General features: G+C 38.0%; 1 protein-coding gene across 1 annotated transcript; it reads left to right on the top strand.

Moving 5' to 3' along the window:
- Positions 1-38,696: 38,696 nt before the first annotated feature.
- On the top strand, positions 38,697-70,753 carry flrt1a (fibronectin leucine rich transmembrane protein 1a). The gene is made up of 2 exons (XM_056247351.1): positions 38,697-38,905; positions 68,118-70,753. Exon 2 carries the CDS (start codon positions 68,246-68,248, stop codon positions 70,331-70,333), a length of 2,088 nt encoding a protein of 695 aa, XP_056103326.1. The 5' UTR covers positions 38,697-38,905; positions 68,118-68,245; the 3' UTR covers positions 70,334-70,753.
- Positions 70,754-72,089: the final 1,336 nt, after the last annotated feature.

The following is a 72,089-nucleotide window of genomic DNA, read 5'->3' as shown; positions in this document are numbered from 1 at the left end:
ACATAATTTAATTACACGTACCAGTCAATCCTCAACCCTGGATACATTTTGTTCTAAAATATATACTATAAAAACAAATGTCCACCTCAATTTTTTTTTCTTTTTCTTTTTTTCTAAAAATTTACTAAAGTAATTCTGGTAAATGGAGTCATGTTCCATCATGTTCCACAAAATTACACTTACAATAAATCAAACTTAATTATTTGTTCTGTGACTAGAGCTTTTAACATTCATTGCTGGGGGAAAACATTAGCTGTTAATGTAATCTGTACAAGTAGTTCAAACTAATATAATTTATAGAATATGGAATGCAATATCTGACATATACTGTAAAGCTTCATTGTTAAACACGTCACTTAAAATGTGTGAATTTCTTTGAATTTTTATTGAATTGCAATTCTGCTTCCTTGAATTCAAATTCGAATTGTAATTCTAGATCCTGTTTTTGACATCAATTCAAATTCAATTGAAGAATTGAATTGGAATCCAGGAGTCATTCTCAATTCAATTCTGAATTGTGCACAAGCCTGGTAAACAATACAAATAATCAGCAATCAACCAAAATTCTGGTCTGTCAAGTTAATTAAAGAAGGAAACGCCTTTAACACAGACAGACAGGAAGTCCATATTTAGGACAAAGGACAAACAAGGACACAGATGCAATCATTTGTGAATAGGCACCTCTTGTTATATTTGGCTGTATAAATGCTTATTTTATAAGATTCACTTCTCATGGTGAATACAATTTCCCTCCTTTCATGGTTCTCTCCATCTGTGATTGTTTTCCTCTTGTTGTGATGTTTCTTTGATCTCTCCGTTGTTCTCACGCAGATGCTCCCCCCCCTCTCTGTCTGTCTTCGCCAGGCTGTTGTAAATAGCCATGTTGCTTGTGTCATCAGAGAAAAGGATTGAAAAGGGAAAAGGACAGAGGAGAGACCAAGAAACCATAACATAGTGAGGTTGGGTTACAGATGAAAGATATGGGTGTGTGTCTTCGTCCCCTACCAACCCTTTCTCATTCACAGGGTGACAGCTGGCTAGCAGTAGGGTACAGTGGCATTGCCAAAGGAAGTCAGTCTTACAGTCTCAGTCTCACAGCAGAGATTTACATCCAGAATTCTGCATGTGTACAATACATACGCATGATCATAATACTTTCACAACTAGCAATATGAATGCTGGATTGTTTTAACCCATATTTGGGTCAACATGGACAAACCTAACCTTAAAAATGTAATTTCAAAATTTAAACCAACGGTTGGGGTTGTCCACATTTGAGCCAAACATTGGTTGAAACAAACCCAGCATTTTTAGAGTGCATGTTTTGGTCAAATATGGACAAACCCAACATTTTTTTATTTTTTTTAATTAAATTTTTAAACCCAACTGTTGGGTTGTCCATATTTGACCCAAACACTCCAAACATTTTTAGAGTGTACTTTTCTTATTACCCCCCAAAAAAACATTTGGGTGTCAGATGTGCACTGTAAAAAGGATTTTTGAAATGGTAAAAAAAAATTATATTGGAGTATGTTTTACAAGAAAAAAACGATTTCAGTCTTTCTACTTCAACATTTCACATTTAATGTGTTACTTGCCGTTTCTTTCATGTGGCACGTGTAATACATAAAACTATACAATCGTAACATTAATATGCTTATGGTTTACCTCAATGCAAAACTAGGTATACATATTTAATAACACTAGCTTGTATAATTAATAAAACAACAGAATTCATAATTAATGTTTTTAACCATGTACAGTATGTCATATGAATTTATCCTGCATACATAATGCATACATAAAAAAGCTAAATTCTAACATTATAAATATGCTTTTTGTTGCCTACACATTTAATGCATGTATAATGCATAAAACGGCAATGTTATAAATATGCTTTGTATCATGCATAGCGCATTATACACATTTAATGCATGCAACACACACAATGCATAAAATAACATTTTAGTAACATTATGCTTGTGCTTTCCATCATGCCCAGCACATTATAGGCTACACATTACAAATTCTATGCATGTTATATGTACTGCACCCATAGTATTTTGTCGCACTGTTGAGCACTGTAGGACACACAGGTGAATTCACACACATACTTTACCCCTGTACCTTAACAAATGGAGCATATTGCTTCACATCAGCAGTGGGTAAAACGTTAGCATATTGTGTGACCAGATTATAAAAGTGGATTTAGTAGAAAACTGTGAAACGGTACAGCTGCTAGCTCAAGGCGCACGCTCTCTTACATACAAATTGAGAGCGCGGCCGCCGGTAACCATGGAAACAGGATTAGGCCCACCCTGCTGAAACAAAAACCTACCTAAAAAACATTTTAAATATGGGAGGGAATGACTTTCCTTCTCTTTCCCTGCTAAGGCTTCCCGTTTGATTAATGCGACACCTCACGCCACCATAGTTCATGTGTTTGGATCAATGGATTCCGCCCCAGATTCACACTGCACTACACAAGCCACATCCTCCGAGTCTTTCCACTCTCTTCACCTTCAATGTGTTGGAGTCTGTCCAGACTATTTATCTGTGAGTGTCTGCGGGAGGTGAAACAGTTGTACAGGAAATCTATTTGCCTTGTGTATCCCAAACAAACAAGCCAAAGTTGGCCTTTCTTTTTCTGATTTAATGAATATTTAGATTTAATGAATTTCATGTTACCTCAGAATTAATTTATGTGTATGGTAGTATTTTAAACTGGATGTAGAATGGAATATGAAATTAAATGTCCTCCTTTTTTTAGTTTTATACAAAACAAGTCATTTTGCAGACTGTCCAGGCTGCTCTTTACCATACGATGAAAATGAAGTGTTACTATAGTGACTTTTTCAGTAAAAAAAGCACTTAAAACGATCTTATACTACCAGGCTTTTGAATGATTGAATCTGATTGGTTGACGAACATTCTAAAGGCTCCGATATATTCACGGCGAACTTTTCGTTTTTCGTTTTTGGGTAAAACGAAGTTCGAAATACGTGACCAGCGATATACCGTTATCGAACATCTAACGGTTAGATGAGCATGTAAATATATGCTGCACGCTTTCCTCTTACTAAAAAAATAAACACTACAAAATTAAAAAAACAGCAAGCATTTTTTAATAAAGCATAAGAAAAGCATCTGATCATAGCAATGTGGATATGCAAGCTCTGCAATCCAGCACTCTAGCAAATAGTCATTTTAGAGTGGCCTTTTATTGTGGCCAGCCTAAGGCACACCTGTGCAATAATCATGCCGTCTAATCAGCATCTTGATGCCACACCTGTGAGGTGGATGGATTATCTCGGCAAAGGAGAAGTGCTCACTAACACAGATTTAGACAGATTTGTGAACAATTTTTTGAGAGAAATAGGCCTTTTGTGTACATAGAAAAAGTCTTAGATCTTTTAGTTCAGCTCACGAAAAATGGGGGCAAAAACAAAAGTGTTGCGTTTATAATTTTGTTATATGTGTATATATGTGCAATTATTTTCATTGAAACGCACGGCTAAAGTAGTTCCAGCAGGTCTTGAACACATGTCCATATCCCTTCACCAAATGATTTCAGTTATTTCAAAGGTCTTTACAGCCTACAGCAGCAAAAGAACCAAAACCCACAACGACACTGACCAAGCAAATAAATATAAACAATAGGATAAAAAACGACAAATTGTTTCCATGTTTTTTGCCTCAAATTACGTTTTATAATGTTCGGAAAGCAAATACTCTCTTTCTCCCGCTCTCTCCCACTCAAACTCATACAGTACGGACACTCACTCGAAGAGAAACGTGTTTTCAGCGCTGCTCTGATCATTTTATCAGTACAATAGTTTAGCAACTTAAAAGCTACAAGACATTTCTCACTAGTGAGGTAATAATGGCACAGTTCTTGAAGCAGTTAAACTTATTAAAGCTGTATTTCATTTTAGAGTCAAGTCTAGGCCTCATGAAAGCAATTTTTGAAATGAGATCGGAGCCATCTGGTGGACACACTGAGCATTTTTATCACGCAATAGCACAGGTTTTTTCAGGTTGTTGATTTGAATATATAATAACAGATTCTCAAAGACTATTTTTGTCATTTAAAAAATAAAATAAAAAATAAACATATTTTTTGGTTGGTTTAAATGGTAATTTGAAGTGGCAGTTTTACTTTATAATACAGTCAAACCTGAACATTGCATTATAAAGAGAACAAATGGAAAACATTTTGTCACCCATTGTTTTAAGAGATTCACCCCTTCACTGTTGTGTGCTTTTTTTCTGCATCCTGGCTGTTTTGTAGATTGTATGCACAAAAAAACTCTGTATTTTCAAATTTTTGCCAATTTCCCATTCATTTTCTATGGGGGTCATTTTTGACCCGAAGGTCCTGAGTGTGACTATTTTTTTTACGACCACTTAGACTTTTCAAATCCTGTCCCCAAGTTTCGGACCATTCCGATGAAGCTACAATTTGTAAAAAAAAAATTAAAAACGCTTCGGGACATTTTTGTCGAAGTACCCCAGATGGTTAAACAGACCCCACGCCCCCCCCCCCCACCCCCCACCCCCCCACCCCCCCCCCCCCCCCCTCGAGACTACGTCTCGCTATTAATAGAGATGCTGCTGCTGAACACTATTGAGAGAGGTTATTCACACACCCTTAATATCTCTCTCTCTCTCTCTCTCTCTTTCCAATAACTGCATGAATAACTGCATTAGTCTACTATCAATGGCTCAAGCCTCTGTTACTAGCTATAAAATTACTTTTTTGGAATTAGCAACGGAGGCTTGGGATAAAATGCATAAGAAAATGCGTACACACAAAAGCGTTTTAAGGACAAAAACCTGACAAATGTCTTGAAATACAACATATGAACAATGTTTTAACGTGTGGCAACCGTAGTATAAGCAAAATAATTGACTCATTATTGTGCATTATTTTATAATAATTCGGTCCGTCGTCAATTATTCCTTACATACAGTATGGCTTGAGAAGACTTGGAATATAGCACAGAGTTCATATCAACTAATTTTGGGGTATTTTGTCATTTTTGGAGCTTGACAGCTGAAGTTATCATCCATTTTCATTGATATAAAAGTAAACTCCTTTTGTGTTCTATAGAAAAATAAAAATCTTACAGCTTTTGAGTGACATAAACATGAGCAGATGAATGAATTTTATTTGTTGGTAACTTTTCCTTTAATATGTCATTTAGAACTGATATATGTGCACCGTAAAAAACAAATTTGTTCAGTTTACTTAATTAAATTGTGCAAACTTGTCACCTTAATTTAATTAAGCATAACTTAATTGCATCAAGTTCTTCTTACTTAATCCATTTAAGTTTTGTCAATTTAATTCTATCTGTGATCTGAGGAAGTGTACTCCCAGAGTGCATTGCGGCATCAATAAATTAATTGCTTTGTTTTACTATTTTTGGCTTTATTTTATCATTACAATTTTATTTGCTATCGTTATTGGCTATCGTTATTGGGGTTATACTGACAAGAGACAGCAAATAAAATTGTAATGGTCTAATTAATTAAACTAATTTGAAAAAAAAAAACCCAACTTGTTACCATTGTTGTGGTTTGCATGCTGGATGTTGAAGTCTGTGTGTGACTCAAGCAAAATTGCAAGATATTGTCACAAATATAGAGCGATATCAACCCAATTAAAAGTTTATGCCATAAGTGTTAGCAATAAAATGTTAAAAGATCATTATTATACATGAAATACAATTATGTTACATATCATAAATATATTAATTAAAACATGGAAATAATTTAAGTATAAATATATATACTATTTATTACTTCACTTCCTTTGAAATCAAATAACTGATTTCATGTTGCATCACATATCAATTGGAAGAGAATTACAATAATATGAATGAAGTTCAAAGTGCCCAAACAAAGGGAACACTGATCACAATAATGGTGAGAAATTTTAGGAAGTCAACATGAATTTATGAAGTCAACTTATGTGGTTCTCCCAAAATGTTTAGTTGTGTAGAAGTGGAAGAAATTAGTAAAAAGTCTATTAAGAATTGCCCCGGCTCAAAATCCATTTGCCCCGCCTGTTTTTTTATTTTCTTTTTACTTTGGCAAAATGGCACTCAAACCAGTCAAGTAATGTTTACTTGGGTTTTCTGAGTAACAAAGACATAGCATGCAAACAGTACAGATTACTAAATTGTTTTAAGTAAGTTCAACAAATTATTGGACATTAAGTAAAGTTAACTAAAAAGTCTTAGTAAGAACAAATGTTAGATTTTACTGTGTGTAGTTATATTTTATGATCATTGCTGTAACTGATAAAATTCCACAGCTCTAAGCAGAAGGGTATGAAGTATTTGTGCATAGCATGAAAAATGTCCTGAAGCAAAACCAGTTGAGAATCATTATTTTAAATATAAGTTTACGGAATAAGACATAGTTGATTTTACTGTTACAGTTTACACGAGTTGCTGTTGTGTCTCGTTTCTGCGTGTCTAACGTTTTTTTATTATCTAATCCTAATAATCCTCCTCATATTGATTGAACAGGAAAATTGTTTATTTTGTGAAATCACCCAATGAAAAATGTATCAATATGTGTGTGCCAGGGATGGACTATTCTAGTCCTGGAGGGCCACTATCCTGCAGAGTTGAGCCCTATCCCTAAACACTGTAAAATCGAATCAACGTCTTCAAGATTACATGGAAATTACAGGCAGGCGTGTTTGATTAGGGATAGAGATTGTGCTGGAAAGTGGACCTGGTCCAAGAACAGAACTGTCTGTTCTAAGTCCTAAAAAGCCCAAAAATAGCTTAAGTGAAACTGATGATGACAGTGCACTGTCCCTTTAAGAGCTGCATTAGGAGAACTGTGTTCAGCTGCAGGGACAGTGTAACACTTCAAAGATGTGTGCAATGGTGCTGTGCAAAGATTATACACACAAACGTCACACACACAAACATGTCACATGCACCCATCTGTTTGCTGTAACGCACACACACAAACATATATAGTGACACCAGACATAACTATCATTTAGACCCACTGCTTTACAAGATGAGGCCACCACACGGGATGTAATGTCACCACATGTTTGGGATTGGAGCACCGGCTCTTTAACCTCGTTCAGACTGTCAGTCCAAATCCGATTTTTTGCATATTTAGCAAGTGTGAACTGCAAAATATCACATGAAATTAGATTTTTACAAATCCATATCAAGATATTATTCATATGTAATATATCAAATCCCGTTTCAGTCCGACCGCTCTATTCGGATTTCGCATTGCCATTTTCATTGCCATAAAAAACATAAAAGATATTCCAGAAAATGAAAGAGAGCCACAGGACACACAAATTGGATCTGAACAGTTGCGATTCACAGTGTAAACAGTCAGTTATTTAGATCAGATTCCAATCAGATACACAAATTTTGGACTGACATTGTGAACATAGTCAATGGGTCCTATCTTACACCCGGCACAAAGTGTTTTTTGCTAGTGTCAGCCTGACGCAGTTATCTTTTTCACGTCCTTCGCCACGTTGTTTAAATGGCAAATGCATTTGCGCCCATTTGTGCGCCCATGGGCTGCTGGTCTGAAAACCAGGTGTGCGCAGGCGCATTGCTATTTCGAGGCGACAGAAATAGACTGCATTGACCAACTGAAACCTGGTCTAAAGTCAATGGCGCAATATTTTTTTTTGTTATTTTTAAGAACGCGTTAATGGCTATAAGGCCCCATTTACACTGCATGGTTCAAGTGACCCAAATCCGATTTTTTCCTCTCATGTGGCACAGATCGGATATGACCCATGATTGTGTAAGCAGGAAAAAAACGCATGCATGGATTCCGATTATCTCAGATCGGATTCAGGCCTCACTCATATGTGGTAATAAATCGAATCGGATATGAATCGGATACGTGCATTTGCGTGTGCCATGTAAGCAGACAAATCGGATATTCCCCAGTAAATGCGAGTCGTACGTCATTAAAAAAGTGACGTCAACTAACTCAGGTGGACACCACCAACTGAGATCACATGACTTATTATAGGCGCGATGGAGGACGAAGGAAACACGCAGTGGAGCAATGGGGAGGTTTCATGTCTTTTGAGTGTTTGGGGCGAAGAGACAGTGCAGGCAAAAATGCAGGGTTGTTACAGAAATAAATCCGTGTTTGAAGACATTTCACGAGATATGGGGAGGCACAGTTTTAAGCGCTCGTGGCTACAGTGCCACCGTAAGATAAAAAGCTAAATGACTTTTAAAAATATTGTGGAAAGCAAAACACTGGATAATTTTATTTACATCTGCATCCATTGTATTCCGCACTGTTTTACTTCCTTTTCCGGGTCAGAACGTCTACATTTGGTAGTTTCAGCAGTGTGTAGTGTAAATGCAAAAATCGGATACGGGTCACTTTTAAAAGATGATGTAAGCGGGTCGTCAAAAAAATCGGATATAGTCAGAAAATCGGATTTGGGCATCAAGACCTGCAGTGTAAATGCAGCCTAAGCGGGTGCACAACGGACGTACACTCTGCTTATCACACACACAGGGACGCGCAGCAGCACACAAACATGCCAAATAAAAATAAAAGGATTACAATGTAAAAGATTCATTATTGTGTACATAAAGATATGGTGGAATCCGGCTTGTCCCGTAGATGGTCTGGTTGCGTGCTTTAACCTCGCGCACAAGCAGATCCGTTTACGCTCTGGAGAAGCGTTCAGTCTTTCCGCTTGTAAATTCCGTCATGTAAATAGCGAATCCGCCATGGCGCGAGCGCAACAGGCTTTAAAGGGAATGGGAGATTGCACGTTACGCCCCAAAACACACCCATTACTCATTAAGAGAATAGGGACAACCCTTTTAGACCATGCGCCGACCATTTTCCCCATCGTTAAACTAGCAAAAGTGGATTCGGACACGCCGTAACTGCAATTGTGCCGTGTGAGACCATGCGCTTAGATCGTTAAAATAGGGCCCTATGTCTTTGGTCGTTTAGGCTCTGCACTGACAGATTTTGAAATCAGATATTCAGTCACTTGCATCTGGCTCAAATCTGGTTCTGAACGAAACTGTTCCCATTTGTAAGGATTGAAATTGGATTCAAATCTGAATTTCTGAGACCTGTTTTTGTCTGGTTCGGATTCAGTATTCTTTGTAGTTTGGGAAGTCACTGCTCAATAGTGTCTATGGGTTTGTAAAATACAGCTATGCCTCCTTGTTCATCATAACCACAGTGGGATGCCTTGCTGGAGGAGAGCAGAGGCTACATCTGCTTTATGCATCCTGAACTCTTTCTAATTTCACTTGTTGTATAAATCACTTGGCATTGTGCTGACACCTACATCATTACTATAGCAACCAATGTAGATATAAACTGAAAATAAACTGCACTGCCTTAACAACTGATTTGTTGGTTTATGTTGCTTTCAGAAGAGACACGTTTAGATCACAGTTCTGCCATCAAATTTTGATCTGTACAAAAGTCGTGACAGACGAGCGTGAGGGAGACACAAGGCGAAACAAACATAATGAATGGAGGAGAATGCTAAAGTCAGTGCGTGACAGAGTCTCATTAGATAAATATCAGAACTGCTGCTATATTTAGCAATAAACACTAATTAGTGATAAGCAATCTTGATTTGGTTTGCGTAGGCTGTTGCAGGCAGTGCTTGAGGCAATGACAGACTACTCAAATTTCACAAAAACACTCTCAGAAGAACGGGTGTAGATCTTCATAGTGAACGAGGAACTATTTTTCCGCTAAATTAATTACAAAAACCTTCATCCAGACAATTACAATGAGTTAATTCTTTATTGTTTGGTTGTGTTTATATGGGAAGGCAGACTATTTTCTGGATGCCATTTAACAGAGTCTTGACAAGATTTTCCATCATATTCGACAAAACGCTTTCCCGCTATCGATGAGTTTTTCTAGCAATCCGTGCTTTCACTGTTATTCAGTAGGGGGCGCAGTTACGGACCTTCTGAAATAATACAGAATCTCCGGATCAAAAAACAAGCGAAGAAGAAGATCTGTGTAAATCCAAGGGGGTAATCCATCGACCGGAAGTTGAAGCCGGCCGGGTGCCGCCATCTTGTAGCAGAACTTCACTTGCGTTAGCATTTCCATTGACTCCCATTCATTTTGGCGTCACTTTGACAGCGAATAACTTTACATCTGAGGCGTTTAAAGACTCCATTTGTCCATTATTTATTTCTAAAGAAACACGACAATGTATAAAGGGCTCCATTACCTTCTATGTTACACTATGGCCCCGTAGAAACAGATTTAGTAAAAATAGGCTAACGATTGCGTCATAACCACTCGACTCTCTGTCGCGCTGTACAGAAATGACCGTACAGACAGGAGGAGAAGCTCGCAGGCAATCGGGGGGACGTCCCGTCAAGGGAGAAGCCCGTAGATAACGAGTCCATAAAAGCAACGGAATACTTACTCCTGCTCACTCACGCCAAAGAACTCTTTGCTCAAGTTCCCCGTCTCTGCAAGATTAACGTTGGCAATTTTTACGCACAGCTACTAGAAGATTAACGTCTGTCAGACAGGTTGCTCACGTCATCAAGCTTAGTTTGAGTCGGTTTGAGTCTGCGCGTCAGGAACGGAAGTGCTCAAAAATCGCTAAAAATGGGCTTCAACTGTCTCAACTGAGTTCCAATGAGATGGCTCTGTCCACTTCTTATACTGTCTATGGTTACTACACAGCGCTAAGAGATCCCCTAAAGAAAACATTTGAATTCGCCACTGAAGTAACATCGCTGCGAGATCTAGTGAGAAGCATTCACAGTTCTCCGTTATTAACCGTAGATCTCTATTAGATCAAACAGCGCTGACGTGGAAACCAGGAGAAACATTGTGCCGTGAATGAACTAGTAATACTTTACGTCCACAGACCAGCAACATTCACCATGGATTTAATATAGTAACACTAAATGTAACCAGTTTGGCTGGAATAGTGAAATGCTTTCAAGTACTTCACACATCTTTTTCCAGCACTTCAAAACTCAAATAATATATAAATAAATATATATTTAAATGTTATTTTTAATGTGATGACCAAAACATTATTTGTTCATCCTTCAAAGATGCCCCCCATTTAAAAACCTGAAAGTTTCAAGATGTAGGAAAACTCACAGTTATTTAAAAATATTTTTTCTTTTAACAAATAGGAAATTTCTCTGGCATTTCTTTCTTTTTGCTGTATCGAAAACGTACCGAACCGTGACTTTAAAACCGAGGTACGTACCGAACCGTGACTTTTGTGTACCGTTACACCCCTATTGAATACATTTTCTTTCTTTATTTGTTTAAAAGTGGAGGCTCTGTTTTTTTATTTGTTTAATATGTTCAGTTTACATATTCATTCAAAAAAAAAATTTTTGCAGCCATGATGTTTTTTTCTGAATATTATCAAAAATGCTGGCGTCGGCTGGGAACTGAAAAAATAAAATACTGGGAAAAGAGTGGCTTATTAACTGCCTGTATGAACAAATAACAGCTAGAAATTGAGCCCCCTTTTTGTTCTCACCATCAAAATAACAAGTGGACTTCATCCATCAAATGGTATTTAACCGACAGCAGCTTGTAAAGAGACACACATCTAAGAATAATAGCCTTTTTCCAAAAGTATGCATTGTCTTCTAAAAGGAAATGTTTTGTTTTTTGCTGAATTTAAAATGTTGTTTTATCATAGGTTACTTTGTCTTTTTTTTGTACGTAGATATATTCTAATATTATTTGTTTATTTTGTGATTGGGCAAACACTAGTTGACCATCTGTTTCATGAGGTAGTGAAATCAGTTGGTGTGTAAGTCATGTTTGCAATCAGTCACGGCTTTATGGATATTGTGCATTAAGAGCTACTCTGTCACATTTCTTAATTTGATAACATGCACGTGCTGGGCAAAATTGGATTACATTAACATTCATAATTACAGAAGGAAGGGGGGAGAAAGGGTGAACCTCAAAATGACATTAGAAACAAACTAGTGCACACATACTGTACATGCACAATTTGTGACCGGCTTTGACACATAATGCATGTCATGATTTGATTCTTCTGGCCGAGGGCTCGGTGAATATTAACATAAATGCCGCAAGCTACCTACCAAATGTAAATACCATTAAAGTCAACATGAAACCTCTTTAATTTTGTAATAGGAAGATTTAATTATCCACTGGAAATTCATTGGATGGTGAAAAGTGTGAAAGGTGCTTGTAAAGCTGGAAAATAAGACCTAATCTTCAACATGTTTGCCATGATATATTCATTTTGGAGTGAGCTATATTTGGGGTTCGCTATGCTTATATATTGATTTCTAGAGTCTAAAAATGTAATACTGATAAAAATCAATATGAAACAAACAGGATAATATAATAAATATGCCAAACTATTTTCCAATATACTAGGATTTGAGGCACAGACATTCTAATCTCATACTATTTAGGGCAGATCGTGTGTGAATTGGGACACAAGCTTTTCTTGTTTTGTGTCTCTATGCATTGACACTCACAAGCACACACGGATGTTTGTTCAGCCAATAGGGATATTCCCCTTAGTAATGTGACATGATGGAACATGCAAGGGCAATAGCACTAGATTATATATTGTAGATTTGAAGCTTTAGTAGTTCTTTTACTAAAGCTTCAAATCAGTATTGTAAAATATCACAGAATAAGTGTAACATCAGTGCTACACAGTTAGACAAACACCTTTGTTTAGTAGCCATTACATTGTAAAAAAAAAAAAAAATGGATGTCAAACTTCTTTTGCTAGTCACAGTGTAGTACACAGAATAATCTGCTTTTGTGTGGAAACACATTATAAATTAACAATTTTCAACTTGTTAGCCATTAAATATTCATTTCAAGGTATATTTGGAGTCAACCAAAATAGCCATTTTATAAGAGAAAGGAAAAACAGGTTTGTTACAGATAAGACTAACAAGTGTCTGAATAAAATTAGTACAATGATGTCAGAGCCATTATATGATTGGCTTACGAGCAGCCAGTTTGACTGTTACTTAAGCAACATTGACGCCAAGGTTGCCATCTCCTACTTTAATAATAAAATGTGTGTTGTATCACTGAGGACATAATGCACTGCACAGTACACACAGTATCCAACTGCACATTTTGATGAATAATCTCCATTTGGCTAAATAAAATATAATAATTTTTAGAATTGGAGACTGAATTGTCCTTAGCTGTGAATGTGTGTGTGCTTGCGCTGTGATGGATTGGCCATCCATATACAATGTTTTCCTGTCTCCAGCTCAGATAGGCTCTGGCAACCCATGATCCTACTAGATAGGACAAGTGGTTTGGAAAATGACTGGGTGGATTGATGGACTGTACTGTTGACAGAACAGTTTAAGGAAAGTGCAAAACATGTACACATTGTATATTGTTAGTATAGCCTTTGTTTATTGAATCCATCAAAAATGAGGGTATATGAAAATACCCCCCAACCAACACACGTTTTTTTGTTGTTGTTGTTGCTGTATTTTGCAATTTTACTTGCTTTAACCATCTCTTTGAAAATTGAATCCACTTCATTTAAAATTCAATTTAGCTAAGTGTCAAAGAGAAAAGGGTCTTTATAAGATGGAGGCAGGCCAGTTTCTCCTGCACTTTTCTGAGAGAAAGACCAAACTGTATTAGCAGTGAATAGACTTAATCAGAGCATTCTCTTTATGTTGCTGCAAGACGTTCAAATCTCTATAGTACTGTGTAGTATACAAATAAATTATATAGAATAAAGAATCTATTCTTCCATACCATCAAGCATCTGGAAATCGCCAGTCTGCATTAGGTCAGAGTCAACATATGGTCTATATACTGTACATTGGTGATTTGTTAAAACATGAATACGTTGTGGTTGTGGATGGTTTCTAGGGTGTTCTTTAAGGCCCCTTGTGAAAAATAAGTGTGCTTAATTGCATTAAATGTGCACTTGTAGTGTACTTCAAATCTTAAAAATATATACTGTATATGTTTAAAAACTGTAGTAATAATATTAATGGAAAAAGGCAATTGAAGTATACTTAAAGAGAGTTTACTTTGTATTTCTTAAGACACTTCAGTACACTGTAATGTCAAAAATAAAAGTGTTAATTTAAAGTACATTTTAAAGGAGCTGTATGTAAGAAATGTATTTCAATTAATCATAAAATGGCCCTGATGTGTCTCTAGACATTAAGAAATCATGTTCATTTCAAATACTTATATCACTGACAACAGTAGTACGGCCACGATATTGTCATTTAAAAAGTGAAGTTGCAGCCCTCAACTGATGTTGATGTTGTCATCTTGTGTTTTGGCCTGAAGCCCCACCCTCCACCTATCTACCAATCACGAAGTCAGTAGTGTTTCGGCATCCGGGTTGCCAGCTCTGCTCTAGTTACCACAGCTGCAGCTCGTCACATTCCTGCTGGATCCTGCAGCCTATCTGGCAACCTCGAGTCAGGGGGGAGGGGGAGGGGATACACAGCTCTACAGTAATTTGAAAGTGATTGCAGTACCAATTTTGGCCACAATCTTACATACAGCTCCTTCAAATTGTTTTGTTTTAATTGTCTTTTGTCATGCTTTAAAGTAGCCTACACGTATTTTGATGTGTTGACTAACATACTAACTTTGATATTATAACATTTAAAGGTAATACATTTTAAATGTTCTAAATTGCAACTGCTTCATTTCAAATGTCAAAATACATGACATACATTTTTCAACAGTGCATTAAAGTATATTTTAGTTTACAGTAAATGCTTGTCAGTACATTTGGCAGTACACTTTAACCATATTCCAAAGACAATATAGAAGTAGTTCTGAAATTACATATTAAGATGTACTTAAGTCTTAAGTAAAAAGAAAAACACTTAAGTTCAACTACCGTAATTGCATTTAATGTAAATGTAAACTATAATAAATTTTCATTTTATTGTAAATAACATGACTGAAAACACGAGTATCTAAAAAAAGCATTACATGTGTTTCGCACTGAAGTATATTCTTTTACAATACATTCATTCCATCAGTACTCTTTTTAAAAGTATGCTAAAGTGTACTTCTTTTTCACTAGGTAGGGTTCAGGCCTGGTTACAGAACAAAATGGATGATTCTGGAATTAGTGGGGATGCTCTAGAGCAGATGATAAATAAAGGTAACAGCACATGAGCGCCAGCTCGATTTGTTCGAATCCTTAACCCTAAAGCCCCGTACACACCGGGACGAATATCGGCGCGCGTTATTCGTCAGCGTTTTTCAACGCGTTTTTTGTGTTCACACCCAAGCGATTTTCTCTGACGATGAGCCGAGTGAACATGCAAATTCATTCCCTGACATTAGATGGCGCTTAATGTAAAACAGAAATAGTCCTATTTTGTAGTCGCTGTCGCGTTTGTCATAGTTCTTTATGTTCAGACACCAACGAGACCAGCAGCTCTACATTCATCTTGCCTCGCATCTTCCTCGTCTTATTTCTTCCCGGCAGTGTAGACCATAGATATCCATAATAAAGGCCATATTTGGCCAGCAACGCGGACGAGACATCTAGCCTTTATTATGGATATCTATGGTGTAGACGCTACTTGGCGTATATATTCTTCGCCGTTACGTGTGTGTGCTCGGCAAGACCGTTTTGTGTTTGAGTGCCCCCAAGTTGTGTTTTACTGTAACTTCAGAAGCTCCAGACACGTGAGCAAAAGCGCCAATCTCATTGGTCGGATAGTTTTTGACGCAACGCGTCAAACCAAAAAAAACAACCCAAGGCGTTTTTAAAAAAAGGACGCTTTTACGCGTGGCGTTTTTCGCGTCGGTTCGCACACTCACATAGGCGCCCTTTGTTTAGTCACGAGGCGAATATCGCGCGTGAAATTCGTCCCGGTGTGAACAGGCCTTAAGTATGACCAATAGACATTGCCTAATTAAAGCCTGATTTAAAGGTCCACTGAAGTGCCTTGAAACTCGCAGCATTATTCAATGTGTTGACGTCATTTCCACTGAAACAGAAAGACACGGCAGGACACATCAAACAGCTCCCCTCCTTTTTTAAAATAGCCAATAGCGTTTATATAGTTTACATCACAGTTCGACCGCTCATAATCTCTAACAGTTCCTCCTCCTAATCTCCAATGCTATCTCACGACCAATTCGTACAAGTGTGTATAAAGTGGCTAATTCGTATGAATTCTTACAACCTCACTCGTACGAATTCGTACGATTTGTCTAAATCCCAGTGACGGGTAGGTTTAGGGGCGGGGTCAAGGGTAGGTCATTCGTACAAATTCATACGAATTAGCCACCTCATAAAATATGTACGAATTGCCATATGGGTTTAAAATACAGCATTCTGTGTAGAGTTCAAACTGGTCCGATACGTTTTGTGGTCTACGCCGACTCGCTCATATGGACTGGAGCTGAGGAGCTTCGTGTGACACTTACGTGAAACTGGACTTTATTCGGCCACATTAGAAAGCATATTTACACTGTCTGACTCGTTCCCTATCCCCTACAGTATATAATGCACCATGCGCCATTCGAAAATAGTAAGTGTGTGAAGAAGTGACCAATTTCAGTCGCAGCTTCAGTGTTTATTTATAGCTTCAGATTCTAGAAGCATTTGATTGGACAGAGAATCTGAAGTGTAGATTGATGTCATCAAAATCATTGATCCATATTGGCGGAAGTGAGAGACTAAGTTTATATCTTCTAAATGCGAATTTTGTTATTATTTTGGAGCACACTAGCTTATAGATAACATATTCATACTAAAAGCCAAAAAACGTCCATTTTGATTTCATGGGGACTTTAAAGCATGATCCTCTCAGCAAGTCTTCACACCAATCTCAATCTTCTTCTTATCCCACATTGCCAAAACACAACAACAGGATGCTTTCTATAATGCTGCCAGGGAACAAATGAACACTTGCCAAAAACGAATTGCGAGTGAAAATTGGCTTTGGTGGTGAGTAAATAAAATGTTGGCTGATAACAGTGTTAGGAAATGCAAAACAATACGATAGTGAAATCACAAGGTGAGAATGAAATTCCATGGAAAACACACATAATTGAGAGTTCTCTATATTGCACTGAAAAAGATACTTTGGACCAACATAAAAAAAAAAAAAAAAGATTGTTGCAGACAGGTGTATTGTTTGGTTGAAACCTTAAATTTGAATTTAATGTTTATTAATAATATTTGGTTTCCCAAAGATGAAACCATACAAAGTAAAATTATTATTATTACACTTAACAATAAGGTTTCATTTGTAAACATTAGTTAACTACACTAGTTTACATGAACCACCAAACAACTACCAAAACTTTCACAGCATTTATCAATCTTTATTAATATTAAGTTAAACTTTTATGAATACATTTTAAGATCTAAAGTTGCATATGTTGACATTAGTTAATGAACTAACATGAACATTAACATTATATAGTCCGTTGTTAGTTAATGCATTAATTAATGTTAACAAACGAGACCTTATCGTAAAGTGTTACCAAGATTATTTATTATAAAGACCATACCATAGCCTACTTAAAGGTGCTCTATGTGACTTTTAGCGGCCTCTAGTGGTGATGTTTCAGATTGCAACCAAATTTTACAAGAGCGCTCGTGCTCGAACTCATAGACAATACCGTCTATTACGCAAATATCTCGGCGAATACTAGACGGATTCGGCGAGCACCGAGCTCGTTTGGACCATCTAGTCGAGCTGAAAAGAACCATAGTTTTTGGTGGTGTTTTCGCGGAGATATTAGCAGAAAACCATCGGGCGCGCTGCAAAATTGCGGACGCCGGTGACGTCACGATCTCAGAAGAAAATCGCTCGTATCTCTGGAACGCAAATACCCAGAGAGCTCAAATTCGGGGGAGGAGGTCCAAGGGGAACCCTTGCCCGAACGCTAGAGTGGCGGGCCTCGGGGATGCCCCCTACCGGATCGCCGTTCGCTGGGACCCCCGATTTCGAACGGCTATAACTCGGGGAGCCGGGCGAGTTGGACCTCGTTCGAAAGGCCCCGTCCAGCACTACGAACGATTAGAGTCTTGGGAATATTGATCAAAGATTGACTGAGATATAAGCCGAAAAACGTGCGCCTTTAACCGGACATAACTCCCTGACCGTCTACAATAGACTCTATATAAGGAGAGAGGCTCGGGAGCACGCATGCACGTCACATCCGTTGGATTTCGCGGTAAATCCGCCCCGGAGACTTCACATAGAAATAGGAATACTGGCCTTCAGAGGTAATAGCAAAACTCGACAAGTGGATCATTTTAATGTGTGATTACAACCCCTTCACACACAGGCAATAAAAAAAGGATTCATTTTAGTAGAAAAGTTACATAGAGCACCTTTAATCAATATATTTTCTTTAAACGCAAGTCAAAAGTGTACTGGTGTGCTTCTTACGATCACCAGATTAACCAGGAAGACTTTTACAACTTACTATTTAAGTACTTTTTACTGTTTTTTTAAAGTTTTCCTTTAAGGAGTGTTATTTGCTTTGAGATAAACGGAACAAAACAGGCTTAAACCAGAAACCATGATTTTCGATTAGACCAATATACAAATGCACTTAAAATAAATGATATGGTCATGAAGCCTTTTCACTGCAGTTCTAGAAGGACTCGGGAGGCAAAATAGCGTAACAAAGCATAAATGTATTAACAGCCCAGCAAGCATTTATAAAGTTATTTGGCGTAGGCCCCGTCCGTAGCTCACAATCTGAGGGTCCGTACTCTGCATTTCGTGCCTGAAGACGAAGGCAGGGGCGCAGCCGACCCACTGTGAGGTGCGGGACAGGACCATCCTGGTGGTGGTGGGGTGGATGGAGGTGAATGAAAGCGTCAGCATCTGCGAACTCAGACATGTGTAAGTACCGATCTTTTATACTGGAAGTATTAGAACACGATTGGTTAGATGTAAAGGTATTAAGTGACGTAACAATTGAGTCTTCCCTGCAGAACTTACGCTAAAGCTTTCATTTCTTGTGCCGTGTTTCCTGGAAGACTAGAACCTGGAGGGATTGATGTGGATTTAGGGTCCATGTCAGACAGGAATCTTTAGGAGTTCATGGTTTGCTTCATTGCATTGTTAAGATTGATTAGGGTGTGGTTTACTCTGCGTATACTCGGAAGTACTGTAGTAAAAAATACAATCGAGCTAATGGAGTTTTGCTCCGCTGTCAGTGATAGAAAAGACCCAAAACAAATTATTTTCATTCATTATATTCATTCTTGAACCTCAGCGTTCTTCCACAAATAAAATATACACATTCAGAACATACTTTCTGTTGTACTTGAATGAAATATATATTAATATATAGGCCTACTGTATATGTAAGTGTGTGTGTGTCACCAAAAGACTGTTGTTTTTGTTTAGTATATATTTAAGGCCATTTTATGATGGGGTGCTTCCTCAAGAATAAGAACTAGACCTGAAAATCTTCAGTTTCCATCCCTAGTGGAGTAGAAAAAAAAAGGAGACAAGGAGAGTGTGAAACCTATTGAAAGAAGTGTGACAGACTTGCTAACATGATCTGAAAGGTAGAGAAGAACAGAGAAGAAAAATTAAATAGAATGCAAATGGCAGGGTTTCACTGAATTCTTGAAACAATTTTCACTCAGAAATCTATAGTAAACTGCTATTTTAATTATTACAAATAATCACAAAGAAACCGCAAATAATACATGGAATTAAATGTGAAGTAAACATTAAGTAAACAGACAAGTTGTATTTTCTTGTAAAACGTACTCCAATAATCTTGGTTTTATTTACTACTTTGAATTTTTTTTTTTTTTTTTACAGTGTACTTCTTACTGTAACTAGCTTAACCAGGAATACTGTCTTTCTTGGTCAACCAGCTTCATATGCTAGTCGACTAGATGGACCAGCACTAACCATAACCAGTAGCTTTAAGACCCTGTATTAATTCCCTGTTTACACCTGGTATTACGATGCACTTTGGTCGATCGGATCACAAGTGGACGACGCTAAATACAGGTGTAAACAAGATCTAAAATGTTTTGAGCTTGACGACTTACAGAGATAGTCGAAAACGCATTCGACCGGATTGCTTTCGTAGTGTAAATGCTCATGTGTTCGAATGCTTTCGAACAGCCACAAAAGACCGTCTACTCTCCGCCTACTGATCTATTATGGGAAGCGCGCCAGCAAGACGGGATTTAAAGTTTGTCGGCTGGAGACCCAAGTTTGGTTTGAAGACGAAAAACGAATCAAGCACAATGTTCTCTCAACATTCCTGATTTGTAACACACTTACAGCGTTCGGCTGGTCTTGCGGCTGTCAGAGCAGAAAATTCAATAGAATGCAAATGGCAGGGTTTCACTGAAAACAAAATTGGTTCTAGATGGTGTTTTTTTGCTCTCCGTGTGTTTTTCTGTTGTCTCAGTGCGCGTTCATATGTAAATTGGATCATTAGATCGAAAAAACTCATACATTTATGAGACATTAAACTCATACATAGTCACTCTCCTCGAAGAAGTCAGGACAGAAGTTGTTGAAAGTGGACAAAAGAGACTGATTGAAACACTTGTAGACAGGTGTGTGTGTGTGTGTGTGTGTGTGTGTGTGTGTGTGTGTCTGCCTCTCCCTGTAAACAGGGCCGGCTTTGAGAAGCAGGAGAGCTGTGGGTGAATCAACACCTTCAGGGAGATTTGCATTTCATGCATATAGAGATACATTGGACCAGTCGGATATATGGTGAAAGATCTCATCAGCATGGAGATAATTAAATCAGCATCACAACCTCCATACAAATGCACACACCAGTCCACATTTGCACATCACATTTACACACAAGATCCACATGTACATGAACACCTCCCTCGAATGCATGCGTTAAAATATACAGTGTTATATATGAGCTCTGTGTAATCCGCAAATACATACAGTACAAGTTATTATTTATTTGCACATATAAATTACGAAGCGTGCATTCGTACTCAAGTCATTTTGCATTAGTGGATAATTTTGACAGAATGGTAATCTTTAAGACAATACAAATGGAAATAGCTCACATTTATTTGTGCATTTAATGAGAGATTTTAGTATTTGCTTATCCTTTAGTAACTTAATACATTAGAACACTTTTGTATCAATACAACGACAAGACAACTTTAAAACAAGATCAGTTTAAAAGATAAGCCATTTTAAAGATATTATATTAATTTTTAGAAAATAATGGTTATTCTTTATTTTGATGGTCCACTTTAGACATTCTACTAAGTAAATTTGCAACTACATGTCAACTAACTCTCTGTAAACCCTAGCGCTCAAAATAATTATTTGGTTTGAGTAGGACAAACTTAAATTAAACTAATTAGTTCAGTCAAATGAACTTTTATGAGCATTTAGCACTTTCTTTTTTTAAAGAAAACTTACATTTAAGAGCAAATTTCACTTTTTATTCTTCTGCCACTGAAAATAGTCCCACTAGAGGCAATCCTTGGGCTTTGAGTGCCACCAAGAAACACACGGACTGAAAGCCTATAATAAACACTGGAAGTCTGGAAAAAACACTGAATTATAGAGAATTGACGGGATTAAAGTGTTTTAATTAATCCTCTCAAGAGCCATTCCGGCTTTTTTATTTTGGTGTAAGAGAACACACAACAACAAAACCCTCCAGTTTTAAAAGAACTCGCTCCTCGATCACAGGCAGTTTCAAAGTCCTCTCTCCTCTCCGCTTCAATTAGTTTTCTTATCATTTCCACATATTCCTGTCACGAGTGCCACACACGGATAGGTGAAATGGTATCAGCACTCAGAGAACAGTTGGATCTTCTTGCATGTTCTCTTTCATGTCTGCATTCCCAACCCAGCACCGTTGGGCTACTGTTCATGAACGATTATAAACCAAAATTAGGTCAAATCAGCCCAGTTTCCTTATACAGTCTTAACCCAGCGTTTGGGTTAAAAAAAGAAACCCAGCATTGTTTACACGGTGGTGTATCGTGTTTTAAAGAGGCCATATCATGCCCTTTTTCAAAGTCTTGATTATGTTTTTGGGGTCTACTAGAATAGGTTTTCAAACTTGAATTAAAAAAAAAATGATTTTTTTTTTATTGACTACCTTGTAACCAATCACGCCAACGTGCGGGCGGGCTTTAGCATGTTATTAATTATGACCTGATACTGAAGTCAGACTGAGATGGCAAATGGGAACATTGTTTGTGTAATATTAGCAGCACATTATTAGCTGTTTGATAACATAGTCAAGCAAAAGGCTAATCATATTAATTACCGTTATGTGTCCGACGTTGTAAAGAGCGATACCATTGTGCAACGTCTACCTAAGTTGGCCGAGTGTATTTCTGAACTGGTGTGAGTGGAGGCGTGGCGCATTAGCATATTCATAGATCCATGCATACTAAACGAAGCAAGGGTGTAGAGTTACATTCAAGCTATTTTAAGGAAAAAATAAAACCATTTCAAATATGTAATTTTGGTGATCAAAGATGAGTTTTAAAAGATACAATTGTTGACCACAGGGGGGCTTGAAAATGTGTCAGTTTTGTGAACTCAAAAGAAAAAGAAAGTTCTAAATACTAGTTAATTTGATTTAACTAATTTGTTTAAATTTAAGTTTGCTCTACTTAAAACAATTAATTATTTTAAGCATAAGGGTTTATTTCGAACACAGCTACCAAGTTTAACACACTGCTAACGCGACTCAACTTTTTTTTTGCATATGTCTTGGGCAGGAATTATTTAAATGAGGAATATTGTGATGATGTACATTCCTGGAAGAAAACTGAAGACTACAATGGAGTTCAGAAACATTGACACTGATATAGAGAATAACTCCCGCTGGAGGGAATTTGTACTTATATCTTTGCAGAGATTTTCATGCTTAAACAGCAACATTGCATAAAAAAAAAAAAAAAAAAATGCATTATAGATATTTTATACTTCAAACAAATCACATCTCACAGTTAAGCTCATGAGTTATGAGTTTTTTGACCAGTGTATTTTGGAGAAAACATCTGAGGCAGTCAGTGCATCTCATTACATTTTCATCAACTTATAGGTTATAACATTTACTGTAGCTGTGTGTGGGTGCTCAGTTTTTTCTGTCATTTGTCCAAAATGTTGTTAAAGACAAAGTGCTTCGTGCGGCACTTTATTCCCGATAGAGGCGGGTGGAGTTATGAGGTTTGACTGACAGTTTGAGGATCCAATGGAATGTCAAGGTTTAGTCACAAGCTGCGGTAAAATATTTGCAAAACCCACAGAAAGATGTAAAGGATGACTAATAGTAATGATTTATGAAAAAAAAATAAAAATGACAGAATATGGAGAAGCCAACAGCGACGATATATAGATATTATATAGGGGTGGGGGGAAACTGATTATGAAAATGGTACTTGCAGTGTTCCAGTGCTGCTGCTGCACTGCAGCATAAATGCATTACTTTTAAACAAATCATACAAGTCCTGGCGGTTTTGTGCATTTACATTTGGCTGATGATGTCACAAACCCCCATTTCCCCATCTTTCCAGCATAGTCCTGAACGGTTGCCAGGGCATTGCTATGCGGTTGCTAGGGTGTACTTAGTTTTTGCTTGGGTGATCTGAGTGGCTGCTAACTTGCCTATGGAAAAGGAGTCTCTTTGATATTCTGATCCGATGATAATCTCGTTTAATCCAATCTCGTTTCCTTGGCGAAGTGATTGACATCTGAAAAAAATAATACCACACCTCTCCTCAAAAAGCCGAATGATTGTAAGTGAAATGAAGCAGGAAGATCACATATCAAAATGGAATAATTTAGGTAAGGGGTTTGTTCCCAAACCCTGAATTTGAAATATTGTAATAATGACTCTGCCTAGCAAGCACCACTATTAAATTAATCAGTTTATTATTAAGCCCAGCTTCTACTCCACTCCAAAACCAACCACACCTGCAGTCAGTTAATATTCACGCTGTGAGTCTGAGCGCTGAACTAATGCTAGCTGCCTTTCTGTGGCAATCTGAGGACAGTTGCACATAGCAACTATTGCACCATTCGGTTCTACTCGTCGAGCGGCGCGGTGCAAAGTGAAGCAAGGCTTGATTAGGTCTGCTCTTCTAGATCTGTCATTACAGAACACACTCACACACACACACACACACACACACACACATTCATTGATGAGAGAAGTGAGAGCTCTACACTAGCGGAAGCTGTCAGTCTGAGAGTGTCTACACTTTTTAAGGAGCAGTCGCAGATTGAAAAGGGTTATAAGCGCTTTCAGTGCGCACACACACACACACACACACACACACACACCTCCATCCGCTTCATTGATTGGATCTGTCATGCCATTAGACTTCTGCTTAGATTGCTGAGTTTCTCACACTTCTTCAGTTATTGATCAGGCTATGTGTGTTAGTGTATAGGGTATCATACATAGATAAAAGTTGCAATATGTCTTAAATATGTTATGCAGTGAATGGAGTTTATATTGTCAATGGTGTTTTTAGGAATGAAACCCTACATTTAATGTCATATATTGTGAGGTGAAGCAGTAGTTTTCATTTCACACAGTTAGATAAATTAGTTACACTATCATATGTATTATGTATTCAAATGGTTATTTCCACAATTGTAGTCTTTTAACAAGGCATCTGAAAAAATGAACTAAGTGCAATGTACTGTAGTGTTGAACATGCAATACACAGAAGTGTAAAATACATTATTCAGTGAATGATAACTTTTAAAGTAAAATTCTGATAAATATCTCTTTTGGTGTTTGATGAAAGTAAATTAAATGTTTCAAACCACACGAGGCTGCGGGCATTTTCTTTTTGATTAAACTAACCCTGTAAAATAAATAAGTTTTTTATTTATTACATTAACATTTTAAACTAAAGCTGTATTTGTGATTATTTTATGACATTTCCCCTTTGACTATTCCCTACAAAAATGCAGTGCTTACACAAATATAGATTTCTTAACAGATCAATTCAATTCAGTCTCGTTTCAGTATGAGATTGATTTTATGGCTTCAAATACAGAGAGAACTGGAAAAAAAAATCTGTCCTAGGGCAAAATGGAGAACATAATACATTAAAGTATTAATGTTGTTCTCATATAGTTTAATGTATATGTATTTATATATCAGTTTGCTTGTTCATGTTTCCTGTTTGTTTATATCATAAATAACTAAAATGTATATTTAAATCTTTGTATATAATAGTTTCTGTAAACAGGCTATTATTTCATTTTACGTATAATATCCTGTGTGTTTTATTTCTATTTATTTTACAAGATATAGATACATGATTTAATCCATACCATACTTTTTATAATACATTGTCTTGTTACAGCAACAATTTTAGTATCATTACTATTTGTTTTTGTTAATAATTCAAAAATAGAGTTTTATATTTTCACTTTTCATTTGAATTTTAGTTAGAGTTTTAGTAATTTTTTATTTTTTATTATTTTTTATAACTCTACACAGTTTTTACTAAGTTTTTTTTATTTCATTTTAGTTTAGTACTTCAAATTAAACCAAATGAAAATGAGAAATTTTGCCTTTGCAAGTAGCTGAAATAAAATAAGTTTAAGCGTTTTATATTTTATTTTATTTAAGTTAATGTTAAGTTTTATTTTGATTGTTTTCATACATTGAACTTAATTATTTACATGTTTGTGATTTAAGCATATCATTTGTCCTTTTTACATTTTAAGGTGAATATGATCTGTCATACCACATACAGTATGAGGGTTTAGCGCACAATATATGAAAGAAAAATAGGATGATTTAATAAATTCAATAGATTAGCCATAGAACTATATGAGATTTTTTATAACTATATTATATTTTTGTGGCCTTAACTGATTGTTTTTGTCAGCTTCCAGAACATGACTGTGTTCTGTAATTCAGAGCAACTCAACTGTAACTTCAGCGGTCTTAAACATGTTCACTCATTCTCTCTTTTCCACCGATGCACTGACCTTGCTCGCCTCCCACCTTGACAGCAGATGTGTGTGTGTGTGAGGGGGGCAAATCTCACACTTTAAATTGTGTATGTGTGTGTGTTGAGATGGATCACTGAAGTGTCCAGCACTTAAATTGCCTGTTTATTTCTAGCCACCTCATCATTTCCACTGGGAAGTGATAGCTGGCAGTGTGTGTGCGGAGTGAGAGTGTGTGGGGGTCTTTTTTTTTTTTTGAAGGTGGATGTTAGAGGGGGTTTGATTAAGCGGAGTGTTTTTTTAACAGTGTGTGTTGGAAAGATCCAACATGAAAATGCTGGAAAGCATTGAAACATGATGAAAATGTGTGTGTGTGTGTGTGTGTGTGTGTGTTTGGTCCAGATATTTCATATGTTGTAGAGACCAAATGTCCCCACAAGGATAATGAAACCTTAAATATTAAATATAAACTCAAAATTTTGTCCCCATGAGGATGACAGCTTTTAAATCATACTAAATGATGTGTGTCTATTGAAGTCCTCCGAAAACACAAACACCCAACAGTCCAATGTGTGTGTGTGTGTGTGGTCCTGGTAAACCCTACATTGTGGGGAACAAATATTTGAATGTGTGGGGACATTTTTTGGTCCCCATGAGTAAAACAGCTTATAAATCAAGTGATGTTTTTTGAAAATGTAAAAATGCAGAAAGTGTTCTGTAACGGGAAGGTTTAGGGATAGGGGATAGAATATACAGTTTGTACAGTATAAAAAACTTTGGAAAGTCCCTCAACGAAAACAGCATGTTTTTCCTTCCACTCAAATGGGCATTTGCAACATGGTATTATGATCTGTGGATATTTTGAGCTGAAGCTTCACAGACACATTCTGGGGACACCCGGAGACTATTAAAAGGGGCATAATGGGTCCCCTTTAAAGCAGCACTAAGTAGGAATTCCGTTTTTGTCAAACAGTGACCCCTAGAGTTGCTGTGGAGTACTTGTACTGTCGTGAATAGCACTCACGCAGAGATGGCTCGCACTCACGGCCGGATCCCCTCCCCCTGTACACCGGTACCTGTTCAGTAGGATGGACGCAGTAACGAGTGGAAATAAGGTGTGGCCCCTTTAAGAGCTGCGCGCGCCCTGTTTAACTGTCGGCAGTCTGTATTGTATGTGCGCCTCGAACACCACATGTATACGGCGCCGGGTTATTTCTGTTTGATGCTCATTTTATCAGATTGTTTTTTGCCGTAAAGCAATTCGTTACCTCGCGAGACCTGATATCACACGATACCCGCCGACCCAAAGTTGCAAGGGTGGTTTTGCGGCTCACAGGCACCAGGGGGGTGCGAGACGACCACCATTCAACACGAAATCAGTAATATAAACATTACAATGACTCCAAAGCTGTTCGGTTGAGGTAAAAAAGTTACTTAGTTCACCTTTAAACTCTAACCCTGAGTATTAAATTCTGGCTTGCATTCACACTGTTTATGCTAAATACATGAATCTCAAATCATGCTTCTTTTTCAGGAGAGGTGTGCTGTTAATTTAGTTATCAGAGAATGATAAAAAACTAAATCCCATAGACTCCAAGGAGACTCTTAGAGGTTGGCTCTTTTAAGTCAATGATTAACTACTGAACAACCACCCAAAACATCCTAGTAGTACCACTGAAAAAAAAAACCCTGAAAAAAGTTCTTCTGACAAATTTAAAAAAGGAAACTTGAGCAGTGATTATTTTGTCGGAGTAAGATTATTATTTTGTGTGAACTGAACAAGTTTTCTCTAAACAAAAAAAAAAAACTTTCCAAATTGAGTAATCTGAACAAAAAATGTTAGGCTGCACAATATCGTGTAAGTTCCCAGCATGTATTGCAGCAGCTATTTTTAAAAGATTATCATTGCTTTACCAGCTTCATTTATGCTGCGGCTGTCACTGTAAGTTAGCTGTCACATGGGTCAGAGTTTGTTGATCATCACCATATTTGAGATTTGTTTTTGAGGTATATGTGCACCTAATTTAAACAGTGGAACAAAGAGTCAAATAATGCCATATCACGTATACCTCCAAGGAAGACGACGATGGTGATGATTATAAATATAAAACTGTTTATTAAATAACTCAAAGTAGACAGCCAAATGCGAGACAGTTGTGTTAGCCACAAACAATACCAGACAACTGAGAACTGAAAAATCTGCAACTTAAACACATTTAAGGGAAAATGAAAAACACCTGTGCAGATCAAAAGGATCACCATGACAAGAGAAAAGTGGCTGGAAACTTGAACAAAGGGAACACATGTGACTAAAAATAACAAACTGAAAGCATGAAAATGAGTCAAAGACGAAAACAGCATCCAAACAGAACAGAATGTAATGTCCTTTGAAAATGTAAGGTAAAGGAAAGGAATGAGGTTTGTAGCACCTTAACAGCACTGCCACGCTCAAATAGTTTGATGAGAAATATTTCAGTTCATATTGAGATCTCTGATTGCAAATCCGAGCACAGTCTGAGCCTCAGAGCTCCAGTGTTTACGTGTTTCATGGGAATCAACCTACGAATGGCTTAATTAGCTGCATATGCATATTAAAATGGGATAGGAGAAAGAACGAATTATACACATCCAAAAAATGACACACTCCACCATCTCATGTCCTTTTTCTTTCCAATAAAACTACCACCCATCATTTTCTTTCTACCTATATTTCTTTTTCATTCAGAAATAATGGGATCATGAAAACCCCTCGTATTCTTTTACACTTTCCCTTTTTGACTTTCTTTTCATATTGCCTTTGACCTTTTTTTTCTTCTCCGTTCTCTATTCCCTAAATGAGTCACACCGAAACTCGTCTCCTCCATCATCTCTAAAGAAGAGAGACAGACAGAGCTCAGAAATAAGGCTCAAAATGTGACACCATTTCTAACAAAGGGAATAAAGAGAAATGGAATAGAGAGAATTCACAGACGATGAATGCAAGCGTCTGTTTCTGCCTTTTATTGGGTCTGATATGGTCATTTGGCACGTGTCGCTGTGGAGGTGCTTATTTAACAGAAGTGTGGTGTCTCATCTCTGCGCTGTTCTCCTCAGATCTCGCTCTGAATGACTATTATGCCTCGGTGCATTAAGAGTCTGGTCACGTCACCCTGTATGTGTTTATGTGTGTGGCATCCAATCATTTCAGGTTACCGCACTTTCTGTTACTCCCACGGCTAATTAATATCACTGCATTCCTGATATAGCAGCACGGCACTCGTTTACCTGTGTGTGTGTGTGTGTGTGCGCGCGCTTGTGTGTCACGTACATCTGTGCGTCTGAATCTCATGAAGATATGCCTTTTTCTTGGAATTTGTATGGAATTATTGACACACAACAAGTTGTATATTGCATAAAATAAATGAAGCTTGTTCAATTATCATACAGACATCATCATAAATTAAGTTTAGTTTAACAAAATAGTACATATTTTAAGAAGCACACTTTTAATGTGTAAGAGGGATTTGTGACGTCAGCTAAAAAGTCATTTGAGAGACAGAGCAACTTACAAGTGACATTTTGAAAGATGTTGGAGACAAATTTTTATTTAGGCTACTTGGAGCAACAGGCATTTATGAATTATTCACAATAAGACCAGAAAAGCATATAGGGATTTTGATTTCATGTTGACTGTAAATGTGCTTTATTGTCATGAAATAATATATGAAAAATATCTGAATGTTCCTAAAATAATATGCTTCATTTTCTTTGTGCAAAATTAGCTGCTAAATATTTGTAATATATTTAAAGCTGCAGTTCGTAACTTTTTTGGGTTAAAAATGATCCAAAAATAATTTGAGCAAATACATAACCAGCCAGTGTTCAAAACTCTCTGCTTGCCTTAGCTCGATTCAAAGCGGTAAGCTTGTAATAATGTTTTTAACTCCAGTGGTACTGGTGGATTTCCGCGGGAGATTCGAGCATGTCTTTGCACCATTACGTCACATCTGTACACATAAAGAAGGAGTCTCGGCTAGTAGGCTATGAGTGTGAGGATGTTGGAGGTGAAGATTTATAGCCTTTTCTCACAGCACTTGATGTAATTAAACTTATTAATGTGATGACGGATCCATAAAGGTTCAAACAACAATCACCAGTGACAACTGGAGATTCACCCGCTGTAAAACGCAAAAGACTTTGTTCGGACTTCGGAGTGGCTACAGAAAAAAAAGACTGCAACCGGACCCATGTGAAAACAAGGATAAATATTGGGGCATTAAATGTAGTCACGCAATGCTGATGTTGTTAACATTAACAATTTGAGAACAAAGTATAATTTCCACGGTGATGGTAAACGATCGTTAGATTTAATCAGCGCGATTTACTGCAATGCTTTTTTCCCATAGTTGGTCAGAACAAAAGTGGATTTTACTTACTTGTTCAGAACACATTTTCCGGTGAAAATTATTACGTTGGTCATACTTCCAAAAAGTATAATCTGTACGGAGCCCCTAAAGGGACGTGGTGGTGGAAAAAATTTAGGATGGGAGAAATTTTTTTTTTTCAAATCTTTTGCGTTCCCTCGCAAAACTTTTGCGTTCCCCCGAGAAACTTTGCGTTCCCTCGCAAAACTTTTGCGTTCCCTCGCAAAGATATTTGCGTTCCCACGCAAAAGTTTTGCGTTCCCTCGCAAAGATATTTGCGTTCCCACGCAAAACCTGTTGTGAGCTCGGACAGACACTTCCTGTTTAATGTCCCGCTGGCAGTGCTTCAGAGCTCCGTACGTTAATGGAGCGTTTCATAGTGTTTGAACTTGGACTCAAATATAAAGAAATGCGGTCAGTGCTTAACTCAAGGAGTTCAGTGAAGTTGGCAATATATTCAAATAGGCTATTCGAACTTCCCGGATCAATATTCTCGAGCTAAACGTTGTTAAAACACAAACGACACCTATTTACAATCACAGTTAACCATAGACAACGAGCTACAACCCAATTCTCCTCAAAACAAGCTTTATAATATAGGCTAAATGGATCTTTATGTGCAGGCGGCTGAGACAAGTCAAGGGACCATCTGCAAAGTGCAATATAACCCAAAAAACGACTACAGCATCAACTCATATTCAAAAATACAAAAATAGTCATTAACTTCAATGTTACAAACTGTAGTGCCACCTAATTCAGCTTACACATCAATGGTGACCCACTGGTCATACTACACTGCTTTTGCACATTTTATATTATGAAAAATATTCAATAACTTCACTGTAACACACCAAATTTAGATCACACATCACTGCTCTAATATTGGTTATAGAACACTTAATTGCATTTATGCATTTGGAAGACGCTTTTATCCAAAGGTACACATTTACATTCTTATCAGTTCTTGCTTTTCCCTGGGAATCGAACCCATGACCTTGGCATTGCAAGCACCAACGCTCTACTGTTTGAGCTACAGGAAAGATAGTATGGGAAGTAATAGCACATAAAAAATAAGTAGGCCTATTATTTACACAATTTATATTGGTACTGTGCACAGCTAACATAATAGTCACAACCATAGCTTTTGCATTATATTTGCTTACTGAATTTCGATGGCATTACACTGTATAACTGTGAAGTTACTGATTTTATTTCATAATAAAAAATCATAACAATTATGCATTTTTTTTATCAAACTACGTGTAGTATAACCAGCAGGAGAGCGGTGATGTGTGAACTGAATTTGGTGACAGTAGCTACAGTGTGTCATAGTGAAGCTATAGAATATGTTTAATAATATAAAATGTCCAGAAGGGTTTGGGGATTTGCACTTTGCAGACGGCCCCTTATTTGGACTTGTCTCAATCGGCTGTTGTTTAGAGATAAATTTATATTATAAAGCTTGTTTTGAGGAGAATTGGGTCGTAGCTCGTTGTCTATGGTTAACTGTGATTGTAAATAGGTGTCGTTTGTGTTTTAACAACGTTTAGCTCGAGAATATTGATCCGGGAAGTTCGAATAGCCTATTTGAATATATTGCCAACTTCACTGAACTCCTTGAGTTAAGCACGGACCGCATTTCTTTATATTTGAGTCCAAGTTCAAACACTATGAAACGCTCCATTAACATACGGAGCTCTGAAGCACTGCCAGCGGGACATTAAACAGGAAGTGTCTGTCCGAGCTCACAACAGGTTTTGCGTGGGAACGCAAATATCTTTGCGAGGGAACGCAAAGTTTCTCGGGGGAACGCAAAAGTTTTGCGAGGGAACGCAAAAGATTTGAAAAAAAATTTTTTCTCCCATCCTAAATATTTTCCACCACCACGTCCCTTTAGGGGCTCCGTAAATCTGTGATTCCCAAAGCCAGTATCCACACCGACTGACAGCCGCACACTCTCCTCAAAACATTGGATTCATCCGCGCTGTGCCGTGCCGAGGCACAACTCACGTAAAGCTGATAATCCGCGAATAACTGCAATTGCAGATTTCGAACAGAGATGGCGACAAAGAGGAAAAACTACAGACTGCAGCTTTAAATAAATATTTAAAATATTTATTTATGATTATTCTCTTTATAATGAAGCAATGTCAAATTTAATACATGCATTAACTGTGTTAACCTAACAGCCCTAAGCAAATTTTAATTTTTAATTTCTTTCTTTTGATTATCGGGCTGAAAAGTGACCTTTCTTGAATACTCTTTGCAGCTGTTTATGCAATTAATGTGCTTTTTAAAAGCATTTCAGTCCTTCGACCCGGGCAGCTTTTAAACAATGAGTAGAGAATATGATTCAGAGATTTGAACCAGATTGGCTACATGGCTATTAGGAGAAGACAAAGAGAGATTGTTTTAATAATAAGGGAGTGTAATAAACGCTGAATACATGCCTCTCTTCAGATTTTACTGCTCATTAGAAGCCCTGTTTTGAGAACAGCTCTGCATTCACACATCAAGAGCCATATCTACTGTACACATAAAGCTGGAGGTTTATTACCGCTCTACTGCGCTCACATTTTTGTTTTATGGTTTCAACACGCACGCACACACTGTGAAACAGGTTCTCTCAGGTTTCTGCGCTGTTTCTTGTCAGTATATGAGTTCTGTGTCCAATTAATTCAAACGTTCCTCCATCTGACAGTAATTCCAATGTATTCAGAGTTCACATCTCCCACTCAGTCTTCATCGTTTCTGTTCATTTTCTCATCCCTCTCTAAATGATAATTGAGAATTGACGCACTGGTGTGTGTGTGTGTGTGTGTGTGTATGTGTGTGTGTGTGTGTGTGTGTGTGTGTGTGTGTGTGTCTATGGTTCAGGTATTCCCTAAATTATGGGGATCAAATGTTCTCACAAGGATAGTAATAATAACCAGTAATCTTTCCATAGACATACTGATTTTTTATACTGTACAAACTGTATATTCTATTCCAAAGTTGTACACTTTCAAAAAACATAAATTAGTATGATTTATAAGCTATTTTCCTCATGGGGACCAACACACACACACACACACACGAATTGAGAGAGAAATAAATGAAGACTAGAACCCTTCACTTTTTTGCCTTATGGCATTATTTTCATGACATTTAAACCCATTCCCTGAATTCTCATTACTATAATGCTGTAAGGTAATATTAAAGAAATATATATATATATATATATATATATATATATATATATATATATATATATCATGGTAGTAATTACTGTACTGCCTTCAATATGCTAATTTTAATTTAAAATATAATTTTGTCTCAGCCTGTATGAATTTTTATTACTGTACTACAGTAATAAAACCTAATGAGAATCATCAATGAGAACAAACAAGCTTAAAAGAAAAAAAAATCCTAATTAAAAATTCTGGTGGAACATTGGATTAAATGTCACGAAAATAACATCGCAGAGCATCACATTATTAATGTTCTTAAATTTTTTTTATTTTTTTTTAGTTTTCACTTAATAGTGTGAAATAATATCCAGATTTGAAATCCACCCTGTGTCCTGGATGCAAATTGTTGAGATCACTGGCAGTGTTCTGTGTAAATTAAAATGCTTGTTTCTATCTCCTCTGCTCTCAATACAACAGAACTGACAACGCTATCTCACGACCAATTCGTACGAATTCGTACGAGTGATTGAAAGGTGGCTAATTCGTACGAATTCGTACGATTTGTCTAAACCCACGTGATGGGTAGGTTTAGGGGCGGGGTCAGGGGTAGGTCATTCGTACGAATTCATACGAATTTGGTAACTCGTAAAATATGTACGAATCAGCAAAAATTACGAATTGTACGAATTGCCGTGAGATCAGGCTGGAACTGAAGCTTCATTTCCATGCTGGAAAGTCTTCTGACGGTGTAGCTGGTTTTACATCTAATTGCCATACCAGATTAACTATCGAACTGTCATAAGTACACCATGCATGGGTCAGTTTCTGACAGATAAATGTGTTATTTGTTATTTATTAGATAAATATGACTTATTTGCTGAGGCAAAGTTACCTACAACTTCACTGCAGATCACAGATTTTAGTAAACCACAATGTTCTGTCTATACAACTATGCTGAAGGGCACACTTTCCCAAATGGAAAGAAAAAATAATGAGATGATGAAATAATGAGATGATTATTATCTTAATTGTTTCTAGACAGCAGTGAGATTAAATGGATTCGCTAAACGCGTTTGCTTAAGTCTCTGAAAAGAGAGAGAAAAAAACTTCTAGTAATCTCACGTCTCTTGAGTTTCAGAAGAGTTCTCAGCAATGACAATGTCACGAACTGCTCTGGGGTGCGTTTCCCGAAAGCATCGTTATCCAACTATGGTCGCAAGTTCCGTCGTTACCAATAGAGTTCAATGGAAATTGCGATCATAGTTGGATAACGATGCTTTCGGGAAACGCACTCCTGATTTGCCAAGACACCAAAGACAGAGAATTCAGCCTGAACTCAAAACATTATCCCATGACTAAAATATCTGCTTATTCATTTGAAAGCTCTATACTTTTACCAGGGATCCTGATTGCATGTCTTTATCATGAGCTTTTAATATACACTCACCGGCCACTTTATTAGGTACCCCATGCTAGTAACGGGTTGGACCCCCTTTTGCCTTCAGAACTGCCTCAATTCTTCGTGGCATAGATTCAACAAGGTGCTGGAAGCATTCCTCAGGGAGTTTGGTCCATATTGACATGATGGCATCACACAGTTGCCGCAGATTTGTCGGCTGCACATCCATGATGCGAATCTCCCGTTCCACCACATCCCAAAGATGCTCTATTGGGTTGAGATCTGGTGACTGTGGAGGCCGTTTTAGTACAGTGAACTCATTGTCATGTTCAAGAAACCAATTTGAAATGATTAGAGCTTTGTGACATGGTGGAAGTAGCCATCAGAGGATGGGTACATGGTGGCCATAAAGGGATGGACATGGTCAGAAACAATGCTCAGGTAGGCCGTGGCATTTAAACGATGCCCAATTGGCACTAAGGGGCCTAAAGTGTGCCAGGAAAACATCCCCCACACCATTACACCACCACCACCAGCCTGCACAGTGGTAACAAGGCATGATGGTTCCATGTTCTCATTCTGTTTACGCCAAATTCTGACTCTAACATCTGAATGTCTCAACAGAAATCGAGACTCATCAGACCAGGCAACATTTTTCCAGTCTTCAACTGTTCAATTTTGGTGAGCTCTTGCAAATTGTAGCCTCTTTTTCCTATTTGTAGTGGAGATGAGTGGTACCCGGTGGAGTCTTCTGCTGTTGTAGCCCATCCGCCTCAAGGTTGTGCGTGTTGTGGCTCCACAAATGCTTTGCTGCATACCTCGGTTGTAACGAGTGGTTATTTCAGTCACTGTTGCCCTTCTATCAGCTCGAACCAGTCTGGCCATTCTCCTCTGACCTCTGGCATCAACAAGGCATTTCCGCCCACAGAACTGCCGCTCACTGGATGTTTTTTCTTTTTCGGACCATTCTCTGTAAACCCTAGAGATGGTTGTGCGTGAAAATCCCAGTAGATTAGCAGTTTCTGAAATACTCAGACCAGCCCTTCTGGCACCAACAATCATGCCACGTTCAAAGTCACTCAAATCAACTTTCTTCCCCATACTGATGCTTGGTTTGAACTGCAGGAGATTGTCTTGACCATGTCTACATGCCTAAATGCACTGAGTTGCCGCCATGTGATTGGCTGCTTAGAAATTAAGTGTTAACGAGCAGTTGGACAGGTGTACCTAATAAAGTGGCCGGTGAGTGTATATCGGCTATTTTTCCAAGCATAATCACGCTTTTGGAATTTTCTGATGTACATCGTATATGCCAACATTTGACTTTTCTTTGGTTTGTCTTTGTTTCTGTTTTTAGTTCTCTTAAGAAATTTTAGGAAGAACATAATGGAACACATTTAAATGAAGAATTTAATTACGTATATTGAAGAAAAATATCTGAGAACTCCATTAGGTAAAAGAGCAACCTATTTCCTCTGGGCCTTTTAACTATTTTGGAAGACGTTGAAAGACTGAAACACTCTGAATATTGGCATTTCTTCTTTTGTACGGTTTAAGATGGCTTTTCTTACCCTTTGCATTTCACATAGAGGTCAGAGGATTCAATTTTAGTAGATTAAATTTAGCATTTTTATAGCTATTCAGCATTCTGGCATCAGGCCGAATGGATACGTTTTATTGGCAGATTTTGAACTCCATTGAGAGCGACTGTCAGTTTTAAGAATGACTGACAGACTTTGAAATCTTCTGTCGCTAAAAGGCCCAGAGACACATCCACTAGCAATCTCTCTATACATTGTAACCGATCACTTGCCAATATTCAAGTCTTTAAAAAATAATTAAGGATGGCATTAAATTAATATCTGTATGCTGTTTAATTATTCTTTCTGCATTACATATTCTGGTAGAGTATGTCTGTGTCATGAATTGTTTTTATTTTTGTTCTTGGGTGGATAGATGAAACTTGAGAACAAAAGTAACTCTAAAACAGGCAGTGATTTATTTTACATTCACACTGTCTGTTCAGAATATGATATATCAGCCTGCAACACAAACACAGATACAGTAGCTCTGTTACAATGCCTTACTGTCTACTGCATACATAAGAAGAATTTACAAAGAGGCGGCAAATAAGACATTGAATGAAATGTGACATTTTGAAGTAGAAAGACTGAAATAGAATTTTCTTGTAAAACATACTCCATAATCTTTGTTTTATTTACAACTTTGATTTATTTTTATTTTTTTACAATGTAGGCAGCATCCTATGTGAACTAAAATGAAAATGTGTGATTTGAAACTTCATATGCAGCAATCCTGGTTCACACAAATAGCCTTCCACACATGAACCACACAGGAGACTTGATTCACAATTTATTGCAGTAGATTTAGACATTAGCATGTTGCTTAGCCCAAAAAAAAAAACAAAGCACAGAATGCATAGAACTCTTACATATTTGGGAAAATAGTCAATTTAATCAGGATTGAATTACTGAAATTCTTTGAGAGAAATACATTTATGGTATGGAAGGACTGTGTAAATAGTATGTAGAGAATTTGGGAAACATCTGGTTTCATATGATTTCTAAGGGTGTGTTCACACTTGGTGGGTTCAGATTGAATAAAACAAACTCTGGTGCGATTTCTCTGTTAGTTCAGTTTATATGATGAACACTGCCATCTGAACCCTGGTGCACACCAAACAAGTAAACCGAGACTCCTGAAAAGGGGAAATTTAGCCCAGAACACAGCATTATACACAAAATATACGTCATAAGACTTTTTTTTTTTGGTGTTTAAAATGACAGAGTAAAACACTAAGCGAACTGGGACTAAATGTATCATTTTCTTTTTTGGTTCTGACCAAAAGAACCAAGAGAACCGAACTACAAGCGTGAACACACCCTAAATTACGATTATGGTGGAGATGTTTCATATTGGTTAGGCTGGTTAGAGCTGGTCGAGCAGATTAATGACCTAAACAAGGTTTTACTGTTCTGGGCTGTGTTTCCCAAAAGCATTGTGAGCTAAGTTGATCATAGAGAACATTGGTGGCAATGGTCTTCACACCCTTTTGTCCAAAAACAACACTTTTGGGAAACGCTGCCCTGGTTTCTTGGAATCCATTCACTCCCAATCCATCTTTAACAAATGACCCATTTCTTTTCATACAAAACATCAACAGGACTATACTGTCAGTGTGATGTATCTTTAAAGCTGCCATCACTGAAAACTGTTAGCAACGCTAGCTTAAATCTGATTATTGAATTTTCCCTTTTTGCTTTGTCTACAGAACAACCTCCCTTTGGACTAAACAAAAAATGATGAATGTGCTTTTTCCTTGACTGGTCCGGCACAACAGAAGGGACTCCACTTCAATTAGCGAGGACATCTGAGGACTCTTCTTTCCTAAAGCCAGAACTGAACAATGACAGTGAACAATGGCACATCATCACAAATAACTCCGTTTTGTGGCTTTTAATTCTGAGTGAGGAAGAGAAGTCAGATATTTTGTGAGCCTGCGTGACGTGAAAGAGGATTTGAAGTACCGGCTTGCAACCCAACTGGTTAGTTGGAATTCATGAGGAACGTGGGTGAGCTATCTAATAGTTTTTCCATTTTGAGGGCCATTTTATTGACAAAAGGTGAGCCTATTATTGCTGATTTAAATGATTCAAGCAGTTCCTGTCACGCCATCTTTTTACTGATTGGATAGTCCTTACGGATCTCCAATTTCCTGGACTTTCTGCATGGACCGCCACTCCTCTGGAATAAAACCGCTCAGGATGTACACCGTTGCATCTCACTGATTCTCAGACATCAACTCAATAAGAAGAAGCATACTCGCAGTCTAGCAAACAACAGACAGTCAAACAGCAGGACAGAGATCCAGTGAGTCGATGTGGAGTCCATTAGCTTTCACTGCCAGATCTCCCTCAGAGCTGAAACAGCACCTATTCAGCTTCAGTGTCAGAAGTAAGAGCTCTCTCTATGTTATCTCCTTCTATCCCACTCTCTCCGGCTAGCTTATCCTGATCCTGCTATTGACAGATCTGATGTCCAAGTCAAACTTAAAAGAGTACGCTAGCTTTGTTGTCCTGTTTTCAGGCTACTTTTGTGCCACCAGAATTGTCAATTGATTTGGACAGTATGTGGTTAAGGTCCATAATAAATAAGCAGTTATTGACAAATTATTTAGTGTAAACTAAACGGATTTTAAAACCTAGTGAGCTGCCTCCGTAGACAGCATTTGTAGGCATCATAGACACATAACACAAAGATTATTCCACATTTTAGGCTGCTTTCAAAGATATCTTGTTTTAACCAGATTGTAAAGCAGCATTGCATGAATTCTCCAAGATAATTCTCCAATTAAATGGCAGAAAAAGCTGAAGATATACTTATATGCATACTTATGTTGAATACTGGTGGCATGGAGGCTGGATGTATGAATATTTAATACTGAAACGTATTGATAAATTACTATTTTTTTCCAGTTAAATTCTGTGCAAGAACTGAAAATGAATGTTAAATATGAGATGTTGGTCTAGGGGTAATATTTTCAACCCAGGCTCATTGGAAAACATGTCTACGATGACATTTATACAAAATGTTATATGTTGCTTCTTGCCATTTTCACAACACTTTTAAAGTTCAAAGTGATGCAAAAAGCATGTTCAGTTTGAACCGAAACAGATAAATTAAAACTCAACGTAAAAGGTTAATGCTCTACCGCATTTGAAAATAACGTACCACAAACACTAAACCCAACCCTAAACATAACCAATACTGTTAACAAAAGAAATGTAAAATAAAATTTGCTCTTTGAGCTTATTTATCATGACTCAAGTCAGTGTTGAGCTACAAAGCAAGTTTACTACATCATAGAGCTGGTTATGTGAAACTAACATTAAAATGTACTTATTATTTACAAATCATGCACTGGTAAAGGTGTTTTGAGGTCATAGTAACCATATACAAAAGTAGCTTTATTAATCAGTAACCTACCACTGTTGCCCATTTATAATTTGTGCGAAAAGAAATAAAAGTTGCCACTAGCGTTCATTTCAGCTGGAAACTGGAGTGAAATGTAGGTACATTTAAAAAAATATATAATTAATGTGTTTAATGCATCATCTGTTTTTCCACCTCCTGAGGCTTTGATTATGAGCAGATTCTATGCCTCTAATACTATATTGTACTGAATTGCATTAAAATCCAGTGTATACCATGCATCATCTTACTTAGAGCGCAATATCTTTGGAAATAATGCTTTTCATAGAACTATTGAAACTTGTGATACTGACATTATATACAGGAGAAAGGCTCAATTCGCACACAAAAATACTTACACTAAATGTTTTAATTAGTAATTTAAGTAAAATAATTACTAAATAAAACATTCAGGAGAAGTATTTCTCATTCAAACAGTAGAGCAGATAGAGTGATGACAAAGACAGAGGAACACCAGTTACTTCTCATAAATAATAAACAAAGCTACAGTAACCGAGACATTTATTATTATAGCTTTATAGGATGATTGAAGTTTAAATTTATCATAAGATACAGATTGAATTTGTAAATATATTTATATGTTATGTGCAGTTAATCATGATCAATCACAGAAGCCATGTGCGATTAATTATTTACAAAAAAAGTGATTCACATGCAGTCCTACTTTTTACTTTAATAAATTGCTACTGTATCTTGTGTGTATATCATGATGATTTGGGCACACATTAGTTTGCATTGTATTTATATTTCACTAGAAGATATAGCGAGCCTCATAACAGACAATAGATAAGAGCGCATGTCTTAGAGCTTCCTGCGCTTGAAAGAACATCGCCACTGTTGCTTTTCACAACCGATAACAAATTATAGTGCTGGATTGCCTCTTATTATAATGCACAGCCTGCTCAACAACTAGAGATGTGATGTTTCCTCTGTTTTAGACATTTCCTTGCTGTGAGCTATTTCATAAAGTGTGTGTGTGTGTGTGTGTGTGGGGGGGGGGACATATATATATTTATAATAGGGCTGTAGGTTGATAAAAAAATCCAATTAATTACACGATACGCTGATTAATTAATTACATTTATCACAAATTAAATGCAAATTTCAATATTTGCTGAGAAAACCACCCAGATGAAGAATACATTTGAATTTAAAGGTGCACCCATTAATTTTTTTGTATGTTTAGCTGGTTGTTTGTTCCAATCCAGCATCTCCAAAGTTGCCATGAAATGGATGTAGTGATAGTCTTTTCTTCTCTATTGTGTCGTCTGTTTGAGGGAAACAGCTTTACAAACAAGAAAAAATGTAGATTTGTTTTTCTCCATCAGGAAATGATTGGATGGTTGTGGTTTGCTATTGGTGGATCTCATGTGAGTGACAGTTTGCCCCGCCCCCACGCCAGCAAACACATCATCAGAGAAGAGATGTCGCTGCAAAAATTATTTTGATTCAAGATTACACGGGCACATAATATATTTTAAAAATAATAATATTAATAATAAATTATAACAGAACAAAAATAAGTACTATCAATTTTAATTTCATGGTGACGTTAAAGGATTAGTTCACTTTAGAATTTATTCTCGCCCCCACGTCATCCAAGATGTTCATGTCGTTCTTTCTTCAGTCGAAAAGAAATTAAGGTTGTTGAGGAAACTATTCCAGGATTTTACTCCATTCAACAGGGATCAACGGGTTGAAGGTCCAAATTGCAGTTTCAATGCAGCTTTAAAGGCTCTACTAATCCCAGCCGAGGAATAAGAGTCTTATCTAGCCAAACCATCGGGCATTTTATAAAAATAATAATTAAAAAAATACTTTTTTTTTACCACAAATGCTCGTCTTGCACTAGTTCTGCGATGTGCCACGCATAATCACGTTGAAAGGTCACGGCTTACAACGGAAGTACCGACCTAGTGTTTACATAGCGAACGTGCAAAGACTAAGTCAAATGCCATTGCCAAAATAAATACATAAATAAAAGGTAAAGCAATGATGTCGGGACGATTTTGAAGTTGAAGGAGAAAATGAGATTGTTTTTTCGCCCTACCCTTAGTTTTTGAACCGGAACACACGTGACCTTTCAACATTATTACATAAAGTGTGGCGCATCGCAGAGCTAGTGCAAGACGAGCATTTGTGGTAAAAAAAGTATATGAATGTTTATTTTTTAGAAAATGACCGATGGTTTGGCTAGATAAGGTCCTTATTCATCGGCTGGGATCGTGTAGAGCCTTTGAGGCTGCATTGAAACTGCAATTTGGACCTTCAACCCGTTGATCCCTGTTGAAGTCCACTATAAGGAGAAAAATCCTGGAATAGTTTCTTTTCGACTGAAGAAAGAAAGACATGAACATCTTGGATGATGTGGGGGTGAGTAAATTATCAGGAAAATTGAATTCTGAAGTGAGCTAATCCTTTAAGTCTGACGTCACGTGTCACAGTTTCCGGGTCCAAGCGCTCTATCCCAGAAGCAAACAACATACACACAATGTGCTGTGATACTACTGAAAAATCATGATCATCTCCATACCAAAATCTCAGGTGCCTGTCAACATATGTATTTCCATACTCACACAGACTTCACAAGTCATCAGCGGGTTTCATGAGGTTATGCAGAGTTAGACAGACAGTCAGCGAGCGATCGCTGAACCAAAACAACAAGCATATGCTGCGTTCACAACATGTCGTAACCGTAATTACAAGATGGCAACCCATGACGTTCTACCTGGAGCTGTTCACGCCCTCAGATTTCTGCTTTTCTATGTCAACACTATCAACACCGAAATGAATTTGCAGCTGTCAGGAGGTACAAGAAGTGGCTCTGTAAGCGGAGTAACTTTCCTTATTATTGTAATGTTATGTGCTTTGAGACTTCAAGCTTGAATTGCTTATACAAGTCAAGAGGTCATGATTAGTTTAGCTATTATTTGTTGCATTATTATTTGTTTAAAACTAAATCTAAGGGTGTGTTCACACTTGGCATTTTTGGTTGGATTAAAACGAACCCTGGTGCGATTTGCTCTTTTAGTGTGGTTCAGTTGAATAAGTGTGAACGCTGCCATCTGAACCCTGGTGTGCACCAAACAAGTGGACCTAGACTCCTGAAAAGACGGGTCTCTGTCCCCTCGCAAACGAACTAGTGCGGTTTGACTGAAATAACGCAACACGGACCAAAGACATGTAAAGCGAACCAAAAACAGGATGTGATGTCACAAGGTGCGACCCTAAAAAGCACAGAATGCTGGTTTTCTCGTCTGAAAAGGCGTCAGAACCGTGTCGTCTTGCTGCAAATCTTCACTTGTGTGTGATGGAGGAATTACAGGTGATGTTTTGACTTCTTAACACATTTTCTAAGATCTTTGTGAGTTCTAAGTAAAAAATACCATCACATGTACACACATACAACGAGCCCATTAGTCCAGCACACGGCTGGACATAAAAGCCGTTTTTGTTGTTGTATCTTTGGGTTCGGAGTTACAAATGCTTGTGTTTAATGCTAAGCGAACCTGGACTAAGGGTGTATTCACACCTGCCTTGTTTGGTTCGATTGAATCGAACACTAGTTTGTTTCCCCCCTTGGTGCGGACCTTTTGGGCAGGTGTGAATACAGCAATCGAACTCGGGTGCGGACCAAACAACCGAACCGAGACCCAGCTGAAGAGGTGGTCTCGGTACGCTTCCAAACGAACTCTGGTACGGTTCGTTTACGGTGTGAACAAGAACCGACCCAATTGCAAGAAAGCACTGCGCCTTTGAGTTAACAGGCTTCCGTAGTCGGAGATTTTGGCATAATGGTTTGTGTTATTGTTGTTCAAGTGCGAAAGAGAATTCCATTCCGGCGCGCTGTCTGGCCACACGATACTGGTGCGCGTCTTTCTGCGGGTCGTGTGTGTGCATCATTGGAATGGAATGAATGAATGAGTGTGTGCATCAGGACATTCACATACAGAGCGTTCTCTTTAGTCTAATCGCGCATAGATGCAAAAAAAGCTTTTGCAGTTCATATAATGTAACGATAGTTACAATACACGGATGACGCTGCGTTGAACTGGACAAACTTAATCGCAAGCGTTAACATTGACAGGACTTGTTAGCAGTATATACAATAAGAATCTCATTATTTGAATGTGTGAACATAGCCCCTCTCTATGAATGAAAACTTTATACCTTATCCGTCTTCTGCGCAGTTGCTTCATATTGCGTTTGTACAGAATAACACAAAATTAGTAAAATAACAAATATTGCAGTATGAAATATCTCCATGCTGAGCCTTTTTTGCACTTCCTGATTTCCCTACTTGAGAATCCTTGTCCAATGAATGGACGACCTTAGCACACGTGTGGTTTTGTTTACAAATTTTGGTTCACTTGCAAAAAGAGCAGTGTGAAAGCGAACCGGACCAAAAAAAATAATAATTTGGTCCGGACCAAAGCAAGTGAACTATCGGACTTTCCTGGTGTGAATACACCCTAAATGTATAATTTTCTTGTTGGTCTGGACCAAAAGAACCAAGAGAACTGAACTACAAGTGTGAACACACCCTAAATGTGTGACGAATAACGTGAAAATTCTGCTCAAGTGCATAATTGTAGTTTCCTCCTCTATATTACATACGTCCTTGAAGCAAGCTATTTCATAAAGTAATGGTGACGAAATCAGCCGAGCCAAAACTGGTGTGAACAGATCAATGAAGTTGTGTCAGCATTTAATCAACTAATCAAGAAAACAAATGATTCATTACACTTTAATGGTACACTTTATTTTACAGTCCTGTTCCTCATGTTTTGTACTTATTATAGTGCTTGCAATAACTGGGTAATAACTAGGTACTAACCTTGAACCCATCCCTAAACCTAACCTTAACCTTAACCCATGTAGTTACCTTAGATTACCCAGTACTTTCTTAGGTAAGTTCACTGTAAGTACATGTAAGTGCACGTACTGTAAAATAAAGTGCAATCCAACCATTCCAACTGCTCAGCCCATCAGAATTAGATCAGACTGAGGGATGTGGCAGAGGGCACTGATGGTATTAGACATCAGCGGTCAGAAAGCAGATTATCACTGCATTTTTTATTTGTTTATTTATTTATTTATTGTATTTGCATGCAAGGCTATCAGAGGATTGTGTCAGCTAAAGGAATGATTTGGGATTAAAGAGTTAGAGGAAGTCAGGTTTGTGGTTTGCAGGAAACTGACAAATGAAAAGAGAATCAAATGAAGATGAATAGAGAGGAAGATTATAAAACGTTTCGTCTCAAATGCAAGCGTCAGTGTGAAAAGAAGCTGAAATTTGAAAAGAACAGTGAAAAATGGTGCCATGATGAAACAGAAGGGCTTGAAAGCGGCGCAGAGAAATTGCGACTCAATCGTCTGCCTCGCTTCTCATGCAGGGCACGTTCGGAAAAAGAGAGAGAGATGACGGGGTGAGAGAGGGAGGGCGATGTGGCGAGGGGATTGAGATTGTTCGGCCTGGATTTAAACACACTGCCATTTTACAAAGAATGATGAATTGAATACAAATGCAGTTCTACCAGAAAGACTCGGGAGAATAAATACTGTAACAATAAATACATTTATTGATAGCCCAGCAAGCAATAAAGTTCTTTGGCGTAGGCCCCGTCCATAGCTCGCAATCCGAGGGTCCGGACTCTGCATTTCCTGCCTGAAGACGAAGGCAGGGGCGCAGCCGACCCCCCGTGAGGTATAGGAAGGGGCCATCCTGGTGGTGGTGGGGAGGATGGAGGATGGAGGGGAAGGGACCATCCTGGTGGTGGTGGGGAGGATGGAGGTGCATGAAAGCGTCAGCATCTGCGAACTCAGACATGTGTAAGTACTGGTCTTTTATACCACAAGTCTTAGACACGATTGGATAGATGAGAAGGTAATAAGTGACGCAGCAATTGAGTCTTCCTGGCAGAACTTAACGCTAGAGCTTCCATTTCTACCAGAAAGACTCGGGAGAATAAATACTGTAACAATAAATACATTTATTGATAGCCCAGCAAGCAATAAAGTTCTTTGGCGTAGGCCCCGTCCATAGCTCGCAATCCGAGGGTCCGGACTCTGCATTTCCTGCCTGAAGACGAAGGCAGGGGCGCAGCCGACCCCCAAAAGTAGGTGGAATAATAATCCACCGGGACGGAGCCCACCCCCAAAGAACGGTAGAGGAAGTAAACCCACCGGTCGTGAATCCTGGAGATCCTAAAATAGAAAAGAAATTAGAATTAGTGTGGGTTTTTTTTTTTTTTTTTTTTTTTTTTTTTTTTTTTTTAATATATTTTATATAGCCATCTTTGAAGAGTCACGTGGCCACGGGCTATCTTTTGATAGGACACATGGGCCACAGGCCATCTTTTGATAGAACACATGGGCCACAGGCCATCTTTTGATAGGACACATGGGCCACAGGCCATCTTTTGATAGAACACATGGGCCACAGGCCATCTTTTGATAAGACACATGGGCCACAGGCCATCTTTTGATAGGACACATGGGCCACAGGCCATCTTTTGATAGGACACATGGGCCACAGGCCATCTTTTGATAGGACACATGGGCCACAGGCCATCTTTTGATAGGACACATGGCCACAGGCCATCTTTGATAGGACACATGGGCCACAGGCCAATCTTTTGGAAGAACACGTGGGCCACAAGCCATCTAGATGGGACACATGGCCGCGGGCCGTCTAGAACAATAGTGTGAAACGCCGTTAAAGCAGACACTTAGCCCGCAGGCCATCTTGGTTTAGTAGCTAAACCATGCTATCATAAAAAGTGCCAGCCACTTTGGCAAAAACACCACCACCAGTAGATAAATAGGAATTTACCTAGATCATGACTGGAGAGCTTGCTGAGCTTCGAGAATAGATTTTGAATCTGGTCTTATGTAGGATTCAAATGCCGAGGAGGACCACCTGCCCAGGATTTTAATAGCAGCTGGAGAGATGCCACGCTCGGCTGCTGTAGTAGCGGCTCCAATCCTGAAGGAATGTCCAGTGAACTGAGAGGGGGATAAGCTGCAGCTTTTGAGGACAGAAACTGATGAGTCCTGAACTAGGCTTAGAGAAGTGCTCCGTTAGTTAGGATAAATGGAGGGGAATTTAAAGAAATTAATCAGATGAGAAGGGACAGAATTTATAACTAATTAATAAATTGATAAGTGAAACAGAGCCTTGAGAGTCATTCTTAGAGTTCTTAAGAAAGAGAGTAAAAAAATTAGGTGAGAAACGCAAATTAGAAAAGACCATGGGGAAATCGGAGTATTTAGCTCCTGGAGTGAATTTGTAAATGCGAGCTGGATGCATGAGCCATGACGCTGTAACAGACAGCTACAATCTGAATACCAATAGAAAAGAGACCATTGCGGACAGGAAGTAATAAAAAGGGGGTTGGATGGATTTTGCTTTTCTAACTTACTTAGTGTGAAATGTTGCCGTATAAGCATGACCAACATCTTCGAGGTTACAACACTCAAAGTTCAAGCAATGGGAGAAATTCATTTAAGAATTGCTTTTTAAAGACTACAACAGCGCTGAGAGGAGCTAACGAAATTCCTCCTGGGTTAGTGCATCACAACCTAAATTGCATGAATCCTGCCCACGGGACATGGTTTAAAGAAAATCGAGACAGAATAAGCTAATTAGTGACTAGAGATAGCTACGCTGAGCTACGTAATTCATCAACGACCATCCGGAATGTTGTCTATATGTTGACACTTGAGTCTCTCCATCTTGAATGATCCCGGTTGAACAAAGCGAAAAGTTTTAAATTGTTGGTGAGAGGTAATCGGAGCTGCAAAACGAGCTGTTGAAACTCCGACCCCTGTGCCGGGAGTAGCAGCCCTGCCACATCCAAAGGGATAGACAAAACGATATGCTTAATCACTTTCGAAATGACTATTCCGACATGCTATTCAAAATTATCTGTGGGCATTCCGAGCCAAACCCCACATACACACCGGAGACCCACCACATATTTTGCTGTTTTACTTTTATTTGTGTGTTCTGTAAAGCACTTTGGTCTGTCTAAGCGGCTGTTTAAATGTGCTATATGAACTTGAACACATATCCTGCGAAAAGGGCACAATTATACGCATTTTTATCTTTGTGATACAAAGTGATTGGCAGGCGTTTATCGGAGGTTTACTACAGGTCTTGGCTATGCCTTAAGTAGCAAACAAAGAGAAGGAACGGTAAACAGACTTGGATAATTAGTATTAAAATACTTGCGTGAATTTGAATGCCTGCGAGCAAACTATGGATGGAAGAAATATTAAATTACGATTCGTAATTGTAGACGAGGAAGGAACAATCGGCCGTGATCAGGATGTGAAAACAGGAATCTGAAAGAAAAGCAAACATTACTAATTTAACAAACTCTGTAGAGGAGGGCAGGGTGATGGATCCGGGTTGCTGAAGGCCAAAAGCCGTCTGAAAGCCTGTAACGAAGAGTGAAAGCGCGTAGCTATGGCTTTGCATTGGAAGGAATAAGCGCAACCTTAATTATGAAATTGAAGACGATTGATAGCCAAATTAACGTCTCAGGAATGGCATGATCGCCTAACAATAAGATCTGCCTTGATGACAACCATGCTTTGTAGCACAACGATATAACATATTTGCGACCACGTCAAATCCCTAAGGACCCTAACGACCGCTATAGGATGATTTTGTGAAGAGCGGACGAACCTTGAGTGAGCTTAGAAGATTCATCTAGCCTTTACTGACCTAGATATCCGAATCTGAGATTGGACATGCACCCTTTGTCTAGTATGGGTTTTATTTATTTTATTTTTTTTTATATCGGCTAAATCTGACTTCATAATACGGTACTTACCTGAAGTAAGGTGACGGCGTCCTGTCAAGAAGCTACTATCATTACCTAAATGATACTTGATCTGTTTTTTTTTTTTTTTTTTTTTTTTTTTTTGAGCGTAGAATCCTTTTCTCAGATGCGCAGCATATGCCTGACATGGCTCCCAAGTTGCTCTAGCAGACATAGCCCCATTCATGGCTGGGAGATCGCTGGCCACAACAACAGTTGAGACTCTTGAATAGAAAGATACATGAGCATGTAAATCAAACAGTTGAGCAAAGACGATGCCACTCGAATCTCCTTCACAGATTAGTTCTGTTGATTGGTTTGACTTGATACAACTAATATGACTGTTAATTCTACTGAGTTAGCAGTTTTTGCTAAGGATATGTGGCCTTTGACAGGAGCATCCTTAGTCTGCATTTTCCTGTACATTAATGTGGAAATACCCATCACATAAAATATTTCTATCACACATATCAGTGGATTAAGTAGACAGCAGGAAGGTTAAATATTACAGCAATTGTACACATTTCCAATATTGTAGATTAATTTTCATTAAGGGACTTATAATATGATTTTAAAGTAGGCCTAAATATGTTGAAAATAGTTGTTTGTGAAATTACAACACTTATGTAAGTATGTAATTAACTGCCATTGTAGAGATATCCACTACGGAATGCATAACAGCCAAATGAACAACTTGCCCTCTTTAGGTCAGGTTTTTTTTTTTTTTTTTTTTTTTTTTTTTAAATCAGTTACTCAGTTGTTAGTGGGTATTTGCAAACTGCCCACGAGAGCGTGGTATCGACAACGCTGATATATATTATATATATATTTTTTTTTTTTTTTTTTTTTTTTTTTTTTTTTTTTCAACAATTGCACAGTTTACAGGAACGTTCATCTCCATTGTAAAAATAATACATTGTGCAGTTTCCAACATTGCGGGTGTTTTGACAACGCTGATATTATTAGATCACTGTACAGTGGCGGTGACGCGAAACTTGCTTACACTTGCTATGAACATTTCCCCTTTAAGGCGAGCTAACCGGCCCCATTGCAGTCTGCAGATCAGTAACGTTAGTAATTATGAACACGAACGCCACGTCACCGTGGACACCAATTTGAACTCTGCCGCTGGTGTAGGAAGCAACGGAGAAATACTTACCTGGATGAAGTTTAATCATGATAGAGGGGACATATTAACAGTGGCTGGTGGAAGCGCCTACCAAACTTGAAAAACCGACTTGAAAGCCTTGGAAGTGGAGCTTGAACTTGAACCAGCGAGAGAAGATCGCCTCTCGTGATTTGCAGAGTTGTTGATTCATGTCGGTGGATCGGTGATCTGCGGGATAATGCACCCGTGCAGACAGCGAGGTTCTTTTGCTGGACAAGTTGTTGAGAATGACATAGTTCTCTTCCTGCCGGATTATCCTGACTGAGCTGACGCTGTTGAGGCGTTTGATGACGTGAAAATGGAAACTGATTGGTTACCCAGGGTGTTTTAGGCCTAGAGAGCAGAACTTCTCATGAGAGGCCTTGGCTGATCAAAAACTCTCCGAAGACCACTGTGCATACGGGGAGATGCGGCACTGAACGCGGGAACCTCGACGTGTAGCAGGAGATACGGCGGGACATATCCATCGTCGGAACTCAATAATAGAACAATATGCGTGTCCTGAAACATGTTGGCTGGCGACTGAACGAGAGCTGCATGAAAGCGTCAGCATCTGCGAACTCAGACATGTGTAAGTACTGGTCTTTTATACCACAAGTCTTAGACACGATTGGATAGATGAGAAGGTAATAAGTGACGCAGCAATTGAGTCTTCCTGGCAGAACTTAACGCTAGAGCTTCCATTTCTCCTGCTGGATAAAATACACAACTTACTGACTCAACCAGACAAACGCACAAATTGAAAGGCGGCATTCTTGTGAAAGTGTCATCCCTAAATCTGCAGTTGAGAGACAACAACAACAACAGACTGCAAATGCAAATGTCACGCACAAAACCAGGTCTAAAGCGTTTGGCGCAGAAGCTAATGATGCGATGACACACCTGGCCAAGAAACAGTCTAAATTTATAATTGCTTTTGGTCTTCTATAATGGAGACAGCATGTATTCAAATACAATTAATGGCTATAGAGCTAAATACCCTCAAATGATACTTTACCATACTTGTTGGAGCAACCAATGGTTTCAGTTAGCAAAACACTGACAGAAGTTATAAAATTAAGTTTCGCATTTGTTACAAATGACAATGCAAAGATGGACGAGCAAATTTAAAACATTATTGCTGGATCACTTGCATTATTGCTGGATCACAAACGCAATGTTGCATTTAAAAGACGTCTAATAGCCGTCCAGCCCTGACATCTAGGCTAATACAAGGCAAAATTTGGGCTGTCAGTGAACATATAATAGACGTCTAACAATAGCCCAAGTAAAGACACACAGGCTATGCATAGAACATGTCAAAGAAATTAAACCAAACATATTGAAATCACTTTTGACAAAAACGACATGTATAACCAAATTCAAGGTTATTTTAGCTAGAAGTGGGTTACTCATAGCTGGACTATATCGGGTCTATAGTTAACCTAGACAGTGAAAGCAGGGAGCATTTATTATTTTTTTCATACCAACACTAACATTTCCTTCTCATGGTTATTATAGTACTACTTATGGTGCCAACATTTGATTCAAAGTATATTCATTCAACTTCATTTCAGTGCATTATGTATTGATTCAGGTCATTGTGTCTATAGTAACTAAAGACGTGTTCAAAAGCTAGGAACAGTGATTAATAGTAATTGGTTTTAATTGAGGTCTCTGACTTTTCAGTTGAATGCGAGAAGCGTTTGTCTCAATTCTGATTCAGTCTCTGCGGTTAGTCGTGTAATTTCAAGTGCTTTAAAGAGAAACCGCAGATATAATAATTATAATAATAATAATATTATCATTATAAATTCTATTTCCAGCACATGTAAGAAAATTCTTTATTCAATTTCCTTCCACTGAAATCTTCAGTTCATTTTCATGGAATGTTCTGAAAAGCTTGTCTAAATGAGAAACATAGAGAGTGTAGATTAGCAAAGGGTCAGCTGTGGTTGTTATTGTCAGTTGTCGGTTTTCTGTTTCGGCTGTTGTCATATGGCAGAGTGGGATTAAGATCTGATTTCAGATTTGTGTTTGCTGACTTTACATGTTGGCTAGACACTCTTTTCCTGTAAAAATGGACGGTATATTACCAGCCAGAATAAGATGCTATAGTTGTGAAAATCTGACTCTTCATACAGCAGGGATTGAGTCATTTTATGTCCAACCAAAGCAGAAAATATAAGTATACATTTTTAAATCGAGCACATATGTGAGGATCCTTTTGCTCAGTAAAGATAATTTGCACACAATGAAAAAAATTACGTTTGCTTAGAGGTTTATTCGTCATAGCTCAGGAGATTTAATGGTGTTCTTAGTTATGTTATTAACTTTTATTAACTTTTGTATTAACTTTTTTTCTCAGAAAATAGATAGATAGATAGATAGATAGATAGATAGATAGATAGATAGATAGATAGATAGATAGATAGATAGATAGATAGATAGATAGAGAGACATGGAGGCTGTCTAAAAAATATTTGAGACATTCAATATTTATTTTAAACCCAGCACACAAATATGCACATAAGACAAGGGCAATACCTAGACCCTTTAAAAAAAAAAAAACTTTTATTCATCTAAAATATACATGATGGCAGAAATTAAACAACCTCTATTGCTGCCTGTTTTAAACAGTGGCCTCATTATCTATTAATGGGCATTCCCTGGAATTTCATTTCTGCTCTGTTTAAGATCAAAGCAGTGAATAGAGATGTCCCCGTGTATGAAAGAGATGTCTTGCCTCTAGGAACCGCACCTTAGAAAGATGAATCATACAGAATCATACAGAAGGAAGAGAGGGTGGGAGGACAGTGTGCTGTGTGGTTTCAGTCAGGGCTCAAAAATGAAAATTCTGTCACCATGTACAGTTCTCTCCCTCATGTCGTTCCAAATACTTCAGTTAATCTTCAAAATACAAATTAAGATTTTTTTTTTAATGAAACCTGAGAGATATCTGTCTTTCACTGAAAGTCAAGGTAACCAAAACGTAAAAGATCCAAAAAGGTTATAAAGGGTGTCATAAATCAATCCGTATGAATCAAGCAGTTTAAATAAAGCCTTGTGAAGAGATATGGTTGCTTTTATATGATGAATTTTCATTTTTGGGTGCACTATCCCTTCAACATAGACTTGAAGATTAGTTTCAATCTTATTCATTTCAATCAAGCACATTACATACATATTCATAAACATCCAAAGAGAAAGTTGATACCTAAATGAACTGTTTAAGAGAATCACCACTTAGTATTCTGAGTTTAGAAAGAGCCTCAGGCAACCAACCCGATCTCACGGCAATTCGTACGAATTTTACGAGGTGGCTAATTCGTAACAATTCGTACGACCTCGCTCGTACGAATTAGTACGATTTTTGCTAAATCGTACAAATTCGTACGACCTCGCTCGTACGAATTAGTACGATTTTTGCTAAATCGTACATATTTTACGAGTTGCCCAATTCGTATGAATTTGTACGAATGACCTACCCCTGACCCCGCCCCTAAACCTACCCATCACGTGGGTTTAGACAAATCGTACGAGTGAGGTCGTACGAATTCGCCACCTTTTAATCACTCGTACAAATTCGTAAGAATTGGTTGTGAGATAGTGTTGCAGGCAACCTGAGTTTGAGTCCCTTTTCCTGCCCTGTTCCTCTCTCTCCTAACCTTGTTTACTGTCTCTTCTCCTATACTGTCCTATCTATTAAAAGAGAGCAAAGCTCAGAAAAATATTCCAATAATGGAGTCTTGAGAGAGATTACAGCAAGAGATTACAGAATTTCTTGACACGAGAAATAGCAATCTGCCTGCTATTTTCTTTTTCTTTTTTTTAAAGAAGCCAAATGATGCCATTTTTCAAAGTCTTGATTTTGTTTTTGGGGTCTACTAGAACAGGTTTTCATGCATAAATGTTGCTTAAAAACACATTATTCTTCACATATTTTACATTGTTGCAGTACATCTCTTCCCAGTCTGTCAGTAGTCTCAGCCTTAGACCGTTGGCTGAACGTCAGATGCAAATGACATACAAAATTGGAAGTCGTCATCTTATTGGATGAATTCTACAGGATTTCCTGGAGACATGTGTGTTGCGTTCCTTAGCGGTCCACCTGGAAAAAAATCTGTCATGACAGCCAAAACCCCTCGCATGAAAGAAGAAAGCCATCGTGTTTCAAACTGACACATATACCCCTTTTCCACCAAAGCATTTTGAGAGCCGGTTCGGAGCCGGTGCCTACTCGCAAACCAATTCTTTGTGTTTCGACAGCCAAAGAACCCGTTCTCGGCCAGGAAAATTGGTTCCAAAGCGGCACCAACTCTTTACTGGACTAGAACTGTTATTTTACCATGTCATGCTTAAGTCGGACTAAGACGTGTGGCGACGTACACAGTGACGTAACGACGTCGTTCGCTGGGCTCTCTAGTCAGTGGCAAAGCAAACAGGTTCTGAGAAGGTTCGCAAGTTAAACCAACTTTGAACTAGCACCAGTTCCGAACCAGTTCTTTTTTTGTGGAAACGAGGCAATAGAGTGCTTATCAGGATCAACTAAATGCTGGATTTTTAAAAGTATGTGAAGTATGTGTAGATCACCGCCTAGACTCTTTAAAATACGTCCAAGAGTTTTACACGCTGGTCTATTATTGTGAAAATAACAATGGAAGCAGCTATTGAGTCCATACCTTCTGCTCTCAGTCTGAACGTCTGTCTATACGAGACTAGTCAGTCAGTAATACCAAAGTCCTTTTAGGCAAGTCATGCCACTCGGCCGCCATCTTGGCAACGCCTCCGGGCAGCTATTTCGGACTAACAAGACCAGGCTCCTATCTAAATGAATGGGCAGAGAGTCAGAACTGCAGTTTCACTGGTCACCAGGACCAGTGAAATTTGTATCATATAAAATATGATACAAATCACTGAAAAAGTTTGATGACTTTGCCCCAAAATAAGGTTTAAAAGGCCTTTTTTCCCACAGGTTATACGTTTACTACGCATGCGCAAGGGTTCTCGTCTCCGCTGTCGCAAACCTCAACTGTGCGCATGCGTCAGTGGAACCAGACGATAGGCTTACATGTTTCCCGGCTTGACTGTTAAAAGCAGACGATTGGCTTTCCAGCGGGAGGGGCGGGGCATGTGCATACAAGAGCCATCTTTGGCGTTACGGGTTTTCCCTATATAGTTGTATTGAGGTTTGAGGAAGTGGCATGTCTCTATATAAATTGTCTCTGGTAATACTCTGGAGTGCGCCTCCCAAAAGCATTGTTAGCCTGCTGTGGTCGCAATTTCCGTTGAATTGTGTTGTTGACAACAGAACCTGCAACCATTGTTGGCTTTATGAAACGCACCCCTGTTTAGTTCCTGTATATGAAGCCCCTCCTTCTGAAAAGCACAATGTGCTCTGATTGGTCGCTGGACCAGTATGTTGTGATTGGTCAACCGCTTCAAGCGTGTTTGGGAAATGTCACGCCCCTTACCATAACCGTAAGTTTCAACCCACTACTAAGTCAACTCAACCAACCCCCTTTTTGCATATGCATTAGCCAGGAATTATTTAAATTAGAAACATTTTAATGTGTATGTTCACGGAAGAAAACTTAAGACTACAATCCAGGCGTTTCAGGGAGTTCAGAAACAGTTCAGAAACATTTTTGCTCATATGATATACCCAGATGATTTGTGCCATTTATGTCTTTGCCGTGGTCAGCTTGTGCTGTTGGTCCTGGCGTTCATCTTCATTTGGGAGACCTCATTGGTTCAGACTATAATCCAGCAATGCTGATGATGTATTATATCTTCAATAATCTTATATAAGATAAGCACACTACATGGATTACATATCTTACAATGCAATGCCCTTGACAAGGCCTTCCATTTTTAATGTGATGGATGAACCACCAAAGCAATATCAGCCGAGAGAGTTTTCGTAAATATTTGATCAGACTGCACAAAGACAAAATCATAATAAAGAGGCAAAATTGTCATTTTTTCATATATCAGATACAAACTGGATGCATTAAACATGTAACATATTGTAGTGAGGTTGTTTGATAAAATGTGACAAGAGTAAGATAGCAAATGTTATCATACACAGTACAGCATATTATTTCACATACTGAAATACATATTTTCCATAGGCCTATTCTATTTTGAACATAGTCTAGGTAGTAAAACTGCTGTAATTTTTCCTTGGATCCCAGTTTTAAGTTAAGCTGGTATTATTTAGCTCTTAGAATGATTTTAAATCTGTTATGCAATGTTAAAACTTACAAAGTGAAAATGATAAACTATATTGTAAAAGAGTATTCACACTGACAGTGATTTGAAGCAACAAAGCAACCAAAAGTCATTCTTTCAAATATATATATGACTTCGCTTATTATTCAATAAACAACTTTGTAATGTTAAATACCTTCTATCCAAATCCACTTTAATGCTATGAAAGCTATAATAAAGCCTTAAAATTAAAGAGAAGGCTGACATGAAAACACGGAGCAGAGAAAAGCGCATGTATAATTTGCAGGCATTTAACAACACATTTTTTAAATAACACATTTCGAACTGCTGCCAACAAGAAGCTTTTGTTGCATATGACACTAAAGATATGCATGTTATGAATGCAAAGTCTTTAGTAACATGTTGATAGCTCCAGTTGTAATATTGTTTTAGTCACTTTTAATAGGCACTACGGGGTGAATAAATATAAGTATATTATCAATTTTTCAAGTTGCTCTTCTCTTTAATAAAATATAAAAAGCTTGTTCAGATGACATTTTTATTGTTCAGATGTTGCACTGTTTTTTGCTCAGGACTTAATAAATATAAACAATTACTTACAGTACATACAGTAAGAGAACAGAGCTGGTAAAATCAATGTAAATCAGATCATTTGCTTTTGGGAGAATTTGTATAAATATATTTGAGTTCATAATGAGTAAATCTGAGCACATTTTAGGACTTTATTGAGATCTCCTGGAGACTTGTGTTGAGATCCTTGAACTCTTTATCTCAGGAGAAAAGCAGAGGAGAAAGGTCTGCATGATCTCTATTTAATCTGACGGGAACCTATGAGAAACAGCTGAGATATTAAAGAGATTCCGGTAACGCTTCCTTTTACAGTCCTGTTACCCATGTACTTACTATGTACTTATTATAGTAATTATAATTACTGGGTAATAACTAGGTACTAACCCTGAACCTACCCCTAACCCATGTACTTACTTAGCCAGTACTTTCTACTGTAAGTACACATAAGTACTGTACCGTAAAAGGAAGTTACCGAGATTCCTTTGTGATTTTCTTTACACTGGGTGTCCAGAAATGGTCTTCAGTGTTACACAAATACAAATTAAAAGAAGAAAAAATGCATATTTTAAAGCAGAAAATGTTTTTTTTTCATTTGATCAAGTTACTTTATAAAGTGAAGCATACCCTTTGTGCAAAAAAAAAAAAAAGAAAAGAAAAAGAACACGACAGCACCATATTTATTTCTTATTCAGTTATTCATATTTGAATATTCGTTTCTCCACAGTTTTCCTCACATGGTTGTGTGGCCTTTTTGTTCAGTCCCCTGCCATTTCGTTGTGGAGGCGAACACAGCTTCAGCGCTAATGCTTCCAGGATTTATTTTTAATCAGAGATTCTGTTGGGACAGACATTGAGCCAAATTAATTCGATGGCAACAGGTTTTGATGGTGGAACGGCTCCTTTACCATCCAACAGGGATCTGGAATATGTACTTATTTAACGTCACTCTCAAAGAGAGGCAGGAAGGGGAGAGATAGAGATCTGAAGGTTTGATAGTCAGTAAAATGTGGCTGCGCTGACAGCAGACTGCTGACACAAGGAGAATATGAAAACCATTTTTTCTCCCTCTTCCTCAGGTCTGTTAGGATTGTGTGGCTTGTGTACATTGCGTCAGAGAAAATAAGGAGGTTGGAACCACAATGTCTTTTTTAAAGGTGAAGTCTGTCATTTTTGTTTGTGTTAAAATACTTTCTCCTTTCCAACTTTACAACAGTAGTTCACTCAAACCACAAAAATATGATATTATTCACACTCATGTTGTTCCAAACCCGAAAGCTGTTACTGTTTTCTGTCGAGAATGGTTAAAGAATGTACATTCTTCTTCTTCAACATACAACAACAAATAATTGTGGCCAGTAAAGAAGTGGCCCATTCACGTATTTGTCGGATGTTAACACACATGACGTTACAACGCTATCTCACGACCAATTCGTACGAATTCTTACGAGTGATTAATTGTCTGCTTTACTATAAAACACATGCACATTGCCACCACTTTACTAACATGATACAAGCTCATTTTGGCCCTCTAACAGATGCATTATTTTATTGTAAGTTAGAAAAGCCTGAACTGAAACCGGTGATAAACAATAACAATATTGCGGTCTTAGTGGCGTGGGAAGTTCAACATAACCTAGGATAATATGGCAAATATGGCAAACAAAATTTGACTTTGTAAAAAACTAAAATGATGCTATAGTAATCTTGGGCCAATCATTAATATTAATGCTGGAAAGCCAATACATGCACTTGGCGAATGTGATTTTTTCCCCCAACTTTATATGTTTTAAATGTTTCGCCAATCATTATTACATGCGGGTATTTAGCGACCCAAATCTGCATCTAACATTGATGGATCTCTAACTGCCGCAATGGTATAAAACTCTCCTGATATTTTAATAACTCATTTTAATAAAATAAAGCATATGTTATTACCTTTTCGATTTTTGGAAGGGTCCATTTTGAGCAGATGTTTTATATCATCACCACTGTCATTGTCAGAGCTCATTTCCCAGTACATTCAGCATCTGGCTCATATTCTTTGATCTCAACCTTATTCTCAAAACTGTCATTTTCAATGCCTTCAAAATCTATATTTTGATCTCTGACAGTTTTTCAGCAGATCCACCGATAAGTGACAGTGATATTGGATTGCGTACAGTACTTGCTCTGCAGTAAATCTGAAAAGAAGCCATTTCAAGTTTTGTTGATGATACTTGTGTATACTTTTGATTTATGACTGTGTTAATTATGAGTGAAACATCACTTTGTGTATCAGACATTGCCACAATGAGAAATAAAGGGGAATTGCACTTATTGATCATAAGAAATTAAATTATTGTTGCGCATAAACATATACATTTACACGATTACATATCTCGGTCCCCAGTGACCCTTTACACTTTTTACAAAAAATGCATTAGAAAACAGACTATAAAGGGATAGTTCACCCAAAAATAAAATTTGTCATCATTTACTCACCAATCTGTGTGAGTTTCTTTGTTTTGCTCAACACAAAAGAATATATTTTGAAGAATGTTGGAAACCAGACAGCTGATGGTAGCCATTAACTTCCATGGTAGGAACAAATACAAAAAAACAATCCCATAGGAATAAAAAAAAAAAAATAGAAGTATTTTTTAAAGCCTTATAAGGCATGACCCAAAGCAACCAGCTAAAAGGTGAATTACAACATTACAAACTTTCATTTGAAGCAAAATAGCATCTGAAAATAGCAGTGCTGGGAGTGGATGTTCCTGGCAAGCTTTTCTGGCACAATTTGAGTCTCTGATTGGTGGAATTTTCTGTACAGCATCATGGGTAATGGAGTTTTTCACCACAAATTTAGCTGGTAAACACGATTATTTAAAAAATAAATTGAAATAAAGCTAATTAATGGCTTCAACAAAACCATAACGTTTATTAAAAACCTAATAACACACAGTAGTTCTGTCTTCAGTTCAAAGGCTTATAAGTTATACATTTCTCCATGGAGTTTTTACTTCCCGCACCCAACTGTTGCGCTCTATACTGCCACTTGTTTACAATAGTTACAACTGGATTCTGAACTCGGATTGGATAAGTCCAATTCAGAGCACCTTGTAAAATAGCCAGTATACTCTACACATATCTGTACCGCAAACAGCCTATAGTCAAGTCACCTTTACTTATATAGCGCTTTATGAAATACAGATTGATTCAATGCAGCTTTACAATGATGACAGAAAAATAATTTCCATGATGCAAACAGAGTTCATTTCGGCTGTACAGCAGCAGCTAGCTAAGATACATAACTATATTATCTAGCTGAAAAGTTGTTTATTGCGATTTTGTTGATTAATGTAGGCTATTAAAGCTGCGATATGTAATTTCACCGCTAGGGGTCGCTAACCTCTTACAATAACAGAGGCGTAGATTGATGACGCAGTGATAAGCGGAATCATGGAACTTGCTGTCATGCTGATGGATCTGATAATGTTAATGGATGAGTGAATACATTCATATTTTTAACATAACTGTGGTATGAAGCAGGGCGCGATTGCTAATGAGAGACAGACATCAGCGTCACACGCAAGTCCCGCAGATAAAAAGGAATGAGGACATTTAGTTCTACCGAACAACCTTCAAGTGCTGAATTACTACTCAGACAGGTCAGTTTATTTGATTAATTAAACTTGTGAGGTAACGTAGCGCGGTTTCACTTGGTCTAACGTTACACTATCACACTAAACAGCATTTGAGTGAGTGTGTTGAAAGTTATAATGTTATTCTATGTGTTAGTTTATTGGCTATATGAGACTAACAGTAAGCTAGATCAACATTAGAATAACATACTGATCATATTCTAACATTTTATCATGTTGAACTATATAACATTCATTTGTTTTATGTACATTTGCTCACCTGTCTAATAAAGTACATGCAAGATCGGTGTCTCGTCAAGTCGAAGTTTGCCGCGAAGCTCTCGGCATCTTGAAAACGCCACGCCGATATTGATCCTCGTTTTAGTTCTCCTTTTGTCCCAAAGTCTGCTTGCCATGATCCATAATGTTTGAAACGAAACAACAACGGCCGCTAAACACTACGCAGTTGTCCACATCTGTTGCCATGGTTACTATGGCAGTATGAGCGGAAACCAGGGATAACGCGGATATTATGTCATTGACAAGTGACAAGGCACTATATAAAATTGTGAATTTCTCTGAATTTACAAATTCTTGGAAACATTTAGGATAATGTAAGTACATAATTGAAATAAATATATAACACTATGCAAGTGGTTTTGGGATATTTCGATACAACATTTTTACATATTGTACCTTTAAGTTGCTTTTTATTATTATGATAAAATATTGAATATTGGCATATTTATTTGCCACCAGAGAAATCAGCATTAGGTGTCTGATCTGAAAAGGTTGAAATGTGTTTTACTTCACAACTTGAACAGGCCGTTGTAAAAATATATTGATATATTGAGAGTAGGTGTATGAATAGATTTGACTGGCACTCTGCCTGTCTCAGTAAATTGATGGATGGATGGATTAGGTAAATCTTTTAGCACTATTTGAAATCCACAGTGGGACCTGTATAAAGAGACATCTCATCCCAAAACATCAATTCAAGAGCTCAGTGACTTAACAGTGTCTCTCACCCCTGTCCCTCTATCTCCCTCACAGCTTTCATTCAAACTTTAATCGCTCTGTTTCCTCAGTTACTTGTAAACGTCGATCAAAATCCCCTCTCTCCTGCATCTGACATTTTCAGTTCCAAAAATATTTACAGCAATGCATTGCCTGAAAGATAATCTGTAATGGCGTGTAACGACTTTCCACAGGGGACGTTGCAGTCGACACGTGATGCAATAAATTTGTGTTTTAACAGTGTTTGCAGTCCATTTGTCAAAAAGCCAAAATGCAAACTTCAAGATCTATTTGAAACATAAGGATGCTTCTAAAAAATAGACATGATCTGTCACTGACCACAACCATTCGCGTCTTCTTCAGTATTCACAGTGGTCCAGTTTTTATGCGGCAAGATTGGAGACATATATATACACTCACCTAAAGGATTATTAGGAACACCATACTAATACTGTGTTTGACCCCCTTTCGCCTTCAGAACTGCCTTAATTCTACGTGGCATTGATTCAACAAGGTGCTGAAAGCATTCTTTAGAAATGTTGGCCCATATTGATAGGATAGCATCTTGCAGTTGATGGAGATTTGTGGGATGCACATCCAGGGCACGAAGCTCCCGTTCCACCACATCCCAAAGATGCTCTATTGGGTTGAAATCTGGTGACTGTGGGGGCCATTTTAGTACAGTGAACTCATTGTCATGTTCAAGAAACCAATTTGAAATGATTCGAGCTTTGTGACATAGTGCATTATCCTGCTGGAAGTAGTCATCAGAGGATGGGTACATGGTGGCCATAAAGGGATGGACATGGTCACAAACAATGCTCAGGTAGGCCGTGGCATTTAAACGATGCCCAATTGGCACTAAGGGGCCTAAAGTGTGCCAAGAAAACATCCCCCACACCATTACACCACCACCACCAGCCTGCACAGTGGTAACAAGGCATGATGGATCCATGTTCTCATTCTGTTTACGCCAAATTCTGACTCTACCATCTGAATGTCTCAACAGAAATCGAGACTCATCAGACCAGGCAACATTTTTCCAGTCTTCAACTGTCCAATTTTGGTGAGCTCTTGCAAATTGTAGCCTCTTTGTCCTATTTGTAGTGGAGATGAGTGGTACCCGGTGGGGTCTTCTGCTGTTGTAGCCCATCCGCCTCAAGGTTGTGCGTGTTGTGGCTTCACAAATGCTTTGCTGCATACCTCGGTTGTAACGAGTGGTTATTTCAGTCAAAGTTGCTCTTCTATCAGCTTGAATCAGTCGGCCCATTCTCCTCTGACCTCCAGCATCAACAAGGCATTTTCGCCCACAGGACTGCCGCATACTGGATGTTTTTCCCTTTTCACACCATTCTTTGTAAACCCTAGAAATGGTTGTGCGTGAAAATCCCAGTAACTGAGCAGATTGTGAAATACTCAGACCGGCCCGTCTGGCACCAACAACCATGCCACGCTCAAAATTGCTTCAATCACCTTTCTTTCTCATTCTGACATTCAGTTTGGAGTTCAGGAGATTGTCTTGACCAGGACCACACCCCTAAATGCATTGAAGCAAATGCCATGTGATTGGTTGATTAGATAATTGCAATAATGAGAAATTGAACAGGTGTTCCTAATAATCCTTTAGGTGAGTGTATATATATATATGTTTTTATAATAACACCGAAAAAAAGGTAATAGGAGTTTGAAGTGACCTGTTGACAAAGTTTTCAGTTTAAAGCAAATAAAAGATAAACTTACCTTTATCTTTCTTACCTTCATTAATCATTACAATCAGGAGGTTTGCTCAAAACTCTGAGAACGCTAAAAAAATAAAAAAATAAAATATTTCAATTTACACATGTATCTATAGCGGGTATGTTGTCATACTATATGGGCTAAATTGATACAGGGACCTGCTGCTTATTGACAATAATTTGAGAAGGATAGCTTTATTTTATTATGAAATAGCATCTAATTTATTTAAATATTTGTATTTAAAATCTATAAGCTATTTAATCCCTTTTCAGCAAAAATGAATATCTAAGAGATACAAAACAATTCACGAAAATGCAAAAAAATATAAAGCCATTGGTTTGGGCAACAGTGACCTACAAATTGTGACATTTACTATTTTTGTATAAACCCACCATTCATTTTTTATGTGACATTACAGTATTTATTATAAATGATTTATCCGTGCACAAATAACTTCCCCTCTTTTTTGCAGCGATAAATTCCCGATGGACAAAACACAGTCCCGCCTTACATCTTTTTTTCTTGTCCGAGAATACGTTTAACTCAGATATATGTCACAATAGAAGAAAAGACTATCACAAGTTCCCGTTAACACTGACAGTCTTTAGAGCTATGGGTTTTTTAAAACAATAGGCTATACATAACCACAGAACAAACAAGCATTAATATACAAATGGACATGTGACTCCAAACCTTATAATTATAGCATGGCTCTTGTGACAACTAGCCTCAAGAATATAATCAGATTAGTGTATTGTCCTTTTCTAATAAAATACAGTTTTACTACAAGCTACCAAGTGCCAGAAGGGATGAGCCAAACTAATTCGATTTCACTGTGAGTTTGGTAGATGAAGCACTGAAGCGATGCACATGCAGTCATTCAGATGTTCCTCTGGTCCGTCCCAGAGTCCCTGGATGTAAATTGATATAGTCTTGTCCTGCCCTCCCACTGGAAGGAATATTGGAAAGGAGAGAGAGCAAGACACCCCGAGGCGACAGTCTGTCTGGACAGCCCCATTTTTACAATTCCCCTTGTGACTATGCCACACTCCTTACTCGCCTCCACACGTGCACCTAAACATCTCATATACACACTGAGGATGGCATGCACATATACATATGCCATATACAGATACAAACATCCACATACAGCCAGTGTGCGCACACAATGACACCAGCAGTGTGGATGGACCAATTACAGTCAATCTGGTTTGTAAGCTGTGGTGGGTACAGTGGTGTCCAGGTCTGACACACACATAATCAACATGGGCTCATTGGAAAAATGAGAACCAAAATGTATTATACATATAATTCACTGCAGTTTCCAGCTGAACTGATCATATGAACACTAGTGGCAGTAAAACAACAACGTTTATTCCTTTACACACAAATTATGTTCACAGCGGGGTAGATTAAGACTAATTTTCATACGGTTTACAATGAACAATGATATAACTGCTGAAAAATATAGCATTGCTGGTCACCAGCATGGGAAGTGTTTGGCTGACCAGCTACACAAACTCAGTTTTGCTTGAGAACAGCATTACTATGCCTGTCCACCAACTACACCAGCACTATACCAGCTCAAACCAGCTTAAACCAGCCTGGGCCAACATGGAATTAATTTTTTTAGCAGGGATGTTATGATCTTTAAACACTTTACCATTAATAATACTTTTTTCACGTTCACATCACATAACCAGCTCTGTATTTTTGGATTTTCTAAAATAACAAGGTTGCTCTGTAGCTTACACTTGTGATGCGGAGCACCCGGGTACGAGTCCTGTGAAACACGAAACAAAAGAGCTCAATGACTTGTAGAAACAAGCTAAAATTGTCAGGGTTTTGAGTGAGAGGACTCAGATGTAGGAAACAATGGGCTTTTATTTGTAATAAAAACTACGCCGTAGGGGAAAATGCCGGCAGCAGGACTGAGCAGCACTTACAAAAAAATAAGCACACTTAAAGTTCATTTGATTAATAACTTTAAACAAGTTCAAGTAATTTTTATTAATACTTTATGTAGTAAGTATACTTATAGCAATGTACTAAAAGTATACTTGTAAGATTACTGTTTCAATACTACTTGGGACTAAATTGGCCCACTTTTTAGTGTATAAAGGTAGCCTATACTTTTAAGTATACTTTGTGTAACAGTATTAAACTTTAAGTACACAACATGTTTACTACTTGAAGTTTTTTGTTTGTACTGCAACTATACTAAAAGTGAATTTATAAGTATACTGACAAATACTTAGTTTAGTTTGTGAAAGGACACTTTGAAGTGTACTCTCAGTAAACTACTAGTTTTATTCTTTAAGTATACTTAAAAGTTTTCTTTAAGTGAACATAACATCATACTTATAGTTTACTATTTATATATTATTTTTGCACTTTAAGTATACTGTATTATGTTCCTATTTAGGTAGAAATATGGTCTCATCACTAATGTCGCATTTTTGTCGTAGAAAAAAAAGTTAAAATATCTTCAGCTTGTGTTCACCCCAGACCTTATTTTAGGCATTTAACAAAAACATTTTTTTTTTTAAATTTTTTTTTTTTTTTAAACCCATTGATTTGAGACGATGGAACCAGAAGTGTTAAAATGCTAACTAACTTTTGGGTTTTGGACCCTACAGCACTCTACACTATGTGGGCGGTACGTTAGGTTCAAACATGATAGAGCATTAACCTTTTAGCACCGCATTTCATTTCCAAACTGCTGTGATACGTACTACAACCGACATAATAAAATGTTGCAAGATTCACGTTTTGGAGAAAATAAAATGAGCATTTATCGCTACTCACTGGAAATTTTACTTTAAAAGTGTCGTAAAATGTGCAAGAAGCAACAAAATTTAATTTTGCAAAAATGTCACCACACACACTTTGGTCTAGGCTTATATGCAAGGTTTATTGGAAAAAACTTGAATACTCTACAACCGGGGCTGAATTTATGATTCAATTATTTATCCGATGTAGGCCTATATATCACCTGCAATTTAAAGTAACATCCATCAACTTTTAGCAAAATACGAAATTATTGTTTTAAAAATAAAATGTTTATTGAGTATGTAAATGAGTATAGATGCACATACAAAACGCCACCAAACCGCAATTATTAAAAATAACGTTCCCCAACTAAAGCCCCCCAGGTGGAATCCCTGCTCTAGAAAAATACACATGTGAAGATCGTGGATTGTGTTTGCTGCCAGGTGAGGTTGAAAGTAAAAGATTGTAAACCTTGTAAGCTAAAATTCCTGCTTAATCCAGTCAGTCAAAACACATGTTTATAAGCCCTCCCACTCTCTCTGCATATCAGTCTCTCTCTTGATCCTTCCTCTCTGTACTGTGTCCAGTGACCTGAATACCCAATATTGGTTAGAAGTCTCATTTGACCAGATTTTTTATTTAAAACACAACATATTTGGGTGCAAACAGACATGCGCTGCTTTTTCAGTAAACCGTAGCTCCATTTTCACCCTATTGTACAGTATGTGTACCGTTTTGCTAGTTATTCTTTTTCTGCCCTAAAAGTCTTCTCTTAGGTCATTGGTTATACTTCCATGGAACATGTGCTTATCCATTTCCACACAAAAAATGTCCTGCCACCTTGAGGTTTTCTTTTTTCTTCTTCTTCTTTTTTTTGAAAATCCTACTTTTCAAACTTGTCCTAGGTTGTTTGTCCAGTTTTCACAAAATTTGGTATGCATATTTATAGATACTCCTGATAAAAAGGTCGTCTAAAGATGTTAGATATATATAACTGTTTAGGAGATATAGTATATTTTGGGGATGTTGCCCATAATGACTAATTGGCCTATTTCTGGTAAACACAATGCCAAACTTTACAAAAGGAGGTACACATGATGATTATCTCTAAATGATAAGCCATTTTATTTCAATGTGATTGATAGAGGAAGGTTGTTATACATCCTTTTATATCCAGACTCATAGTTTGGTTGAATAGCCATATATTGGTTGAATAGATAACTCCATAGTGTGTGTCCTGTCCTAATTAGTTTGCAAAGTAATCTGTGATCTGCAAAATGCTTATAGATTAAAGAGTACCTTTACCTTTTTTTAAATCCTAATGATAGTGAATACTTATTTTTTTTCAGCTGCCAGACATGACTGAATATACACCAATTAAAACAGACAAAATATTTAAAAAGATATCTCACAAACCCGCTGATTTCCATGGCTATATATTTTTTATTTATTTATTGTATTTTTTTGGTCATTTCATGTGTTAATTAGTTTTCACAAGTGTAATGCTGTTAGCCTAATAGGGATTTATTCATTAAAAATCCTCTTTGATGAGAAATGGATGGCTAATCTGATTATAGTGTAAATTTTATAATTGGATGGTCATATATTTAAGAAGACATTGTCAACGAAATAGCCTCCCTATTATTTTTGTAGTGTAGTTGTCAAAATAGTAGCTTAACTGAATGTTTTTACAATATGAGCTTAAAGCTTGTAACTTTTTGTTTAAGATGTTGTTTTAAAGTAGATTCCCAACACTGCTTCTTTAAGGGGAAAAGTTTGAGTTTAAAACTGAACAAATCCACAAATCCAATATTGTACAACACAATGTGATATAAAACCCCATGGTACACTGCAACATGGTTGGAAGTAGCTTGTTACTGGAAAACATAGATTATTTTGAAAATTTGATCAACTAAATGTAGTTAAGTTAGTTGCATTGCAACTTTTAGTTACAACTCTTGTCATAAATTCCCTTTTTATTGAAGAGGAAGCCATGTCAGTCTTTCTCACTCAAAACATCAGTAAATGAGGCAAGCAGTTCAAACATCAATTGAACTGCAACTAAAATGGCTTAAATCTTCAGCATGAATAAGCAATTAGACATGATTCAATTAACATGTGCTGCCATGTATATGATGTTAGCCTTTCTCTGACTTTTATTGGAACATTATAAAAATCTATGCAAGGTATTAACTTGCTAACTAGTGTGTGTTTTTTCTCTCTCTCTCTTTAATCTTTTCCAGGGTGAAAGAAAACACGCTACAAGTCCAAAGTCCAAATGGACTTCTGAATCATCTTCTATAAAGAACCATTATATTGGTTGAATTGTGCTATAAAAGGCAAGCGGGGGCGAGGAGAGCTTGCTGGTTGCATGATGGCTCCTGAAGGTATAGGGGAGCTTCGAGACTTGCTCTTCTTTCTGCTGCTGTGCTTCACACTATTGGCTGAGCTATTGGAGATGACTGCAGCTTCCTCACTGGGATTGGATGGTGATGGTGACATAGTGTGCCCTTCTGTGTGTCGCTGTGACGAGGACTTTATTTACTGCAACGACCGAGGATTGAGCGCAATCCCACCTCTACCCCCATCTGCAACTGTCCTTTATCTTCAGAACAATCACATTGACAATGCAGGGCTTCCTAGGTCCTTGGAGCATCACACTACCGTGCGTGTTATATATCTCTATGATAACGAGCTCGATGACTTTCCATTGAATTTGCCACCTTCATTAAGAGAGCTCCACCTCCAGGACAACAACATTAGAGTGTTGCAAAGGGCTGCACTTGCTAGACTTCCGCTCCTTGAAAAGTTGCATTTGGACGACAACTCGGTTTCTACAGTGAGTATTGAGGACCAGGCCTTTGCGGACAACCCTAGATTACGTCTCCTCTTCCTTTCCAGAAACCACCTTTCCAGCATCCCATCTGGTCTTCCTGCCTCACTTGAAGAACTCCGTTTAGATGACAACCGAATCTCTACTATTCCCACTCATGCCTTCCGAGGTTTGTCCTCTTTACGCCGCCTGGTCTTGGACGGTAATCTTTTAGCTAATCAACGTATAGCTGATGATACCTTCTCACGTCTGGCAAACTTAACAGAACTCTCCCTGGTCCGTAATTCGCTTCAAACACCCCCACTTAACTTGCCCAGTGCCCATCTGCAGAGACTCTCCCTTCAGGACAATAACCTTATACACATGCCTCGGGGCTCACTTGATGGAATGCGCAGACTACAACGCCTAGATCTTTCCGGAAACAATCTGACTACCCTTCCCAGAGGATTGTTCAGGGACTTGGACAACCTGGGGCAGCTGCTTGTGCGAGGAAACCCATGGCACTGTGGGTGCAACTTGCGCTGGCTGCATGACTGGCTGGAGGCAAAGGGGAACACAATTACCGTGAGAGGCTTTATCTGCCAGACACCAGAGCGAGTCCGAGACATGGCGCTTAGAGACCTCACAAATCAGATGGATGAATGTGAGTTAGCTGCTGCAGGTGGTGGAGGAGTAGGTACAGGTGTTGGCGTTGGTGGTAACAGGGTGAGTGGAGGAGCGGTGGGAGTCATTTCTACCACTCTTTCTCCCCCTCAAGGGTCCCTGTTCACTCTCAGGTCCAAGCGACCAGGCCTGGGTCTTCCAGAAACAGGGTTGGACTACACATTAAGCAGCAGTGGTGTGGGCAAGAACCTAGCCCTGAATGTGAAACCCCTATCCCATGACAGCATCCGTGTTACTTGGAGTGTAGCGCAAACATCTTCTTCCTTTCGATTAAGCTGGCTTCGCCTGGGAACTAGCTCTGCCATGGGGTCCATCACAGAAACTTTGGTTAGGGGTGACCGGCGGGAGTACCTTCTCACTTCCCTGCAGCCTGCTTCCAGCTACATCATTTGCATGGTGCCTCTAGTGTCTAACAGTGGAAGCAGAAGTAGTTTGCCTGGGGGGGACACAGAATCAAACGAGGTACCAGTTTGTGCCAGAACAGAAACGTCTGATCCCGGCCTGCCTGATGAGGAACAAGGTGAAGAAGATAGCTCTGATCAAATGACTTCTCTGCCACTTGCAGGAATTATTGGAGGTGCTACGGCAATAGTTTCCCTTGCTCTTATCATTGCCATTTTCTGCTGGTATGGGCACCGTGCAGGGCGCCTCAAATCACGAGACCATTACAGTCATAGTGGCTCTCGCAAGAGCAAACACTATGATGACTACATTGAGTCAGGCACAAAGAAAGACAATACTATCTTAGAGATCAGAGGTCCTGGATTTCAGATGACACCAATGGCAACAAGGCAGACCCTTCAACCCAAACCAGTGCGAGAGGATTACATTATACACACCATCTTCCCTTCGAATGGCACAGGTCCATACAAGCCATCCCAAAACATGACCAACTCTGGCTATGGTACCAACCGTGGCTATAGAGAAGGAGGCATTCCAGATATAGATTACTCTTACACATGATAGCTTTGATTTAGAAACCATAATTAGGAGTCATGTATTGCATAGATACACAGTTTTTAATCAACATGGGCTCGGCTGAATCCCTTTGTGCCTTCTGGTCTCCATTACAATGTAGCCTGCTGTTCATGAGACTATAAAACTTTTAATTGGCCCAGATGCTTATAGGGAAGCATTATAAATGTGGTGCCAGGAGGCAATGATGCCATTTCAGGTGGCGATACCAAATGCTATTTTCACCTCCCGGTGTAATGATCAGTGTCCCTGACATTGCTGTTTTATCTCTGGCTGGTGCACTGAGGTGGATTCAAGGGCAGCCCACACTGCATTCAGCTTACAGACTGTTTATAAAGCTAAATGCATATAAAGGCAGCCTTCTCATCGGCTGCTAAATAACCAACCTGCTATTCATTTTAATGGTTTTCTCCTATGAGATAAAGGTTCCTGAGTCAAGGATTTGAACCAGGATTCTGAGTCCTGCATAAAGCAAGATAACGTCTTTGTTCAGAGAAACTGGAAATGTGTTGTGGCAAGTGATCCTTCTGGAAAATGCATGGGTTCACATGCATATTTGTTTTCGGAGATATGAGCTGCAGAACACAACTACTATTCCTAATAAAGAAGGAGTGTCTGGACCATGCAACGACATGGCCCTGAAAAACTACAGCAAGGTTTGAAATGCCTCAAAAACTAAATTAATTTGAAATCTTAAACACCTGAAAGCTGCCTGATGCTACTATGATAACGTCCAACAAGCGTTATGCTGACTGTTTTACTTTCAGACTGGTGTAAAGTTGAAAGGATGAATAAAAGGCGTTTATGTGTCTTGAGGACTTTCGATTTTTTTAAATTGCAACTGAACCCTGGTGTGTTGATGGATACAAACAACGCAAGTTAGAAATTGGACATTGTCATGACTCTGTTCCCTAGTTTGATTTTTGTGTTGTTTGTTCTTCTCAAATTTGTTTAACAATTTTTAAGTTATACAGCCCTGCTGATATTTTCAATGTAATATTCAAAGGTTTTCCTCTATAACTGAGGTCAGTCTGTTATCACTTATCCAATATTAAATCCCCCAAACAACCAATCAGAGCTAAAGCAGTCAGACAAGCCAAGCTCTCCCACTATATAAACAAACTGTTTCGGTTTACACCAACATGACAGTATCACACTTATTAAAAATAGGAATACGTCTGTAAAAACTTCATGGTAACACAAAACTTGCTTGTTTTCAAAAGATTGTCCCCTATAATGTTTTGCACATAAGAAACCAATGTTCTGTTAAGGTGGACCAAGATTTGTAGGTTGCTTAGCCCCATTCTTAGCACAAAATTGCATTCTTTAAATCGTTTATTTACATCTCCAAATGTCACTGAAGAAAAGGATATGGCCTTGTTGCTAACCACAGCAGTTGTACTGCTACGAGTCTTAGGAAGAAGAGAAAGGGTGTTAGAGGGAAACCAGGAATTTGAACCATAACACTGTGGACCATCACTGTGGGAGATAGAGAGTGCATCAGAATGTTGTATAATTTTGTAAGGTGGATGCATTTTGCTGAAAATTATTTTTCACTTTATTTCCTTGTGTAGAAATTATCTGTTTGTCGATGTCTTCAACCCATTAATTTAAGCTAACAGCAGGAGAGAATCCCACTTATCAGTCAATTTACGCAATGGTAGACGGTGAGAAAATGTATGTGTGCATTGTACGAAAGACTTTCCCAGAGTCTCTGGACATTTCTGTTCTGCTCCTCTGTATT

This window comes from Rhinichthys klamathensis, unplaced genomic scaffold, assembly GCF_029890125.1.
Source record: "Rhinichthys klamathensis goyatoka isolate OS25496 unplaced genomic scaffold, OSU_Roscu_1.1 h1tg000046l_1, whole genome shotgun sequence".
NCBI lineage: Eukaryota > Metazoa > Chordata > Actinopteri > Cypriniformes > Leuciscidae > Rhinichthys > Rhinichthys klamathensis.
The sequence above is the reverse complement of the archived record's forward strand: the minus strand, read 5'-3'. Positions and strand labels throughout refer to the sequence as shown.

Excerpts from the sequence above, each read along its gene's own strand:
- flrt1a (XM_056247351.1), top strand. The coding sequence starts at position 68,246 with ATGATGGCTCCTGAAGGTATAGGGGAGCTTCGAGACTTGCTCTTCTTT.